Raw genomic sequence first — 72,089 nt, forward strand, 5'->3', positions numbered from 1 at the left:
AATCATGGATCTCAATCCACTAACATGTATACATCAATGAGGGGGAGATTGGACATGGATAAAGGAAAAGATAAGACATTGGATGATGTAATAGGTCTCTTGATATTGGGATATGATTCCACTGATAGTTTGGGCAGTGAGTTTGGAATACTTGCAATTGTTACACCCATTATTAAGCATAGGTATGTAGCACCTCATGAGAGAGCAGAATCACATTATGCACCACAGCTATGGAGATCAGTGAGAAAAAAAACCAATTGAAAATTTTACTTACAGTGGATAATCAACTAAGCGCTATGCATACATGACAAAAGTTATGAGTTACAGAGAGCCCATATCATTTGCAAAAGCACTCAAATATGAGAATTTGTATAAAACCATGGATTAAAAGTATGGTGCTATGATAGAAAATCAAACTTGGGATTTGGTTCAGCTACGTAAAGGCAAGATGTCTATTGGGTGCAAGTGGCTTTCTAAAGTCAAATGCAACTTAGATGGCTCACTTGAGAGATACAAAGCCAAGTTAGTTGTGAAGGGTTATGCTCAATAGTATGGGCTAGACTATGAAGAGACTTTTAGTCCTATTGCAAAGATGGCAACTGTACAGACTATCATTACATTAGCTGTATCATCCAAGGTTTGGAACTTATATTAGATGGACGTAAAGAATGCTTTTCCAAATGGTGATTTGATGGAAGAAGTCTACATGGATCAATCAGAAGCATGTGTACATTCTGAATATCCATCTTATGTTTGTAGACTGAAGAAAGCATTATATGGATTAAAACATGCACCACATGCATGGAATGCAAAAATCAACTCATACTTATAGAGTCTCGAGTTTCAAGTTGGCACATCATATCATAGCTTGTTTACCAATAAGACAGAGAAAGGCTATGTGATTTTAATATTGTATGTAGATGACTTGGTCATTACAGGTGATGATTCACATGGGATTAAAGAGATCAAGTCTATGTTGCAAAAGGAGTTTCAAATCAAAGATCTAGGAGAGCTGAAATGTTTCCTTGGAATTGAATTCATATGCACACCTCAAGGAATCTAGATGTTACAAAAGCAATATGCATGTAATATGATGGAGAAGTATGGTATGTTGGAGTGCAAGCCCATGGATACTCCATTGGAAAAGACTGTCAAGTTGAGAGTTGATGTAGGAAATGAGATTGAGAATGCAACCATGTACAGATACATGGTTGGGAAATTGATTTATCTTACCATCACTAGACCAGATCTCAGTTAATCAGTTGGGTTGATTAGTCAATTCATGCAACAACCAAGGAAACCTCATTTAGACATAGTGAGAAGGATTATGAGGTATGTGAAGACTACATTACGCTATGGGCTATGCTATGAGTATGGTAAGACTCTTAAGCTGACAAGTTACAATGATGTAGATTGGGCTCAATGCGCTTACAATAGAAGATTGACAAGTGAGTATGCATTTGGACTTCGCAAGAGCATGATTAGCTAGAGTAGTAAAAAGCAACCCACTGTGGCTCTCTCAAGTACTTAAGCAGAATATAGATGTGTAACCTTAGCTACATGCAAAGCTATTTGGCTTGTTAAGATGTTGGATGACTTGGGTGTATGTGTGGATAAACCACTCAAGCTATACTATGACCACATGAGCAGTGTGCTTCTTGCCAATAATCCTAATTATCATGCAAGATCGAAGCACATAGAAGTGCATTACCATTTCATTAGGAAAATGGTACTTGGAGGCAAGACAAATCTGATCCATGTGAATATAGAAGACTAGGTAGTGGACATCTTTACCAAACCACTTAGTAGAGATAAGTTTACTCATTTTAGGTTGCTACTAGGATACAAAAGGTGACTTGAGCTTGAGGGGGAGTGTTACAAGATCAAGCTCAGCTGACTCTTACAGCTATAGGTTAGCTATACTTCGTGTATGCTAATAAATGAGTCAAGATGACCTAGCTAGAGTTAGCTACTAGGTTAGATATTTACACTATGGTTAGTGTACTTTGGCTTTGGTGTGTTACTTGAGTATAATGAATAATGAAGAACATACAGAGTTTTCTACTTTGTGATATTGACTCACTCCTTGTCTATCTCTCCCTCTACATCTTGAATAGATGACACAAGGGAGGTGGAGCCGATATTGAAGTAGAACTTGGATCATAGAAGAGGCATAGTTGATTTAGGGTTATCCATATGGACTCTTCTGATATGTATATTTGCTTAAGGCATAATGTATATGAGCATCACATGTCTTCTAGTTTCTATCTTTGATTTCTTCATGGATCTTCTTACTTATGATCCTAGTTAGCTTTTCCACGTGATATCAAGAAGAGACATGTATAAACATAATCCCATAGATTTTAGGCCATAAGCTTGGGACATAGGGACTTCTATAGAACAATGTGAGCTAAGCTGACAAATTCATATATGCATTCTAACCAAAAGTCGTTCAAGTCTTGTTCCACAATGTCACTTGACATTACATGTTCCAGAATCCCTTTGGTAGCCTTGCCATGCGAATGGTGGGTTTATTGTATATAAACAAGTGGGGGAAGATTTGTGCTATGATTCTCAATTCCTCCTTTGGTATGGATGCAAACGATAGCTCATCTTGGTTTATATCTACCATGGCATCCCATATTTTTGTCACATGGGGTTTTCATAGCAGTTTTTCATATTTTCTTGAGCCCATTTGGATTCCCAATGTCTCTTTTATTGAGGCTATATCTTTCTAAGTCCCTACTTGTATTGTTGCTCATTTTTTGTCTTGTATACCAACATGATGAACCTAATGTTTGCTTCATAATTTCTAATGAGCTCCTAACATGTGATGAGGTGTAGTGGTGGACATACAACCTTGGCATATTTTTCTAGTCCTCATTTTGCCACTATTTCTCTGGTCATATGGTATCTATACTCAATATGTTTTGTAATTTTGAGAGCTGCAAAAATTTTAGGTGTCCCACTCCCACATTTTGACTTGAAATTTGAACTCGTACCACTCCTCAATGGTGAATATAATTTTGTCTTTGTTACATGGGTCCTTGATCTAGATAGGGATTAGAGTTGGAACAATTACAAAAATGCAAGGTCTAAGAGAGGACAATCTGCATGTATCACAAAAATAAATTATATGGAAAAATATAATTCATTCCTTTTTTTCCTTTACCTTTAGCTTTTACGAATAAAATTTAAGTGCCACTTTAGCGAGCCGCTAGTCATACAAGTTGAGATTATACTTGAAATCAACAAGTATCTAAGTCAATTGGTCAAGTGGCCAATCCACATAGGTAAGTAGTTAGAGTATTGAGTAAAAAAGGGTTTGCAAAAGTGGCTAGAAATATGTGACTCCTCCTCTATCATAATTTGTTGTATAGTGGATGGTATTGCCAGTTGATTGGTGCACCCAAGTTTCTAGCCAAAATTAAGGAGTGGAGAGAGACGATTGCATGATAGGTGGGATTCATTTGAAGAGAGCATTGATTGTGTAGTGTTTCTCAACAATCATCATGAGGCAACTAGTGACATAAGCAAACTTAAGGCATCATGAGGCAACTAGTCAATGACCATAGCATCTTCTTAATAATTCTCTTGGAAGTATTGCATCTCACTTTCAACTCCACAATTTTTGATTGGTCATCATTTCTTATAACAAAGATGTATGATGAAGTAAGTCAATGTGACTATGTTTGCCTCTAATTGTAGGTTTGTAAAAACTCATTTTGGATGAGGGTGCTTTTGTGAACAAGATGCTCATTCTCTTTCCAAGTGGGTTTCCATTTTGAAGCAAGCTAAATCATAGCATCATTGGCAAGCCCCATATCAATTATCACAAATGGCTTAGCAAAAGTGTTGAACATAGAGTTGAGTTAGAGTAGATTCAAGAAAATCACTCTTTTCTGCCAACTCAATAGCCATGCTACTAAGAGAGTAACAATGACTAAAAAATAGCAAGAGGAGGTGTAGGAGCAATGGAACTATTTTTCCAATAAGTGTAAATAGCATCTCTCAAATCACATTGAGGCTTATCCTACATGGCCCGTCCCAACTCACAATTCAATGAAGCAGTAGCAATGGATACTACTATTGGTGATGTTACTGTCTCTTGATGGGAATTGGAAGTAGTATGCTCAAGTGAAGATGGAAGATCAAATTTGGTGAGGTTAGTTGTCTCATGAATGAGTGATTTCTCAAGAGCTATGTTTTTTCTCTCGATTGCTCAAGAGATGCCTTAAGTGAAGGTTTAGGAGTAGAATGTGGCTTTGCACATGTGGAAATCCAAATATATTGATTTTCGTCATAGTATCCCTATGACTATAGAAGTTTTCATGGTACCCATCTAAATGGTATTCTAAATATAAGAGAGAACCTTCTACATCTAGTGGTTTCCTTTGCGATGATGAAGCCTTTGGAAGTTCATCTCTAGTACTATGTGGCATTATAGTTACCCATTGTGTTTGATCAAGTTTCTTGGGAGAAGTTTTTGTGGACTAACCAATGTGCTTTCATATGGGTTTAGGGGTGGAAAAATCACTTTCACTTTCCCTATAGCAATGTCTACAAATAAATGTGTTTTTTAATGTAGTTGGCAGCATTGCATTGAACTTGATACTTAAATTATCATCCCAAGAGTAGTCCATTTCCCACATAATCGTGATCTAGGAGACCAGAGAAGAGAATCAAGATGCTTTCAATATATATTGTAAGCAATAACTTACACTTTGTCATATGGATTCAACTTGGTATTGGTTGGGTTAGAGTTGGTTGGCCTAGTTGCACCTAGACATAGAAAGGAAGCATATTAAAGTTGGATCCTTTGTCTATCAAGGTATCAATGTTAACTTATTGTGTAGCAACTAGCATGACTCAAAGGTAGGCAAGAGGAACAATAGGATCATCCTTTGAGTCTAGAAAGGTAGGTGAAATAGCTCTTACCTTAAAAGAAGAGGAAATTTGAGCTATGCTTGATTGAGTCTATCAATTACACTCAATGTTCTAAACAAGTTGTGCATATCATGTTTACCTTATTATCACAACCATGCTGACAAGAATATGCATGGGAGACTTAAGGAGGTATTGACCTAAGGGTAGTCTTAACTGCCATTGAAATGTCCAATACTTTTCCCCTCCAAGATTTCCAATTCTACATTGCCAATCATGTTAATCGTGTAGACTCGATATGGTCCTAGGCCTTTAAGTTTCAGCTTCTACTTATTGCATTGTATTGAGTACAAAAGCACTAAGCCACCTTTATCAAACAACTATTGTTGTATAGGCTTGTCAATCCATGCCTTGCATTGGGCCTTTTTAGCAAGGAGGGCATGTGTTACCAAGAGGTGGGTTTTGATTAGATACTCCAATTCTATAGGGAAATTGGTCAAAAATTTTGTGCCTTCCCAAAGTTCTTGCATTGTAATGTGTAGACTAGGAATCAAGAATTCTTATTGGCAAACAACATTTGTGCCATAGGTGAGATGAAACAATGTTTGTACTTGTCTTGTAAGGTGTTCAATAGACCCCACAAAGTTGCCATAATTTTTTTATCCTAGTTTGATTGCAAAGTGGATGGTTTTGGCTAGGACATCCATCAAGATGCTATTTGTGAACTTTTCTTGGACATTGGCTTGAGGATAATAGAGACATGACTTACATGTAGTCCTGGGGAGTCCACCTTATAGAACATATAAGATACCACATGAGTTCAAAGGAAATTGTATTTTATTTAGTAGAATTTACAATATTATATTCACAAAAGAGTTTTGTTATTATAATTTGAAAAAAAAATCTTAAGTTTAGTTAAGTAAAAGGGGTCATTTTATGGCCTTATAACATGTAAAGAAATGGTATTTCTTAATATCCTTTGAATGCAAGTTATATAGATGATTTTTTATAGGTGCGCCCCCTTGGCAAGCAATGAATGATTAGGAATGTGGACAAGAAGTGTCAAATGAGAGTGTTAAAAGGAAATGTATCCCTTGATTGCTACCCAACTCAATCAAGTAGCTAAATCATGATATCACTTGCTCTCGCAAGAAGTTAGCCATGGTGCAAGCATCATTCATGCATATAGCTTGTGCATCGATTCATTTGATCATATCCTTAATTACCATGATAATGTAGTGTAATTGAGGGCACAATGCATCTAGGTTAATTGGTGTTATAAATTCAATACTCCACTTTTTCTAAGGGTTTTGTAGTAATAATAGGTGAGAGTTGCATCTTGTCCTTTCAAATTAGAAGTCTTGAGGGCTAGCACTCATCACAATATTTGACAAATTATGTCCTTCAACAAGGTAAACCACCACAATTACAATGTAAGACTTTTCTAACTATGGCAGTGGCATTGAAATGACCACTAGCTATCCCTCTCTATGCTTAGAGTAGATCCTTGAACTTGTGCTCACATATGCATCATCAAAGAAGATCATCCTACCCAAACCTAAAAAGTTGACTTGCTACTATCTAATAGATTTAGGGCGCAACAAAGAGACAAGTGAGTCATGAAAGAGAATACATTCATAGTAGAATCTCTCTTATCTCAAATACTAATATAAGAGACAATATCACTTTTGAAAGTGTGCCCTTGGTACAAGAATTGTAGTTGGATCTTGTGCAATATCTCATGATGGCATATCATCAAAGGTAAGGAACTCTTTAACACCTTTCTTTTAAGTTATCTCAAGTTGTATTTGTGTAAATTTCTTGTATTCCTTGCCATGTTGGTCTCATTGGACCTTCATATTACATTATATTGCAACAAGGAGATGCTTTCTTGCGAATTCAACAAAAGTATACCACAACAATGTAAAGTAATAAGTTCCTTAAGCCTATGATAGAGAGAGAGAGAGAGAGAGAGAGAGGCTAACATTGTTCTCCTTTACCAAAAAATATTTATTGAAAAACTTATCAAGGGCTTTGACGTTATTATGCAAGACCATGAAATATCAAAGAGCACTAGAATTATCAAGTGTGAAGTGCTAGAGCAAGGTGATGGCCACAGTTATGGTTGGAGAGTTTGCTATGATGCCAAACTTCTCCAATATCATCTATGCGGGCTATAGACAAGCAATGTAAGCTTCATTTTTCTAAAATTGACCTAGCATAATTGTTATAAAGACTTATTACTTAGTAATCTAACATAGTTTCATATCACATTCCTTATTTACTTTGCACAACCATTATACTTGAACACATATATATAGTAGGGATATTTACATTTTTATTTGGTAGGTCAACTCACATTTTAACATAAACAAATATTTACCCTTACACTAACCATTATTAAGAGATCATCCTCTTACCAAATGCATAACATCTTTATAGGATTATCAGTGTCATTCTGTAAGTCTTCTTCAATTGTCGCAACCCTTCCATCCATGTAATGCCATCTCATGTAATAAAAAATCAAATTGAAATTTTGTGATGCAATCATATAGTTACAGACAATGGATTTCTACTTTGGACTATTAGTTTAGATCACACATGTGTAGGAAGGAAAAAAGTATCACCAATAGTGAACAAGGATTGGAATACCTACATAATGTGGATGATAATGGTGGTGAAGAGGCAATATCTTTGAGTGCAATCAAGCATAGACATATCAAACATCTTAGATGTCAAATAGGTTAATTTTACATTGTGTGAGACATGCTCTTTTATAGTCACCTTTACTTTCAAATGCAAATAGTGACTAAGCATGTGGCAGGAGTCTTATTGTGCTTGATGAAATCAATGAACTCCTTGCTCTATCTCAATCATTCCCTTCTTTTCAACACTAAATGTAAATTTTCTCTATTCATTGGCCCCACAATCCACTCCCTCAATGGTCCCTTCTCTTCTACATTAAAAAAACCACTTCCTTCTTTTTTGCTTTAAAGTACTCCCCTAGTTTTCTATATTTTAGGAAACACAAAATCAAATCCCTCCCTAGTTTGCCTATATGCAAACAAAACAATCATTTTTTTTGCTATACTCTCCTTTCACCCCTATTCCTCTACTTCTTAGGATACCTGTTGAATGCCCAAAACAAAATTATTAGTATGTATCCTCATGTAAGTTTAAAGTTTCAATGAATGAGCATCTCTCTATTCTTGTGCTCATTAAGATACAAATATACTAAGGTTCCCAAAAAAAATTACTTTTTTTATTACTTAAAGTTTTCATGGCTTTGTCTCTAAACCAACCTATTCTAATACTTCAAATTTTCCATGTTTAAACCCAAATATTTTCTCCACTCAATAAACTTGTCATATCTTATTGCAAGCATTTCCGAGTTAGCATGTGATGTGATGACCTCCTATTCTGGTATATAGTAAGAGCATGAGGACCGCATAGTTGAATCATCCTTAGTCTTGATAATGAAATCAAAATGTTGGGATTCATATGCACAACATGGAGGACAAGGACAAACTCTTATTCTTTCAAAAACCTCAAACCATGTATGTTAGTTGGCTACCTCTCACATAACCATTCTCATGTTCTAACTCTATTTGCAAATAAGCAAATCTAGCATCCCATCCCCATCCCATTCTTACAATATAAGGATAAATGCACAGAAGATAAAGTGAAGAACAATAGGATATGCTTAAAAAAGAGAGACAGAATCTCTAAAAGAGGCACATTTGCATGCATGATGAGAACCATGAGGCCTTAGAAATGTTAGACCCATGTTTTGATGTGGTTCTACCTCTAAGAAGGCTACACCAACACCATCTGAGTGCTTTTAACATGTTCTTCATTAGAAGAAAATGGCTTGACACTAATCATGTATTTGATTTTGCAACGTAATTCTTTTAAATCTCCCATTTGATCAACAAGAGAATATGTTCATAGTAGACTCTCTCTTATCTCAGATGCTAATATAAGAGACAAAAACACTTTTGAGTGTGTGCCCTTGGTACAAGAATTGCAATTGGATCTTGTGCAATATCTCATGATGGCATATCATCAAAGGTAAGGAACTCTTTGACACATTTCTTTTAAGTTCTCAAGTTATCTTTGTGTAAATTTCTTATATTCGTTGCCATGTAGATCTCATTCGACCTTCACATTACATGATATTGCAAAAAGTAGATGCTTTCTTGCAAATTCAGTAAAAGGCTACCACAACAATGTAAAGTAGTAAGTTCATTAAGCCTATGAGAGAGAGAAAGAGAGAGAGAGACTAACATTGTTTTCCTTTACCAAAATAGGTCTATTGAAAAACTTATCAAGGCTTTCAGGTTATTATGCAAGGCCATGAAATATCAAAGAACTCTAGAATTATCAATTGTGAAGTGCCAATGCAAGGTGATGGCCAAAATTATGGTTGGAGAGATTGCTATAATGCCAAACTTCTATAAGAGCATCTATACGAGCTATAGACAAGCAATATAAGCTTCATTTTTCTAAAATTGACCTAGCATAAGTGTTATAAAGACTTAATACTTAGAGTCATTTTGTGTAATTTTATGCAGGGTGATCACTTGGAAACTTACACACATGATGATATTCTTATGTTTAGAGTTGAGATGATGAAAAATCTTATCAATCACACATCACATAGAAACACTTCAGTATCATCTGCTTACATTCCACCACTGCAATGCCCACCACTTAAAGATGTCAGAAGGCCTGCATCCACATCTTTCCATCCTAATGCTATAGATTTAGATGGCATGGATCAAACTAACAAAGTAGAGGATAGCACAAATGACTTTGAGAGTTTGGATGCACTGAGTTTGGATACATAGAGAAACATAACTAACATTAAATTATTAATTACAATAGCATATGCATCTTAGTTCATCTAACATAGCTCCAGATTACATTTCTTCTTTACCTTGCAACCATTGTACTTGAACAAATATATAGTAGGGATATTTATATTTTCATTTGCTAGGTCTATAAACAAACATTTACCCTTACCCTTACTCTAAGAATTATTAAGAGATCATCCTCTTACCAAATGCCTAACATCACATAGGATTATCAATGTCATCCTGTAAGTCTTGATCAATTGTCACAACCCTTTTGTCCATGTAATGCCATCTCATGTAATAAAAAATTAAATTGAAATTTTACGATGCAATCATAAAGTTATAGACAATGAACTTCTATTGCACTTTGGACATAATCCCACATACCTCTTTCATATCCCATGTTTGACCTAGAATATCCATGCATTTCTCTTATTTTTGTATGAACCTCAACAATGTTTTTCAAACTTCATCATCATAAAAGAAGCCCACAAAGATATGTAATGGTATAAACATTGACATCTTCATCTATCAAATTCATACATTGGGTTACAAATATCTTTGAATATTTGTGTGAATATTTAATCTAAAAGAGTCACATGTTTCTTATTTTGAAATTGTCCATTCTATGTTATCTAGATATGGGAGTGGAAGAGGCTTAAGAGATCCACATCATCTCATGGTTAATGGTGCATTATAAAATATGTTATAAAAGAAAATCCTTTCCTCAATCAAAAATCTATTTGATGTACACTCGCCAAGAGAACCTTAAATACATCAAGATTCCAACTATGCTTTCAATATAGGCTACAAATCCTTGAGGTTTGATGGATATATATGTACATACATACACATACTTTAACAAATTCATCAGCCATATGACCCATTCTAAAGCCCATTGATATATGAACTTACGATTTGGCCTATTGCATGCCATGTCGATGTGCCAATTTTATAAGCATAGATTTGAGTGCAAATATGCATGTTGTATAAGAACCTCCTTGATTTATTTTTTATTGGTCTTTTGAGCATGAAATATATGGTTTGCCCCTTCTAAGTCAAGATTCCAACTATGCTTTCAATATAGGCTACAAATCCTTGGGGTTTGATGGATATATATGTACATACATACACATACTTTAACAAATTCATTAGCCATATGACCCATTCTAAAGCCCATTGATATATCTTGAACTTACAATTTGGCCTATTGCATGCCATGTCGATGTGCCAATTTTATAAGCATAGATTTGAGTGCAAATATGCATGTTGTATAAGAACCTCCTTGATATTTTTTTTCTTGGTCTTTTGAGCATGAAATATATGGTTTTCCCCTTCTAAGTATTAATGAATTCATTTCCATGCCTTTTCCTTTTCTTTTATACAACATAATCAAAGTACCAATAGAGATGGTGATAGGAATCCACCTTTGGTTGTCAAGATCAAAAGTGTGGTATATTGTGAGTACTCTAACAGAAGAGGAAGGAAACCGAAGGCATGAATCCTCCACTGAAATAAAAGATGAAGTAAAAAGCATATTAAATGAAAATAGAGAAATAGTAAATCACATGCAAAAAGGAGGGAGGAAAAACCCTTTGTTGAACTGTTTGAGATTTTCAAGAAAAAGATAGGGATACTACAATAAGGGGAAGCATTTGGGTGTATTATTCAAGAACTTTGGAGACTACAAAGTTATGAGAGACTAAGAAGAAATGTCTCCATCCAATATCTTAAATTGCACCAATACCTCTTGCTTTTTGTGCCTCCATGAATTTGTGCCCCCAAAATATCTAAAAATATTTTACTTTAAAAATATTAAAGTTTGACAAAAAAAGACTTCAAAATTTAACAACCATATTTTTGCAGTAATGATAGCTCTCTCTCTTTCTAATGGTTGAGAGACTTTCTCTCTCTAAAATAAAAGGCCCAAACCTGAGTCAAAATCTCCCCTAATGTATATGCTTGGTGTGCCTAATGTGCATGTGCATGAGGATTTAAATGAGTGCACATGCATGATCCTATTCCTTGTGGTTTATGTGGTGAAGTGCACAAGTGAAATAGTCAATTTGATATACACAAGTCAACTTATGAATGTGAATCGATTTCTAACTCACATCCATGAGTTGATGGGTAAGCATGTGCATGAGTCCACACCAATTGACATGCACGAGTGTGAGATGTGTGTTAACAGAAGAAAAGGGCACCAATGCTTGGAAAATCATGTGCATGAGTTAAGTTCGATGGTGGAAATGTACATGAGCCCAATTTCAAGTATATGAGTGCTAGAGAATCAAGTGCATGAATGCTTAAAATAAGGCATGTGCACGAATATGAGGGAGCTTGTGTGTATGAGCAATAGGCTCAAGCTCTTTGTACCTGTGTAGAATCATTGAATAGTAGGTATGTTCACAAGTGATACTACATGCACAAGTGGTTAAACAATCAACTACTATAGTGCACTAGTGCTTATGTGCATAAAGGATATAGTAGTTCGACATGTACAACTGCTAAACGGCCATATACAAGAGTACAGATTGCATCCTCTACTCAAGTTGATAAAGGATGTGAAGTAGCTTCATGCACGATTTTACTGATCTAAGCTAAGTTCACGAGTCAAACTACAGGTCATAAGAACAAGTCACTTAACTACACAACTGATATAAGGCTAAATGTCACCAAGTGCTTCATATAGCAATTATGTGTTATTTAGGGTGTGCTTATTATTAATGATGGAGTGTGGTTAATTTGGTCTTGTGTCAATGGCAAGAAGCATGTGCATTCATGGTTATGCTTAATCAATTATTCTTCAACTCACTAACACACAACGATGTTGAGTGAAGGTGCTCAAACCCTATTAGTTTAGATCACACATGTGTAGGAAGGAAAAAAGTATCAGTAACAAGTGAACAAAAGTATTGGGGTACCTACATAATGTGGATGATGGTAGTGAAGGCAATATCTCAAAGTGCAACCAAGCATAGACCTATCAGACATCTTAGATGTCAAATAGGTTGAGTTTACATTGTGTGACATGCTCTTTTATAGTCACCTTTACTTTCAAATGCAAATAGTGACTAAGCATGTGGCAGGAGTCTTATTGTGCTTGATGAAATCAATGAACTCCTTGCTCTATCTCAATAATTCCCTTCTTTTCAACACTAAATGTAAATTTTCTCTATTCATTGGCCCCACAATCTACTCACTCAATGGTCCCTTCTCTTCTACATTTAAAAAAAGCACTTCCTTCTTTTTTGCTTTAAAGTATTCCTCTAGTTTTCTATATTTTAGCAAACACAAAATCAAATCCCTCCCTAGTTTGCCTATATGCAAACAGAACAATCAATTTTTTTGCTATACTCTCCTTTCACCCCTATTCCTCTACTTCTTAGGATACCTATTGAATGCCCAAAACAAAATTATTAGTATGCATCCTCATGTAAGTTTAAAGTTTCAATGAATGAGCATCTCTCTATTCTTGTACTCAAAATTGATCCTACACTCACTCCTCCTATCCAATAAAGCAATAAATACAAATCAAGATCAAGATGTACTAAGCAACAAATTGCCTCTTTCTTGTAGTTTAAGCTCCAAGGCTTGTCGTACACCACAATCCACATGTAGCGTCATGAGTTGTCACATGTACTAGCCACCAACTTCATATGTGCTGTAGAGAGGAGACGATTGAGAAGGAGAAGGGAAGAAGGGCAAGAAGAGCTTCGCATGCATTGCTCACTCTCCATCACTCAACCTCACACACACTCTCTACTTCACCGCTCACCATGAAGGGATAGATAAGAAGAGAGGAGAATGGAAAAAGCTTCACGTCTCAAGTCTCTTACCCTCACACACTCACTCTCTTCCTCTCCTCCACTCTTGATAGTATAATGTGAGGTGGCTCCAAAATTAATTTCCAATACTTTTGTACTTCATCTTCCTTTATTTTTCCTTTTCACTAATTTTCCATTCATAAAAATACTTTTGATAACAATCATTTTTATGAGTAACACTTACAAACTTGAGGTGTTGCAAATATTTTAGCCTCTACATCTATATTTTGCCAACTTAGCTTCTTAAAGATTCCCCTTGATCAATGCACAAAACCAAGAGCATCTAGTTTAAGCTAGAGATATTTTTTCACCATGAAGAGACTCATTTTTGGCCCTAAACTCCCAACACGAGATATTGCAAGACTAACATCTCAAGCCAATATATGCATTATCTTAGACACCTTTTTTAAGGACATGGATAATGCAAATAACATTACAAGCATCCAGAGGACCTAGTATTAGGGCTAAAACACACCAAAAATGGTACTTTTTTTAATTATTGGATTAACAAAAGGGATAACAAGAGTTTGCCACATGTGCAAGAATATGGTATTCTTGTCTCCTCTACTTTGGAGATAGTAGAGTCCATTGCGTAGATTTCTCCTCCTTTTTAGCCGAAATCTCTAAAATCTGACATCTTTTTAGTCTTAGAGCTCGTAAGGCTAATAAAAGCTAACAAACTATATAATAAAAATAAGATGCAGTTGATACTATCGGTTTTGTAACTTTCAAGATGCATATGAATATTCTTCTTGGCACCCACTATATTATCACTAGCCATATTGACATTCCTTTTGAGTCCATCAACCTTTCCTCTCTGAGTTTCTTTCTTTGCACATTAGTTGCACTCCCTTTTTTACATATCTTCTATAAGGCATCCTTCTCATTTGATAAAATCTTGTGTCATCTTTAACAAAAGTGCATATGGAAAATGGAAGCCCAAAATGTTCAATATAAATGATTGGATTAGCATGTTTCCATCTTTCCAAGGCTCTCACCAGGTGAAGAAAATGAGATGAGAGGATATCAAATATCATTGGAAGGGACACATCGTTGGTTTCAAAATCATGGCCCAAGGGTGGTTTGATCGGGTGCAACATGTTTACATGCTGAAGGAGATGCACCTACCTCTAAATGAACATTTTTCTCAATGAAGCCACTATAAGTTTGGTTTTGAGTAAAATACTATATGTGAATATATATTTTTATTAATGGGCTAAGTGATAGTGGATTATTGGTATTAAATATCTTTCCATATCGACAAGTTGTGTTTTTCACGCCCTGTATGGGAAGTCCCCACATCGGTAAGGCTAAAACAGCTCGATGGGGAGTAGTTTGAGCAATACAAGGAGGGTAGGTCACACTGTATACGAAGTCCTGGTCAACAAGGCCAAAATGGTGTGATGGGTAGAGTTCCAACAACAATACAAGGAGAGTAGTCACGTTGTATGGGAAAGTAAGAGTATGAATGAGATGCCTTGCAAAAAAAATGCCCTAAACACACTAAGTGCCACATGTCAAGCCCCTATTGGTCGGAGGAGCTAGGATTTTCAATGGCTAGTTCCAAGGAACATATCAAACGGTCGACTTTTTACCATGTGTCCAACATTCGAATCCAATGATTAGATTTTTACTACCTATCAAGAATGCCTATAAAGAGACCTAGTTGATTTTTTGGCAAGCTTTTCTCCTCTCTTTGTACTTAACCTCCTCAATTTGTGTTTCCTATCTTGCTTGCTCTTCCCTTCCAATATGACATGATTGCATAACCTCTTGTGTCCATGGACATCTCCTCTCACACCGTATTGGTGTACGCTCTCACATTCCCTTTTGTTCAATTTTTAATGGGATCTAGATCAAGTAGTAAATTATTCCAAAGATTTTTGTGAGGACTATGTAGAGTTTGAAAGTTTAGCAGGTCCAATTGTGCAAGTGGAGTCAAAGGATTTTATTCACATGCCCATTCTCAAGTCACCTAGAGAGAAGACATCATTCACAAAGAAGTGTGAAAGGCATTCCTTAGAAAAATATTATTTGTCACATGTTGTGTACTCTCTCCACCCAAGGAAATGTAGGCTTATGTTGAAGTCTATTGTATTTATTGTGTGCACTCTAGTGAAGTATCCAATTAGATCTAATGAGCAATGAATCTAAATGTTGTTCATTTTAAAGCCAAGACTATTATTGAAGAAAGCATTTTTGAGGTCCCTAAAGTATCTAGGTCATCTTTGAGCTTTATTGTATCCTCTTTGTCAACCTTTCCAATCAAAGACAAGGAGTACTTGCTGTTTTAATATCCAAAGGCTCTTCAATTTGAGACATGACTATTGTTTGGCCATTATTGCTAAAGCTTCTACAGACATTGATGGTATCATTGATGTTGAATATGAGTCTAAAGATGAATTCCTTTTACTAGATATACAAATGTTTGATAACAAGTTCATCGATGCACCTGAGGCCTTATCTATGTGTTTGACCAAAAGCAAAAGATGTTGAGAAGAAACTACAAACTACTATGATAAGGAGTTTCGGAAGCTTCAAGAAAGACATGGAATTTCCCATTTTGGGCATGAAGATTCAAAGTATGCAAAGGATCTCAAAGTAAATGTCATCAATCAACTTATGGAATCCAAGTAAACTGGAGAATGATGAAAATCAAATAGTACTACTTTACATCATTTTCATGAATATTTATTGAGATTTTACATTTTCTTTTCACCATATTCTTTCTCACATTCCTTTTGATCTTATATCAATTTTCTCCGATTGGAGATTGCATATGAGGATAATTTCTTAGGAAGAGGCAAAGGATCAAGAAATGGTGGTAGCTCCATAAAGGATGATGCACTTGGATATTACCTTACTAGAATTGATCCTCATATTCTTTTGATTTTACATAGCACTTTCTTAGCCTCATAGCCCATTCTTTGTATAAAAGTGCTTATAAGGCTTCTTGCATGCTCAAGTTTGCAATATAATGCCCACAAAGTAATGTTTCTGGAAAAGATAATAGCCATTTGAATTTTTGGTTATGCTCCTGGCTAATCTGTCTCCAGAGCTAGATACTTCTTAGTGTTCTCCTCTTATGCTTTGGTAACACAATAAACAAATATCAAATCCATATCTAGCTATAAGAGGATAAAGTTTTTGTGTTACAAAGGAAATATACTCAAGGAGAAAGAGGATGTAAAGGGTATTGGAAGCTAGCTAGTTCTTTGTACCATTGGTTGTAAACATTTGTTCTATTCTTCTAGCTTTGAAGCTATCTTTGGAAAAACCAATTGAATAACTCCTCAAGAGCATTGCTTTTTGTTACTCCTCCACCCATCTTGTGCTATCAAAGTAACATGTACGTGTTTGATAGTGAGATTTTACCATTCCTTGGCTACTGTAAGTTGCTAAATACCCATGCTCTTTCTCAAAATAAGGCCCATGAATTAAAAGAATGTGTTGCATCATATAAGAAGAAAGAGTTAGTTTATATCATTTGATCTTTGATTTCAAAAATGCAAGGATTGAATTCTTTCTTTGTCTTGCCAATTTGAATGTAACATCATTTTCTCCCTATGCTTCCTTTATTGCTTGAATAAGATTTGTACTCTCCTAGGCACCTAAATGACATCTATTGTCGCCTGATAACTTTCAAAAAGATATCAAGGTATCTCTAAACCTCAATTTGAATAAATGCAACTCAAGGTGTGTTGGTCAAATTTATCGTGATCTCACACAACTCTCTCCAACATTCTCATACCACATTTACTTGTTTTCCATCATGATTTCTTGGAAATATTCTGGCCTTTTGCACCTCCCATAGAGACATATGCTAAGATATCTCTTGTTTTTCCTGAAGGTGTTTGATCATTTCTCAAGTAAACTTGTCCCCCCCTCCCCCATCAAACCCCATTCTCGAGAGTAATGCCTCACATTTATTAATGCACTCATCCAATAAGGATATTGGCTTTATTGAATATGCATGGTCAAGATGCAATTTAAGAAGCTTATCAATTATTCTAATCTCTACATGCAAAGTACAAATATGAACATTTTTAAAAGAGATTGAAAGAACAGGATCCCATATATCCTCCTTATTTTTGAATTTTCTTAAATCTACATATTCTCTAGTTGGGACTCTTCTGACTAATCGAATTATTCTAATCTTTAGATCCCATGCTTTCCATGCAATAAATATACCGATATTTTGCATTGGTCCCATTGCATATTCCAAGCACACATTTGATACTCTTTAAGTCACCGATATGTCATTCTACATTGAAACTACCAATCCCATCAACTATTAATGTTTATCCTTCACTTTAAGAGTTAATAATAGCAAGAATGCATTCATGAGAGAACAACCATTTCAAGATTTGATGACTTTCAACTAGTACTTCAATTCCATCACATCTTCGTTCACAAACTAAATCTTAGGATGTTGTTTGTATCCCTTGCCATTACTATATTTTAGTGTCTTGTTCATGATACAAATGCTCACTCTTTCCATCTTTTGTCTTTTATGAATCTACGCTTTGTCCACCTTTAGCACAAGAAGCTTTAAAATATCACCACATTCTTGCACAATAAATTTATACATATGGACCATTGTAATTTTCAGTCTTTTAATATTTTCTCAAATATTATTAAATGTGTTGTATCTAGAGACATATTTTATTTTATTTTTTCATTGGGCATATATCCTTATATATGAATATACAGTCTCCCCAAAAATTTTTGAAATCCAGTAATTCATGGTTGTCCTAGCAACTAAAACTACAAGAGATTGAGGCAAACCAAATCCACTTATCCTATGACATCTAAGGCATTTGAACCATAGTTTAGACAGAGCACGATAAACTCTACGAGTTATACCTATATTGACAGATGTCTCGACTACTTCATTTGGTATTACAATCCCTTTCAGGTCTTTCACTAACTCTTTCAAAGTTCAATCTCTCAAGTTTGCATTTTCTAGTGATCGAAGATCCTTAAAATATCATTTTTATTCATAAATTTTTTTAAAAGCCCGATTATCTAATTATTCTCTCTTATATAAATACTTAGTATACGAGAGACAAATCTCTTTGCAAGATTCAGTCTCCTTTTATAAACCCGTTTACACAAGTCGATTATATTTTTTAAGGAAATTTTTCTCTCTAAATCCTATCGAAGTTTCCTTTAAGTGTAATAATTTTTCCTGCAAGGACTTGTTCGTATTTTCTAGAACGTCAACCTTGTTCATTAGCCCAAAAATAGTTTTTGTGTAGTTGTTAATGCTTCCCTCATTTCAAGCATCTGTCTTGTGTATACAAAAGATGCAAAATGTAACCATATGCAATACCCAAGTGTTCCATCACAACCATCTCCAACATATCTTACCAACTCGTGAACGTTAAAAAAGGAGGCGGCTTACTTGTTGAAGAGTCTTCTAGATAAATATTTCCACCCACCCACAAATCTATATACTTCTTTCCTTCAAGTTCATAACCTATTAGCCTCATCCTTGTCCAACAATGCTCGATGATATATACTTCTCCAAGATGAATAATCTGGATCTATGTGAATAGTAAGTTTATATTTGCATGCACTTGCGCTTGTGTTACTTAACGAGGTATCGTTAGACATTTTAGCAAAATAGAATCAACTACATGATAATATTATAGAGAAAAAAAGGAAGTACAAAAAAGAGAATGGCACAATGAATAAATCTAGAAAAACGAACGAATGTGTTTTGGTGTAAAAAACTCAATCATCTAAAATTTCACAAGTTCCAAGAGAAAAATGACTAAAAAGATAACCCCTAACATGGATTAAAGAATGGAGGCATTTGGTGACCAAACTCTTCAATGAATTATATATTCTCTTGTTAATCACATCTGAACAACCAAATTTTGAGGGTTTATTACTCTAAAACCTCTTGTAATTAGCAACTTAATCAAATTTCTTACAAGTGTCATTTTTGAAACATTTTTTGCCCTAATGGATACATTGACTAAAGCCATCAAGTTTACACTTGGATTAAGAGAAGGAACCCACTCTTGCCTTGAGATTACCAACTCGAGATTATGTAGCATGAATACTTGAAATTAATTGAGTCTTTAACTTTTATACTAGCATGGGGGCTCTAGTCTTTTTGAAATACACTTGGAAACATCAAGACTTTTGACAAAGGTCCACACCCATCTTGCATCACATAGCAACTATTTTGTCTATCAAGAGGCAACTACCTAATTGACTTGACTCAACAAGTAGTCTTTCTTAAAGCTTCCAACAACTTAGGGTATTGGAAGGAGAGTACCTTGAGCAACTTCAACTTGTCCTAAAATCCAACTTAGAAAGACTCAATTTGAAGAACTTGAGTGCCTACTACAACTATATGTGACTTATAGCATTCATTAATTCATACACATCAGTTTTCGCACCATCACCAACACTAGTGTGTGCCTGTTTGCTTGATCAACTTCTCTATCTATTCACACTAATATTTCTATCACTTTTAGTAGTTTTTGGTACTTGGTGTAGCAAAATATTACTTTTGTTTCATTACTCACATTTGATTAGAGTCCTTTCAGTAATAATCATTTTTATAATGATTTTTATGGAAGAAATAGTATTTGCCTCATCTCTCCTCTCCATTAAACTACGTAATAGATAATACTTCTATTTTTTTCACCTCATTCCATCTCTCCATCATATTTTTATGGAAGAAATACTATTTGCCTAAGAGGAACCTCAATCCACTTAAGTTTTAAAATGACTTCTTTCCAAACATTGACAAGTTGTTAAGCCACAAAAGACTCCTTGATATTAATCTTTTGAGTGCTACTAAAGAGGATATCCTCCCAAAGATTTCTAAGCCAAAAGCATGTGAAAACTTTACCCTTACTAATCTAGTCATAGAGAAGAGGAGCCCAAGGTTGACTTTTTCATGCAAAAACTTTGCTCCTACTAAACTAGTCATAGAGAAGAGGAGCCCAAGGTTGACTTTTTCAAGCCTCTTTAATGAAGTGCACCACTTTCTAATTGACAATTGGGCCAACCTTAATGGTACTCTTAAGAAATTAGGCATGCACCACCTTTTGATTTTCAAGTGGTTAGTATCTATTGTTGTATTTCACTAAACCCTTTCATACTAAGCAACAATAGATACTAGCAAGTTTCTCATTCAATTTTTATAACAAAAATGCTTCCATTTCAAGATAAACCTCTTAATAAATTTGCATCCACCAACCCAATGAGATTTAATATAACAACCAATGTTCTTGAGCATGCTGATAACCATAACTCTTAAAATGTAGCAACATTTCTCTTGAACACATATCATCATATTTCACTATACATGAGCAAGAAAATAAGAAAACTATAAGCAAATATGATGGAAGCTTTTGCCCTTACCTTGGACACTTATGGAAGACAAAGAGAAGAGTTTGAGGTTGAAGATAAATTGAGCTTGCTTGTGTTTAGGTTTGACTAGATCCTAATACACCCATATTGTTCCTCCTCCCTCCATTGAGAATGGTTTGTTCACCTATAATTTTGATATTTTTGATTGACATACTAAGAGAGGATGAAATTGCTCCCAAAATAACATCAAAATGTCTAAGAGATGTTAACCAAGGTCCCTCTCCAATAAGCAATCCCTAAGTGCCAAGGTATAGGAACTACTTAGGAACATGCCTCCACTACTCTCAAACAAGGCTTCCTCAAGGGGACCAACAATTTGCAAATCTATGAAGTGGCCTTTCTTACAAAATGTCAATCATTCTCTTTCTAAGCAAAGATAAGTACATGCACCTACGCATGAGTACACTTGAATAGAACAAACTCATTTTGAACTCTCCTATTTTAATTTGGTTCCTTGGAATTACTTGCTAGTGTAAGTGATTGGAGAATTCAAATCAAACTGATATAATATTGTGTATGACTTGTACGAGGAAAGCTATAATATTCCTCTTGACCATTCAATCATGTTGCAATTCAAATTGTCAAAAGTTCATTATATGTTTAAGTTATACAAGGAAAAGTATGAATATACTCAATTCATCAAAGTTCCCCATACATTCTATCTTTCAAATATAATTCTCTAAGTAACTAAATGTCATGCAAACATGTCCACATTTGGGAACAGCACCTAAATGCTTTCAAATTCAAGCACAAACTAGCCATATGCATACACATCTTGTAAGTCCCATTCATATTTGAGCTTCAAACAAGGAATACTTGGTCTCAAATTCAGCCACAAACTAGACATATGCATGCACAGTTCATAATACTTGATCTTGCACATGCTTTATGTTCATGACTGGGAATGGCCAAAATGTACTATTACAAGAATCCGCAAGTAGATATTTTGGCATGCACATATTCATGTTAAATGTAAAGCAAGAGGAATAAAGTTACAGCATTACTTTTATCGAACAGTCACTCCATTTATTGCACGGTTTTAGGTCTACTTTAATTTAAAGCTTCAACAAACATAAACTTAACACCATTACACACTACATACACATTTATATGGGACATTAACTGCATAGTCTGTGCGTGCATGTGTATGGATGCTTTTTCCATACATATTGACACCACCACTTTACCATAGCAAGGTGCAACACTTTTCACCACATGAACTAACAGTAGGAACAATGGTACATGATGACAAAGTTAGAGCTACTTGAAACCATGTCAAATAAAAAGACGTTTTCAGGTTCTTCCCAATGAGGTGCATAATTTTTAGCCTGAAAAGTAACATTCCATTTTGTATAAAGAAGCACCCCACAGAGCCAGATGAGTACAGAATTATTGTTCCTTGCTTTGATGTTACTCTTCAAGCCCTTGGGAAGGAGGGAAGAAGGAAAGAAAGAACGTCCAATATATTCCTTCAAAATGACAAAGGCCCATCTTTGGCATTATTTGAATGCACACCATAGGGATTGCCAAAACAGAGGACATGGAAGCATGCATATCCGTGTTCTCATTCCCATTCATTCAGGGTAAAGGGAGATGACCAATTCATTCTACTGCATAAATTGTGAACTCCTCCCTTCTTTCACACCTATGTTGCATCCGATTTAGACCAATCCTCGTGGCTGAAGCCTGAACATCACAGAAATGTTCACAATCCATGGAGTGCTCAGGCCCACCATGTACCGAATCATCATCAAAACAAACGGACTGCTAAGGCCCACCATGTACCGAATCATCATCAAAACAAACGGACTGTTAAGACCTGTAGAAATACCACATCGAATATTCAAAGATATCACTACAGGAGGCATATACCATACATTCAAGTGCCAGATATACCTTTTGCACAAAAGAACCCCATTTCATGACAAAGTGGCTGCATGAATACTACACCCTGCAAGTTGGTTTACAATATCAACATAATGCAACACACAAGTTCCACCTTGTTTCCAGTGTCTGTCATTAAATTACAACGAGTTTGTCACCGAAGCCACCTGGGCAGCACCATGGCTCACAGGTTTTGCAACACCTTGCACTAAAGGCATCCCATCACCTTGATCATTTCCTGCCCTCCAAGACCTATCCTTACGCCTGGGTATCTTCTTGTGCATCTTGTGTGACAGAGCATCTTGGGAAGATTTCTTACCCTTGTTAGCAGTAGAAGCAAAGTTCAAACCTTCTGCAGAGTCAAATGAATCCAGATGAGCCATAACCCCATGATATTCCAAGTTGTCTGTGTTACCTCTACCATGCTCCAAGGAGAGGGAATCATCATCTGCTTCCAGAACACTGTCAACTGGAGGTAGATGATAATGAAGCAACTTTCCATTCACGTAATCTTTTAGAATCTGCCTTGCTGCTCGGGTCTCATCAGCTAGCCCTGCTGAAGCAACAAAACCCCGAGACTGACAGAAGGTATGAAGCAGCTCATATGCTGCAGGTGGTCTATCTTGAGGTTCGTAGGGCTTTGGCTTTGGTAGTACAATCCCATATAGCCTTTCTAGAGTAGCTCTTGGAACTAAATTTGCAACAACTTGAACAGGCCCTCTATGATCAGTCAGTCTATCAATTGGCAGAACTCCTGATGCAACCATCTCTGAACGTGAACTCCTGAAGGAAGGAAAAACTAAACCAGGACAATCACATAGCATCAGCTTTTCTGAAATTATCAGTGTCTGAAAATGTTTCGTCTTTCCAGGAGTAGAGGTCACTCCTGTCCTCTTTTCACCAACTAATGCATTTATGCTGGAGCTCTTACCAACATTAGGATACCCAACAAAACCCACCACAGATTGCCTAGAAGGCACACCAGCACTGGTGACACTCTCAGCATCTGTAGCTTTCTCTAGTTGTTGTGTGCTATATTGCTGTACATGACTCGTCAGAGAATTTCTTAAAGCTTCCTGCCGTAATTTGGAAATATGCTCTGCTTCAGCAGTTAGCCTATGCAGCAACTCATCTCTACTTAATATCCGGGTGACATCCATGTTCTCATTGGGTAAGTCATCCTGCTCACTCTGCTGTTCAAGCCCTTCACTTGAATTTTTGGCAGACCAGAAAAGGAAAGATAATCCTTGAGAGTTGAAATAGTCTGCCCACTTCAAGCTGCAATGGAGCAGAACAATCAAATACAGGTTATGAACATTAACGTCTGTTGAGAACATGCCAGACTGAAAACCAGATCATATTGATCATGATTAGTACCGCGCTGCAGCTGGAAGAAGATCTGCTTTGTTGACTAGAAGCATTGTTTCTTTTAAAGGGTCAACCTCCTTAACATATGCCTGTCGCAAGGGAACACCTTAAACAACAATGCACACCAATGTATCTAGTGACGACAGTAAAACTCACTGTCACCTACCTCCAAATCTGGGCATCGATAAAATAATGGATTCCGTGCATCTACCACAGTCACCACCTTGATTGCAGACAATGTGAGAACCGCATGAACTAAGTATTTCCACAAAAACCAATAGGTCAAATGCTTCTAAAAGACAACAAATAGAAAGGACTTACCAGATCACTGCGTTCTATCACTCTCCATAATTGTCGCCAGATGTCAAGGTTCTTCTCAAATGGAGTTATCACAAGCTTGTCATTTTCCTCCAGCCTAGCAAAGAACTTCAAGATTATTTGTTATTATTATGCCTTGCCGTCATCATATCTGTGCACTGTGTGAACACCAATAAGTGCACAAACACGGAGAATGAGAAGAGAATACCAACTTAAAAGCATTTTCCTTGCACAATGGACTTAGCCAAATCTTGAAAAAGATTTTGAAATCTTGAAAAAAAAGTCATCGTCTTTACTTATCACTGCATTACCTTGTACTGCACCTCCCCCTTGTGTGTGATTTTTTGTGTAGTTTCTAGATTATTTGTGTAATTAAATTGGAGTAATTATTTATGTCAAACAAGAGTAGTCCTAGGCTATAGGCATCCACCAATTATAGAAATTCAGATTATAGTGGAGGTCATCTTCGGAATCTAAGTCGCTTGGTCAACGCACTAAGATGGTCATGTAGGTGGTGGTCTTTGAAAGCAGATGGGACATTCCAAAACAACTCACAATATGAAGCTCTTCTTCTAGCAAGACTTTGTCCAGTTGAGAATGGTGTTATAACTCTGGCAGAGAATCAAGGTTTCTGGCAAGGATAATTGCTCAGAGATGTGGGAGTACATAATTGCTCTGAGAGATGTCCAAGTATATTTATAGGGTCATATCGATGTGTGTTCACTGCTTGATGCTGCTCAGAATTAGTCATAAGATGGCTGCCCGTAGTGGTGATGCATGAGGAACTTGATAACTTCATGAATCAGACTAATATGATTTGAAAGAACTCAATAACTTCATGAATCAGGCTAATATGATTTGCAACTTGTCTAGTCTAGATTTAATAATTTGACTCTCTTTTCTTCAACAATCTGAATCCTTCCCTCCTGATATCCCCATTGTTTGGGCAAAACGGACCAGCTTTGGGACGTGTCGGACCAGCTAAACCTGCTGCTGCTCAAACTGCCATTGTACTCATTTTACCAGCTGCCCTTGTTACCACTACCAAGTCCTGACACTGCTACAGTATGTTTCATTGCCATACAGCCCCTTGAGCTCCATCCCATGACAATTGTACTTTCACCCAAATATTATTGCTGGTATAGGCCTTGCAGAGGCAAATCCAAGAGAAACATTAATGGCAACAGCCAACCCTCCTGCAATGGCAATGCCTCAAGTCTAGGAAACAATACAGCTGGGGAATAGCAAACATGTACACTTCTCACTAAACAAAATGTGGACAAGGACTTTGAGAAGCACATTGGCCTACCTTAATTAGAGAAGTGAGAAAAACTGCCAATCAAAAGTAGATAATGAGATCTTAGGGTGTTATTTGGGTGAAACTGTGAGAGTGCAACAGAAAGAGAAAGTTGAACATGGAGAGGAGACAAAGAGAGAATCCAGGAGAAAGAAGGAACAATGTGACTGCAATGGCTGAAGGTACAAGGCTGCAACAGTCAACCCCAACACGTAGGTCTACGCGTCAGTGTGGGCATCAAATAGTAGCAAGGGGATGAGAGGATGAGGAGAGCTGGCGGACCACGAAGGATCAATGATGGATAATGAGTGGGAGGGTTGGCTGCCTCTATATAGGCAAATTGGGGCAAAAAGTGGCCATGCCCAAAATAGGGCGCCTAGGACAACCAAAAGTGCCCAAAAAAAAAGCACAAATGTGCCCTCCATCTAAAGTGTCTAAAACACATAAAATGACAAGCAAAGACAATGTCAAAGCTCCTAGTGTCCTCATCTTACTTAGACTCAAGCTCACAAGCAAGAGATGACCACACAAGACACACAGCTGCTAACACCCCCCCCCCTCAGGTCCTAGACGTGGTAGAAGGCCAAAGGAGATGCGGATCCGAGGGTGGCCAGAAGGGTGCCAATGCTATCTTACTTAGACTCAGGCTCACAAGCAAGAGATGACCACACAAGACACACAGCTGCTAACACCCCCCCCTCAGGTCCTAGATGTGGTAGAAGGCCAAAGGAGATGCGGATCCGAGGGTGGCCAGAAGGGTGCCAATGCTAATGAAGTCTATCAATGAAGAAAGCCAACCAAGGAGTAAGATCCCCTCTCCACATAAAAATCCGCTCAAACAAAAGGCCACCATAGGGCAAGGGAAACTGAGAGGCCTCGGACGGATCACTCTTGAAAACTCCAATTAGGGATGGGTGAGCCAAGCCTCTAACCCAACTATGAGACAATAGCAAAAAACTATCGAAAGCACCATAAGTTGCATAGAAAGAACAGGAACCAAGGACCAAGCAACAAGGGATGGTGGCTTGATGACAAAGAAAATAGTTCGCCGCTGAAAGGAACGGCCCAAAGTAGAGTGGAAACCCTGAAGAAACTCCTCACGATCCTAGGAAGCCCCCTCTAAAACACAAAGGGCAAGAAATCCACAACCGCATCACCAATATCGTCCTCCACTAAAAGGGATGGGAGATACAAGGGAACCACCAAAGGAGATGGTGGGGGATGGGATGGAGCCTGTGGGATAAATGTTGCACAATCAAGAATACGTGCGGCAAAAGAAAGCTACCTCGAAGGGCCCTGCACAATGGAAGGGGAATGAAGCATAGATAGCCCCCTCTCCTTCCAACCTATCACAAAAGTGGCTCCTATAGAAGAATCCTCAACAAAGAGGACTGGCTCAGTGAAGCCAAAGCGAGTCCCAAGTCTAGGAAGGCCATAAATTGAGAGGAGAGGAAAGCCACATATAGGGCCTTAGAAACAGAGCTCGATGGACAATCAAACAATAGAGGCAAGGTGCCAAAACCACTAATAGGCATGGAAACGATGTCACCGGCAATGACAAGACCCTGTAATAGATGGAGATCCTACAATAAATCACCTCGATGAGTCATATGACTCAATGCACTATTGTCGATGAGCCAAGGCTGCCCAAAAGACGAGATAGTCGAAGAAGGCTCCTCCACTGTTGGGAACAAAGGGTCACTGCGCCTTTTACCACGTTCGGGTGTGCAAGCACCCTTACACCTATACTTTATATATATTATCAAAAACCTAAAGTGGTACACTTCGCCATTGTACCCACATCGAGTATCAAGCTCTCACTCTCTACTCTACACTCACTCCCCCTCTCACTGTGCATACCTTAACCGCAAGCACTCTGTCTCGATCCTCACACACTCGCTAACAAACTCGTATCAAAGCACGCAAGGAGTGCACGCTTCTCGAGACAGCTCAAGAGTGCACACTTCTCAAGGCGATTGGTAAGCGGATAACTTGCCTTAGCAAGTGACTGTCAAGCGGGCAAGCCTGGCGAGCACGCGACAGATTAGACGATCAGGCGGCATGTCAAACGGACCAAGCAACAGGCTAGGAGCAGTCTATGAGGGTACAATCAACAAGCCACAGGGCACGTCAATGCCTTCAGCAATCACACAAGTTTACGCCAGCACAGGTGATTGTTGGGAATAAAGGCCCTCGTGCCTTTTAATGTGCTCGGGTGTAAGCACACCCTTAGCACTTGTACTTTCATATATATATATCTATCTAAAAACCTAAAGTGATACACTTGTCATTGTACCCAAAAAGATCGTGCTCACTCTCACTCACTCTCTCACACTCTCTCTCTCTCTCTCTCTCTCTCTCTCTCTCTCTCTCTCTCTCTCTCTCTCTCTGTGTGCTGCTAACAATCCCTGTGTGTCTCAATCCTCGCGCTCGCCTGTCACTACAAACTGGTATCAGAGCTGCGGCTAAGGTGTTCACACTTCTCGAAGCCCGTGCAAGTCAACAGGTTACGTTTCTGTCAGGTGACAATTCCACGTTGCAGGCGCAGATCAAAATGTCAACTCTTGGTTGCAAGTGCAGGTCAAAACGTCACCTCCTGGTCAGACGGGTCAAAACGTCACTTCCTGGTCAGACGCAATTACGTGGTTGCAGGCGCAGGTCCAAAAAACGTCATTTCTGATCTAACGCAGGTCACGCGAGCAGGCGACCATCATTTCTAGTCTAACGTAGGTCACACGAGCAGGCGATGGGCTGGTGGCTGTAAATGGGGAAGATTCGTCATTTTTCCTTTGTAAAAATTTTTAATTTTTTCAAAGTTCCCTGCAAGCAAGCCCTTTGCTCACTGACCAGTGTTCGTGCGTATAAGCACAGTTCAGGATTTCGAGCAGATTTGTGCCAGAAATTTGGGGATTTGTCCAAATTTGGTGCGAGCAAGACACAACAATGATATCTGTCTTAGAAATTGCAAGAATTTGTGACATTTTGCCTCCGACATTTGGGGCTTTTCATGTATATGCAAAAATTGGGCTGAAACTTACCCAATTTCTCAACATTGATGCACATTGGACCCCATGCAATTTGGGGCTTTCGCAATTTGGGAAAATTTTGTGTGCCATTTGGTCATTTTATGTACATACGGGTTTAATTCCATGCAATTTGGACACCTAGAACTTGAAAACTTTGGGAAACTTGGGATTTGAAGCATTTGCCTAAAGGGCAAAAGTGCTACCATGCAAATGGTTTTACAAAATGAAAGTCACTTATGGTCCTTTGCCAAGGTACAAGGCACAACTAGCCACTAAAGGGTACAAGCAAGAAGATGGAATTGATTTTGATGAAATTTTTTCTTCTGCAGTCAAAATGACTACTTTGCAAACCATTTTGGGCTTGGTTGCATTTGAAGATATAGAACTCATACAGATGGATGTAAAAACACTTTTCTTACATAGTGATCTGCATGAGGAGATCTATATGAAGCAGCCTAAGGGTTTTGTTGCAAAGGGGAAGGAGCGCATGGTATGTAAACTCAACAAGAGTTTGTATGGGCTGAAACAGGCACCATGAGAATAGTATCATAAATTTGATACATTTATGCCATCTCATGGATTCCATAGATCTCAAGTTGATCACTGCTTATACACCAAGAAGGCAACACATGGCAGTCTTATTCTCTTGGTTTTGTATGTGGATGACATGTTGATTGCAAGCAGGGATGTTTATGCTTTGGACTCCTTGAAACAAAGCCTGCACAGTAGCTTTGATATGAAGGATCTTGGTGAGGCCAATCATATTCTTGGTATGCATATACTCAAGGACAAATCGCAAGGTCTTCTCTATCTGTCATAGTAGGAGTATATTACTAAGGTTTTGCAACATTTCAATTGGGGGAAGGGGGAGGAGGGGGGGAACCATTGGTGTACCATTGCCTCCATATGAGAAACTTAGTGCACATGACACCCCTACATCTAAGATTAAAAGGCTGAGATGGCCAAGATTCCTTATGCTTCAGCTGTTGGTAGCTTGACGTATGCTATGGTTGCTACACATCCTGGCATTGCATTCGCAGTGGAAGTGGTTAGCAAATACATGGCATATCGTGGCAAAAAGCATTGGGAAGCAATAAAGGGTATCATGAGATACCTCAAGGGCACAAAGGACTTGTGCATCTACTTTGGGAAGTAGAAGTCATCTGTTGTTGGCTTCACAAATGCAAGCTATGGTGGTTATCCTAATGCAGGAAGTCTACTTCAAGATATATGTTCACGTTCACAAGGGGAGCAATCTCTTGGATATCTAGGTTGCACACATCTGTTGCATTGTCTACAGCAGAGGTAGAGTGTGTGTCTGCCACACTAAGGCATGCAAGGAGGCTTTATGGCTTTCACGTTTGGTGAGAGAGCTTGGCATTACAGAGGTTCCTATCCTCCACTGTGATAGTCAGAGTGCTATCATGCTAGCACGGAATCCTGTCTTTCATGCAAAGACAAAGAAAATACAGGTATCATTTTTTCTACTTAACAGCAAGAGCATTGAGCTTGTCAATGTACATACATATAATAATCTTGTAGACCTTCTCACGAAGAGTCTTCCAGTAGAGTAGTTTGCTCATTGCCACCAAATGATGGGGGTTGGATACTATATGTGTATTTCAACTTTGTACATACACAGACTTAGTTGATTCTTTCCTCTACCTTCAGGCATGTTGCCTTTAGGTGGAAGGTTGTTGAGAATAAAGGGTCCCCGTGCCTTTTGCAGTGTTTGGGTGTGCACGCACCCTTACACAAGTACTTAATATATATTATCAAAAACCTAAAGTGGTACACTTCGTCATTGTACCCACATCGAGTGTCGAGCTCTCTCTCTCTTCCTCACTCTTTACTCTACACTCACTCCCTCTCTCACTGTGCATACCTTAGCCGCGAGCACTCTATCTTGATTCTTATGCCCTTGCTAATACTCCACCTAATAAATGTGTAGAAATATCAGCTGAGTGGTAATGGCAGGTGACAAAGAAAAGGTAGACAAAGGCTCTGATATAGATATAGATCCACACTTTGCTCCAAGACGAAGGTGAGGATATTTCCTCCAACACTTCTCCTCAAGGTATGAGGACTTCCCACAATGAGGACATGTGGGATATCCTCTACACTTCCCCACAAAATTTGTATCAGAGTCGAAAGATGACTCCCACTTCTTCCTCTTCCCTTTCTTCTACTTGGCTTGTCCTATACCTGAAGATAAGGCCGCATAAGCACGGCCATATGCACAAGTTCTCCAAGAATCTGTCTCAATGTGACGTGCATTCTGCTCAAGCACCAATGGGACAAGCTCCTCCCAAGTAAGTCTCTCCCGATCACAAGAAGTGAGAAGACTCACATAGAACACATCATAAGGTGGTGACGGAAGATATGAGAGAAGTATCATAGCTAGGTCCTCCGAAGAAATGACCGCAATCAATGCTCAAATGTCTAGATCATAAGGAGGGATGTCAATCTTCTCCAAACCTCTGAGGTGGTGTAGATACTCTAACATGCTTGAGCACAAAATCTATACAACTCAAAAAGAGAAAAGAGCGATCTCTTGCATTTGACTACTCCCATAAAGCTACTGAATCCGCGATCACACCATCATGAGGATCCACGATAGATTAGGTTATAAGGAAAGTAACAAAATCCCAACAGTCACCATCATCGAGGAGGCACTTCATGGAACATGACTATAGAGGACAATTTGTCCCATCCAACTTGTCGGGTGTGGGAAGAGAGGGTAGGACTGGCACCTACTCAGGAGACGCCATCAATGCCAATCAAGGATTGGAAACCCTAGAAAAATATAGCAAGAAAGAGAGAGAGAACTGTGGTCAGTCTGAATCATCACAAACCACACGATCCCCTACACATACACATCGTCCATAGATGTCCTTTGATAAAGTACCTCCAAGAAAAGAAAAAAGATGTTGCCGCTAGGATATTCTCCACCTGTATGGGGTCCATATATCTACGGGTCAACCAAAGATATATCAGCAGCAATGTAGACAAGGAGTATTTGAGGTGTGAGAGACCACTCGATACTGGGCAGAGAGGGAAGCAATAAATGCATATGAGTACAAGTCGTCAACCTGTAAATGCAGCCAATCCAAGGGCTGATAAGAGACCAAGAGTGCCTAGAAGTGGAGTACCTGCAAAACATGCAGATCTGCCCTGCTTAAGGCCTAGCACAGGTTACCTAGCACCAAGAACAAATCACTCAGGTCACAAAAGACCAGCCAATATGAAACATAGCAAAAGAATGAGTCTGTCCACCTGAAAACAGGCCGCCCAGTCTGCAAAACTGCTGCCCAACCTGAATAACTGCTGCCCAGCTGAAAGGAGGCTGCTAAGATTCAAAACGCAGATGCACGGGGGGGATGCCTGCATGAAAACACAGGCAATGTAGGGCCTAGTCCTGCACAAATTGGTGCTGCCCAGCCTATATAATAGCCACCCACATCAAAATGCAGATCTGTCCCTGGTAAACACAGTCTATAGGGCTGGAAATAGGCTGCCCTGCCCTGTCGGATGACAAACGCAGAGGCAGCAACACGTGTGGATGGCGCCTAGCTGGTTTTGTCGGGACAACACACTCCTCTTCAAGATCTCCAACTCCCATGCATGGCTCTAATACCATGTGAGTGCACACAATGGAAAGAGGAAAGTGAACACGAAGAGGAGACGAAGAGAGAACACAAAAGAGAGAAGGAACAATGTGACTCCAATGGCTGAAGGTACAAGGCTACAACAATCAACCCCAACACGCAACTCTATGCGTCAATGTGGGCACCAGACAGTAGCAAGGGGATGAGAGGATGAGGAGGGCTGCTGATCACAAAGGATCAATAATGGATAACAAGAGTACGAGGACAAGCCACCAATATATAGGCAAACTCAAGCCAAAAGTGGCTAGGCCCAAAATAGGATACCCGAGACAGCCAAAAGTGCCCAAAAGAAATGCAATATTGTGGCCTCCATCTAAAGCGCCTGAAGCACATATAATGATAAGCAAATTCAATGTCAAAGCTCTTAATGTCCTCGTCTAACTCTGACTATGTCAGAGTGCAGCGATGTGGAAGCGTAGGACAAAGACTGAGAGAGAGTGAACACAGAGAAAAGAGAGAGAGAGAAAGAGAGAGAGAAAGAGACAGTGTAAACACAGAAAATCTGCAGTGTAGTATGCTGTATAAGAGTGCAAAAATACACAAGGGGGTAGAGGAAATATATGCGTATGTCTCCGACTTGATGACCTCAATCTCCGTCAGCCCGAGCACAGTCTGTCTCAGCCAACAGATCTTCAAGATCAGAATCTGAAATCACTGAAGAGTGAATAATTAAGTGTGCCACAGGAACCGGCTATAAATAGCCAAGAAATAATTTAAAAACTGTATCAGGTTGGCTGCATTAAATGCAGCTGACAGCAGAAAACTGGCCGACTATGCAGTCCGACTGCACTGCTGACGTGGCACTGATGAGTGGCACCTCCTCTGCCATACTGTGCTAACATGGCACTAACTGTCCAAGAAATGACTGGCTAACACCCCCTCTCTGATCCTGGACGGGTGAAAAGACTGAGGGATCTAGAATGCTGCTGAAGAAGAGCCTGAGGAAGAGCCTTCGTAAACAAATCTGCAAGATTATCCTCTGTCTTGCAATACTCCACATCAATGGTCCCATCCAAAAGTTTGTTCCGAATGAAGTGATACTAGATCTCAATGTGCTTCGTCCGGGCATGGAATACTGGATTCCATACCAAGGCAATGCAACTCTCATTGTCGCACCACAGAAGAGTAGGACGAGTTTGGGGCCAGCCAAGCTCCTTCAACAATCTCCGAAGCCACACTACCTCACATGTGGTGGAAGACACAGCCCAATACTCCGCCTCAGTAAAAGAAAGGACTCTTGTGGGCTGCTTCTTGCTACTCCAAGAGATAACACATGTACCCAAGATAAAACAATAGCCTATAGTAGACCGTCAATGGTCCACATCGCCAGCCCAATCCGAGTCACTCCAACTTGCACGAACCAGATCTGAAGCATCTGAACTTGCGGGATAAGAAATCCCTAAGTCAGAGGTTCCCCTCAAATACCGAAGAATCCTCAAGGCAACTTGCCAATGCACCTGTTTGGGTTCCATTATGAACCCTGCCAAAAGACCCACAACAAAACAAAGATCAACACGAGTGTTGAGAAGCCAAATCAAGGATCCAATCAATTGACGGTAGCGTGAAGCATCCATCACAGAGAATCTGAGTGTGAAGTGGCCTTCCGATTCGGATCCATAGAATAGTAATGGGCCGATCTCAAATGTCACCAAGAGCTCCTGAATGTATCCCAACTTCGACTGAAGAGACGAGTCAATCTTCTCATTCCATGTACACTGAGCCTGTTTGAGGCCATACAAGGCCTTCTTCAATATGTAAACTTTCCCATCCGAGGATCCAAAGCCAGGAGGCTCCTTAACATAGATCTCCTCTTGCAAGTCACCATTTGGAAAGGCCCACTTCACATCCAACTGATAAACAGGCCATCTCCTATGGCCAGCCAAGGCAAGAACAGCTCCAATAGTTACCATACGAGTAGTGGGGGCAAAAGTATCATGGAAATCAATGCATGGGCGCTGAGCAAAACCTTTAGCAACAAGGCAAGCCTTGTGCTTGTCCAAAGAACCATCGCTAAGGTACTTGGTCTTGAAGACCCACTTGACACCAATCACCTTCTTGTGAGAGGGATGAGGCACAAGAGACCAAGTGCCATTCCTCTCAATAGCCTCCAACTCAGCTTCCATGGCCTTCCGCCAATGATCAGACTACAAAGCCTCCTTCATTGAAGCATTCTCTCGATCCTGCATAGCACGGGTCAGCAAACAATAGTTGGAGCAAACAAGCTCTGAAGAATGTGCCTCGTTTCTCCATCCCCTCAATCCCTGAATCTCGCAGGGTGTCAAGGGCCCAACGAGGAGAAGGACGAACCTCTCCCCGTCGCTCTCCATCTACTGAAGACTCAAGAACATCCACCGACGAAAGCTCCTCGAGGGTAGCCGATGCAAGAGAAGACTCTGAATCCGAAGAAGAATCTGCATCAAGAGGCTCTAGCTCCAAAGAAACTGTCTCAAGAGCCCAACTCTCCCCTGGATCTCCAAGGACGGGGTGCTCCTCACCCCCCTCTGTGGCCAATACTTCCACGAACTGCATATCTTGGCTCGTGTAGACATCCCGCTTAACGCGATCAAACAAACGATAACCTTGGGATTGGGAGCTATAGCCAACAAAAACCTGTCGTCGGGAAGCCGTCTCGAACTTACCACGCTGCATCTTCGGAATGTGCATATAAGCGTCACACCCAAAGATCCTGAAATAAGAGGCATCAGGCTTAGTCTCGAAGTAAGCCTCAAAAGGTGTCGTCCTGTCAACGGCCGAAGTAGGATATCGATTAAGGATGTGAACTGCGGTAGCCACTGCCTTGGCCCACAGAAACTAAGATGTATGTCGGTGCTCCATCATGGTACGTGCCATCTCAATCACACTTCAGTTCTTCCGCTCCAAAATGCCATTCTCTTGGGGAGTGTTGGTGTTAGCAAACTCATGTGAATGCCCCTATCTGCACAAAAACGAGCAAACTCATTAGACATAAATTCACCTCCCTTGTCTGAACGCAAGGTCTTCAATCGCCGACCAAAACGGTTCTCCTCAAAAAGAAGTCAATCCTTGAATTGAGAAAAAGCCTCTGACTTCAAAGTCAAGAAATAGGCCCAAGTCATCCTGCTGTAGTCATCTACAATCAACATGAAGTACAAGCTCCCCTTCAAGAACTCGGTCCTCATCGGGCCACAAAGATCCGTAGATACAAGCTCCATGGGTGAAGTAGACCGCCTAGAAGCTTTGTTGGAAATCGCATCCCAATGCAGTTTCCCACGAATACAGGAGACACATGGCTGATGGCTCACCACTATGTCCGGCAAGCCTTGGACAAACGACCCTCGCGATGCCTTCCGAAGGTACTTGTAGTTCACGTGGCCAAATCGAGCATGCCATAGCTCGGACTGTGTCTGAGAAGTAAGAAGAAGAGAAGTAAGAGCTGAAGAAGACTTCAATTTGTAGACTCAATTCTCCTCATACCCTACAGAGAGAACCTTTCTCGATCCACGATCAAGGACTCGAACAGTATCACTATCAAACTCCACCAAGAGGCCAAGAGCACAAATCTTATGAACTGAAAGTAAATGATACCCCAATCCTGGCACATGCAATACCTTAGAGGTGTGGGTACCACCACGTCCATCTGGAATAAGCTGCATCTCACCTCACGCAGCAATAGACACAGAAGAGCTATCTCCAATGAGAATCTGCCCACGCGAAGGTCACAAATGGGTAACACCAACGGAAGGAGTCATGTGCTGTGAGGCACCACAATCCACAATCCACTCTTGAGCCTATGGAGCTGTCATCGCAACATCAGAAGTCGTTGGTGTAGAGTTCTCAATGACTGCTAAGTGTCGAAAAGCAACTGATGAGAGTATAGCCACCGCTCCAAAGTCCTTCGTGTCCTTCTTTTTTGTATCTTTTTGTCTTTGTCGAGGTAATCCTTCTTCCAGTGACCGGTCTTACCACAGATATGGCAAGTTGATTCCTTTTCCTTGTCCTTCTTGGATTTGTTGTCCTTCTTCTTCTTTTGGTCCTTCCCCTTTTTCTGAGAGGCTTGACCAACCAATGCCTCCGATTTGGAAGCATTCTCTCCCTTCAATTGTTCCTCCTGGTCCAAGACCATAGGAACCAACTCTTTCCACCAAAGAGTCAACTCCCGCCCTGAAGCAATAAGAGCGGAATAAAAAGTACCGAAACATGGCGGCAACTGGGATAGTAAAGTGATCGCCATGTCTTCGGAGGAAGTAGGCTTCCCCGCATTTTGAACCTGCATTTGAAGCTGCCGAAGCTTGTTGATGTGTTCCCGAAGCGAAAAAGACTTATTCACGGACAAAGTCCACATCTGCACCTCCAAAGAAACCCTCTTCATCAGGATCATCCGGTTGTACATCTCGTCGAGCTCCAGCTATATCTCACGAGCCACCGTCAAGTGCTCGATGTGAGCTATCACGATTGTGGTGCAAGACAGAAACAGAAAATATCAAATCCTGGCATTCAATTTGTCCCAATGAGACTGGGCCTTGGTCAACTCCGCACGAGCATTGAAAGAGAGTTTGGACTCATCCCTCGCCGAGGGCCTGTTAATCTCCTCCATCACCAATTTTGCCAAATCATAAGACTCTAAAATGGCCAACATCATCACCCGCAAGATGCGGTAATTGTCATCATTAAGCTTTTGATCCATTGGAAGAGCCTGATACCATGTCAAGGTGCAGCGATGCGGAAGCGCAGACAAAGACTGAGAGAGAGTGAACAAAGAGAGGAGAGAGAGAGAGAGAGAGAGAGAGAGACAAAGAGAGTGTAAACGCAGAAAATCTGCGGTGTAGTATGTTGTATAAGAGTGCAGAAATACACAAGGGGACAGAGGAAATATATGCGTATGTCTCCGACTTGATGATCTCGATCTCCGTCAGCCCGAGCACAGTCTGTCTCAGCCAACAGATCTTCAAGATCAGAATCTGAAATCACTGAAGAGTGAATAATAAAGTGTGCCATAGGAACCGGCTATAAATAGCCAAGTAATAATAAAAAAACAGCATCAAGTCGGCTGCATTAAATGAAATCGATAGCAGAAAATTAGCCGACTGTGCAGTCTAATTGCACTGCTGACGTGGCATTGATGACGTGGCACCTCCTCTGCCGTACTGTACTGACGTGGCACTGACTGTCCAGGAAATGATTGGCTAACAGACTAAGGCACACGGACAGGAGATGACCACACAAGACACACGACTACTAACATTGGACATCTAAGACACAAACACAACCATATATAATACACTTGGACAATGCCCATGTTCGAATGATCTTGAGTATGCCAAGATGATGTGGTAGGAGAGCCACATGGTTGGCGATGCTAGGCCTCGGCAGCAAGATCATGTGTGTAGCCAACAAATCATGACAACAAGTTTGCATGTTGGATCACAAACTTTCCTATAGGTTAAGCTAAGCTAGACTGCCTAGATCTTTAAGTTACTTCAGCCAAGCCCATATAGGGTACATATGCTAACTACACTTGTCTCTTTAGACTACAATAGGTTTGATATGAAGCACTAGTATGCAGTTTCTAGTTTCTCTTCTAGTAATTACATGTTGAGTTTTGTATTTCAATTAAGAACTAAGTTGCAAGAATCCATTGATCATGACTGGGTTGAAGGCATGGATTTTTGACCCTTGTCTTGGTGATTACGCCTCAACATCCTTGATCAACATTGAGATGGAGATTGTGTTTTCCCCGCCAAGACCAGGTGCTTTCTCCTCCTACTTCAATTACACTTCATTAGGATGTTCTCCTTCCTATCGTAGTGGATTGCCACATGTTGCTTATGCCTTTACATTCTTGCCCAGCATTCAGGCCCTCTCCCAAGATCGCACCTACAACATTTGGCCAAAACAAGAGCATACAAAGTGAGTGATGTCTATATACATCCCTTTCATTAGTAGTGCTCTTTGATTTTCTCGTATGTAGCCCATACTCCTCTATAACCTACCCAGAAACTCTCATGGAATTCTTTCATCACCCACGACTGTATAGTCCTGTCACAAACTACTCTCAATGGTTGCTCTCCTCTTATCCTTGAGTGTTTCCATAGCAATCTCTCTCTCAAGAAGTATCCATAGGATTTTCTTTTGATCCTTTTAAACTTAGCATCACTCCAATCAACCTCTAGTCAAAGTGCTAAAATATTGACTGATTTTCAGTCATTCTCCTATATACATAGCCTCATCAAAGCTTTCAATAGCCAAAACATGACAAAAGTAATCTACATGTGTGGCTGAAATCTCAGCCTCATCATCAGCAAGAAGAGACTTCTCATCATCAAATCTAGCTCTATATATCTACAATTAGATTGTCCTTACTTGCAATGTGCTTAAACTTGAGGCTCATGGACTTGATGTACGATCCACCTAAGCATAGCAATTGTGTGTGTGTATGTGTATGTATGTATATATAAACATACACCCGTACATGCACGTGTATAGAGAAAAATCCCTTTGTTTAGAGTTTACAAACATGAAGAACTAGTAATAGATTATAACTGAATGGCATAGATAGCTTGGTGTAATCATACATAAAAAAGTTCAATGGGCGACACTCCAGACAGTGTGCCTATAAATATGGCAATGACTCCACATATGTATCATCCCACACATTCATTCCTTTTGACACTTTGTCACTCCTTCCATATTCTTCTCTCCTTTCTCCATCCTCACTACCGTTCACACCCGCAAGGAGAACATTACGATTTGTGGCTTCGGCATCCATCTCCACCCATGTGGTTGTCAACCCTCTATTGAGAAATCACATCATTCAGATCAATTCCCTTCTTCATTCCCATTTTTGGTTTCCATTTCCAGCCCCAAAAAGTTTTTCGAGACGCCTCCAGAGAGAGTCAAAGCCCCACTAATGCGACTTCAATGGGTGAGACTCCAGACTGTTTGTGCCTATATATACAACACTACCCATTCATTCACCACTCCCCAACATACTTTTTTCATTTATTCGTGAGACATTCGTCTCTCCTCTCTCCTTCCACCATCTCCATCTGCTACTACCATGCGTCAATCATCTCCTTCCCAAATCTGCATTTATGGTAGCAATGGCTTCTCATTAGTTGGCGTCCTCCATCAGTTGGCATCAATCGGCGTCATCATCATGGGTAGATGGAGTTTGCATTTGGCTTTCTAGCTGCTCTTCTTCCACATGGCGTCACATCTTGAGTAGGCATCATTATCTCCATGTTAGTAGTCGTGAGTCTTGTGTGGTAATCTCCTACTTATAAGCCTCAATATGAGTCAAACGAGGACATTAGGAGCTCTGACATTGTATTTGTCTATCATTTTGTGTGTTTTAACCACTTTAGATGGAGGGCACATTGGTGCATTTATTTTTTGTACACTTTTGGCTATTTTTTAGGGGTTTGACCACATTTAGGGTTTTCCCTCTTTTATGCCTATATATAGGCAACCTACCCTCCCACTTTCATCGTCCATTATCCATCATTGATCTTTCGTGAACAGCCAACCCTTCTCATGCTCTCATCCCCTTGCTACCGTCTGGCGCCCACACTGACACGTAGAGCTACATGTTAGGGCTGACTATTGCAGCCTTGTACCTTCAACCATTGCAGTCACATCATTCCTTCTCTCTCCCGCGTTCTCTTTGTCTCCTCCTCCTATCCATGTTCACTTTCCTCTTTTCGTTGTGCACTCTCATGTGGTATCAGAGCCGTGCGTGGAAGCCGAAGATCTCGAAGAGGAGTGTGTTATCTGCAACAAAACTTGCCAGGCATCATCCCCACATGCTGCAAACCTTGCAATTGGAGTCAAACAGGGCAAGGTGGCTTGTTTCCAGCCCTTCAATTAAGGCTGCATTTACCAGGGCAGATTTGTGTTTTGCTCCTAGGCGGCCTCTACCAGGTTGGGCGGCATCATTACTACACCCAATCAACGTCAAACAGGCTGGGTGGCCATTCTATTGGCTAGGGGACACCAAAACAGAACTAAATTTTCTGCAGGCAGTCCCCCGGTACACGTGCTACAGAACTAGGGCCAACATTACCTGCGTTTTGGGTGCAGGCAGCCCCTATATCTGTGTTTTGTGCAAGCAGGTCACAGTCCTCCTAGGCAGCAGCTCTTCTCAGCTGGGCAGCACTGTTCTCTGTTGGGCGTCCTGTTTACATGTGGACAGCATCCTTTCTATGCTGCATTTCAAATTAGCTGGTCTTTGCAGACCAGGGTGACTTCTTTTTTGTGCTGGGCGGCCTCTTTTTTCAGGCCAGCAACAAGGCAGATTTGCATTTATTGCAGGTACACCATTTCCGAGCATTCCTAGTACATGCATGTACAGCTTGAAGACCTGTTTTCCTCTGCATTTACTGCTCCCTTTCTCTGCCGGGCATTGTGGGTTCCCTTTGGCAACGGATACTCCCCATCCACCTTGCCCCAATCAGCCTTCTTCTGTATCATGGCCCGACAGACCCCCATTATACCGAGGACACCTCTTATTGGTCACCTTTATTCCAGTGGCAACATCTTCTTTGTTTTCTTGCAGGAATTTTATTGAAGGACATCTATGGCCAACATATATGCTATGTGAGATCATGTTGTTCAAGATCATTCAGACTAACCACCATTTGTCCTACTGCAGTAAGAACAATTATACCACCGAATACTGTCAACTTCAACCTTTGCTCCCCACACCACCAAAGCACACACATCTACCACTGGGCACTCCTTGTGCCACACCTCCCTTCTAGCCACAATGATTGTTCTACATCGGCTATCAAAGTATTACGCTCAAAGCAATTAAGATGCATCCGATGCGCACTAAGTCCTTACGAGCAAAAGGAGGATCACCAGGCGCCAAGACCTCCTGCAATTGCCACAATGCGCTACGAAGGTTTTTGCCACCTATTTTCAAGTCCAATGGCTTCCACGGCCACAACCTATGGTCCTACAATCCGCTCCACTAAGAGAGTGATTGTTGGATACCATCTTCTCGTCAGTCCACTCCTTTAAGAGACTATGGTTGTCCAACTCCTTCCTCTTTTTTAACTCCACCATCTGCTCCACTTAGACACAGTGACAATTGTCCACCCGTGGCTTCTCAGGAGCTATCTATTTCCTCACCTCCCTTGTCTTACCCCATGGATAGCAACTTCGATGCGGGAATTGAGGAGATTCAATGTGATACCCCTCCCTCCACTCCCTCTTCTACTCAGGTTTGAGGGGCTATCTCTAGGAGCTATCTAGTGTCTATTCAATTGGAGCCCCAAATACCTTCTTCGACACTGCCAACAGCACTTCCTTCATCATCACACTCTTTGGAGGCCATGATCCATGAGTTTCTTGATTCCCTCTCTCTCTCATCCATTCAAAGGAGGATTCAAAGGGGGCACATCTTTCTTCTTCTTCAAAGAGAGATCCCATTCCTTCGGCTTTCGAGGGGGTCCTTTTTCATCCTACAATTCTTCACGCCCCTTTTCGACAACCCTTTACCTTGTTGAGGTGGTTGACATCTCTATGCCACATCACCCATTTCATCCCCTATTTCCTCATCTATTTATTTATCCTCTTTTTACTATTGGCATCCAGGATCTACAAGTTCTTAGTTTGGAGCTTTGGATGATTTAGCCATGGCTTAGTGGCTAGGCCTTCATATACCTTCTAGCATGGAGTAATGGAGCTTGTGGCTTCTCTCCCCAGGTTGAGTTTCCGGTTCTATCAACTCGTCCTGTCTACTATTCTTCACTACATGTTACCTTCTTCTTCTCTCTCACACTCCTCTCTCTCTCCTTTTTGGGCCTAAGAGGGGGTCTTGAGAAACCAAGTCATTCAATATATTTTCCTTCGTCCATTCCTCTTTTTGGTTTCCATTTACAGCCCCAAAAAGGCTTTGGGCACCTCCCATAAGAGTCAAGACATCACCCGAGAGACTTCAGTGCGCAACACTCCAGATAGTCTGTGCCTATAAATACAGCACTGACTCCACCAGTTTATCATCCCGCACATTCATTCCTTCTAACACTGTGTCACTCTCTTCCATATTTTCCTCTCCTTTCTCCATCCTCTCCACCACCACTCCAACCAACTACCCCCACGACTTGGCATCCCCCTCCAAGAACCCCACTCCATCCAACTCTCCCACAACATGGCACACCCCTCGCCCCAACCGCCCCCCCAAGAAAAACCCCGCTCCCTCCCTCCCCCTCCAAAAAACCCCACTCCATCCAACTCTTCTTCAACATGGCATACCAAGGGGCCCCCTTTAAAAACCCAAGGGACATTACAGTTCATCACTTCTACATCCATCTCCACCTAGCATTTTGCAACCTACATCATTCAACGCCATCCCTCCTCACCTAGCATCATATAGTTACACCCTCTTTATCAAGCCTACATCAAATACCTACGTTTTTATGTTTACTTCACTCTTGAAGGGTTGCCCAACAATTGCCTTTTTGCAGCCACTTACACAAAGCGATCTCTATCAAATATTCTAATGCTTCTTTGTCTACATTTACTTCCTGCAACATTTGCATTTGCAGCCTCTTGGGCTCCTAAAGACTCAGTAACAAGGTTTCAGCTGCTGTCCATCTTATCTTGGCTAATTCCCTCCTGTTTTTTGCTGATTTTGTGATCCATTACCCTCCCCACTATGTGTGAACTCCGTTTAGTGCAGTTTGTGTTGTGCTTTGGCTGTACTCTCTCTCTCCTCCTACTCGTTTTATCTTCCTGTCCTCTCCAAATGGCTCCCCCCTACTACCCTATTGATGACAAACTTCACACCCCTGATTACTTAACATGGAGTGCTATCATGAAAGTATGGTTTGCGAAGAAGCGGTTATAGTATGTTGTTTATGGAGCTATTGATATGGTTTGCGCACGAGGGGTTATGGTATGTTGTTTATGAAGCTATTGATTGTCCTGAGTAGCCCACTCCCCTTCAAGCAGATTTTGACGAGGACAACCATGAGGAAGTTGTGCTCACATGGGATTCCAATGATGCCCATGCATTTTCTGCTCTTCTTCACTGTATCTCTAAAGAGGTTCTTTCGATGGTTACCTCCTGCAAGACAGCTTTAAAAATATAGGCAAAGCTTCAGATGTTGTACGAGACACCCTCAACCATGTGTGCAGCTACACTATATGAACAACTCCAGCAAATGAAGTTTGTGTTAAACTAAAACACACTTTACAACTGATTAGCATTTTTAAACAGCCCCAAAACACGCTGAATTCATGAAAAACGCAAATTTGATGCGATTTGAGAGAGTTTCAGTGACCCCCCAAGACCCTAATTTTTTGGGGCACCTTTCAACATCTATAAATAGACGGGCTGCCCACCATTCAGCCTCATCCTTTTGTGCAGGTTTCTCACTCTACCATGCAGATTTCAGCCATCAGCCACCTACCATCTGCTGTCCAACCACCACCGTCTGCAGCCCATCACTATCCAGCCCTAGGCAGCCTGTCTTCAGCCATCTGTTGTATCATCATAGCACCTAATCAGCCTGTGTTTTCAGCATCTAGAACTAGGTGATAGGCTGCTGCCATCTCCCCCACTAGGCGACCGCTACAATACTTTGCATTTTTGCTATCTAGTAGGCCGTCTACATCAACAAACGCCTCTCCTATTATTGCCACAATACCCTGACACTCTGAAGATCAACATTTAGTGTTTCCCGCACTCCGACACTTCAATTGATGGTCATAGCACTTGGGATCTGTCTCCGGTGGACATCACTCTCCGACACTACATTACTCTGCCCTTTGGGTGTTCTATACACTCTTACATTTATTTACAACATTTATTCACTTCAAAGTTTCTTCTCTTTGTGTTTGTGTTTGTATTTGTGTTTGAGTTTTGAGTTTTTGCATTTTGCATTTAGGGTTTGAGTTTTGCTTGTCTCTCTCCGAGTCTTTGTGTTTCACTCTTAGTCATACATGCTGTGTTTCCTCAGTGCAAACCCTAGCATATCTTCACATGGTATCAAAGCCGCTACTCTTCTAAAGAGTATCCTACCATGATTGTGGAGGCTAGTCTTTGAGCGAGACTCACACGCGACTCAATTTTGACTCGATGTCTCAGGCACCTTTTTCTTCGGATCCTATGACGCCCTGTCAAGCTTCTCCATCGTTCGAGGCTCTGAGAAGGCATTATGGTCTCCAGGAGGAGGTAGACACACCACCTTTACCATCTTCTTCTTCTCGTTTTGGTCATCTTACAAATGAAGAGTTTGAGGAGTACTTACACATCACGTATAGTTCGGTTTACACTCCTCCAACGAGTGCTACTACTCCATCTAGACCAATTGGTGCAACTGGCCATCTCTCTAATCTTGGAGGAACTACAGCATTCGGCACGTCTGGTGATCCATCTCCATTATCTCAACCAAGCCTTATGTCAAGTTCATATAACCCATTTGAGTCATATGAGCTAAAACCCTCTCTTGTTTCTCCTTTTGCCATGCAGAAGCTGGATGGTTTTCAGTTTGTTAACTTTAATAGAGGAGGCTCTCGAAGCAAATATCCTTCATCAAGTATGTCTCTACCATCTGTTTCATTTGAGCAAGTAAACCACACTTCTCAACTCCCTCCCATCCCACCACTATGTTCTTCACATTCTAATCTACTCACATTTTCATTCCAACATCTTGGATTACATTCCACTTCCGCTCAAAGCACACCAGGGATCGGATCTTCCATCTCAGCTCCTAGCACCTCGGATGACCACATCACCACCACTAGAAAGCAGCTGAGGAAGGGGCCACTAAGCCCTTCCCACGATCCGAAGAAGAGGATTCCTTCCGCAGCTTAAACTTCACCTTAGCCGAAGGATCGGAATCAGAATCTGAGACAGATGATGACTCGTCGGAGAAGTCCGCATTCCACTTTGTCTTTTGCTCCTTATTCTTCCTCGATGCAGCTAACTCTTTGCAGTCCTTCTTGAAATGACCCTTCTTGCCACAATGGTAACATTGGGCCTTCAACTTCTTCATCTTCGAACCCCTCTGAAGCTGCAAGAGCCTCACCTGAACCTCCATAATGTGACGGAAGCTTCCCCTGTAGTCGCAAAGTAGCCTCATGCTCAAGTAGCATCGAGGACATATTAAGAAAACTAACAGGAGTCGTAGATGTCTGTGCCCATAAAGCATTCGCCACTCCATCAAACTCCCGAGGAAGCTTGTAGAGTACCGTACCAACAAGATGTGCCTCTAATAGGACAAACTGCACAGTGCGAAGCTGATCCTAGAGTTGAGTAACTCGAAGTAGGAATGATTGAATTGTATCTTTGGGTTCAAACTTCAGCTGCTGCTGGAGCTGGCCATAGAGAGTAACGGCCCGCATGGTGAAGGAGCCTCGTACATCAACTGCAACTTCGACCATATGTTGGAGGATGTCTGGCAAGAGGTGACCGCCGGTAGGACTTCTTTGGAAATACACCAAAGAAAGGCTAAATAACGAATCCCATGTAAGCATTGCCTCCTCATGGTTGTCTTCATCAAAATCAGATGGAACAGGAGAAGGTTGTTGAGGACGTGCCATAGCTCCGCCAATCACGTACCATAATCGCTTCTGGATAAACCAAGCCTTCATCGCCACACTCCACATGTAATAATCAAGTCCATGGAGCTTGTCATCAGTGAATGTGCATGGAGGAGCCATCTGGAGAGGATTTAGAAAAGAAGTAGAGAAAAGAAGGGATGGGGATAGGGAACACAGCCAAAACCACGAGCACAGACTGCAAAAAGCAAGAATTAGCATACAGTATAACCCAAAATCTGATCAAAATAAGATAAAAGCTGCTGTAAGAAGTCAAAAAATCTGTCAAAAACAGCCCGATAATGGAAGCGCCCAACCAAGAGGAGAGGCATAGACACCAAAACGCATGCTGAAATGGATGCGGAGGCTGTACGGATGCTCATGTCAGCAAAAAACGCAGGCAAAACTAGACGCCTGATTGAAGCAGTAGCTGCCTGATCAGCAAGAGGTAAAACAGTCTTGAAATCAGCCGGAAAACACAGTAGAAACACAAATCTTGAAATCCGATACCATGTCACAAGTGGTGCAGCAATGGAAGCATAAACATGTGCTGAAATAAACGGCTGTGGAAGCACTGGCACCTGCTCCCTCTCCCCAGAAACTGTCAAGTGATGAATAAATGGTGGAGGAGGAAGCCTAGCAATAAATAGAGCAAATAAATGCCAAAAATATGACTGGTCAGACAGCATTAAATGCTAGCTGACTGGCTGCAAATAATGCCAAAACCTCAATAAACAATGGCAAATAAAATGCCTAAATAATCTCTGATGCCAGCCAGCTGAACCACAAGTCCAGACTCAACCATGAGCTGACTAATCTACTAACAAGATCATCTCTACAAGTTGCAGAAGGCCCTCTATGGCCTGAAGCAAACTCCTAGGTCTTGGTGTTGAGAAACCCTTTACCCGCAGTTTGCATTTTTGCATTTCTGCGTTTTGCATTTAGGGTTTGCAGCCCCAAAAGGGGCACCATCCTAGACTAACTGTGCCTATTTATAGGCCACTCTCTCATTCATTCCTCAAGGTTGATTCATTCATTCCATCACCTCTTCTCTCCAGCCTCGCCACTACCCTCACCCCTCTGTAGGAGGACATTGCAGTTCTTGTTTCGTGGCTATCTTCATCATCTTCCTTGTGCCACGGCACCCTTGTTCCCTTGTATCACATTCACTCCATGATTCAGGTCTTCATCATTCCATTCATCAGAGTTTCTTCTCTCTTCTATTCTTTTCTCCCTGTTTGCCGAGTTCACACCGTGTTCCTCCCCGCAAACCCTATTGTCTTGCTAGTACGTCATCTTTTGACATGGTATCGGACCTAGATCTGCTCACCTAGCAGCAAAGATCCTCCACTCCAATGAAGGCAAAGACCAGTGGTGGTTCAGCATCCATTTCTCTTCTTCCGCTGCATCAACACGTTTTTTGGCGGCTGTTCTAAGCTGCGTTTGCAGCCTGCAGCTCAGCCAAACCAGCCCAAGGCTCAGCCCAGCTTGTGTTTGCAGCTGGCCGACCTCCGCTTGCTCTGCTCAACTCCTGGCGGTTGTTTTCTATCGCTGGCCTGCTCCGCCCTACATCATGGCGGCTGTTTCCTGTCAGCAAGCGGCTTAGCTCGTGCTGCCGCTGGCTACACCCAATCTGCTTGCATTTTTCAAGCAACTGCTGCTGGCAACACTGGCTGCAGACTAGCAGTTCTGCCCAGCCAGCTGGCGGTTCTTCCTTCTGTTGATCTGTGTTTACAACAAGCGGTTCCTCCCTATCCCCTTGCATTTGCACAAGCTGTTGTTGGTGGCTCAGCCAATCAGCTGGCGGCACAACCAGCACTATTGTTTCTTAGCTGGCAGCCTTTTCCACAACCGACAGCTACACCTTAACTGCTGGTGGTTCTTCCTGACCACTAGTGGTTCAGCCCATTTCTAGCCCTTCCCCTGCCCTCCCACCCCTTGAGGCGGACATTGTGGCTTGTGGTTTGTGACTACCCCTCCCTTCTCCAGTTTGCCACACTGGTACCATGGCATCTCCACCGACAGATTGCCCTCCTACTGGGTGTTCCTACTACGGCACGAATGGTCATCCCACTGAAGACTATCGACTTCGACCTTTGCTCCCCGCTCCTCCGGAGTATATGTGTCTTACACCAAGCACTTCTTGTGCCACCTCTCCTTTCTAGGCCACAGAGATTGTTCTACATCAGCTATCGGAGTATTATGCTCAAGGCAATAAGCTACACCCAACATGCACTAAGTCCTTTCAAGCACACTGAGGCTCTAAGACCTTACGAGGCGATAAGCCCTCCTGGAGACCACCCCACAGTGCGGAGGTTTCCCCCACCCACTTCCGGGTATAGTGGCTTCCACGGCCCACATCTCCTCCACAGTCCACTCTCTTGAGAGCCCGTGACTATTCTCCACCCTTGGCTCATCTTGAGCCTCCTTCTCCGCCCTCTTCCACTCAGATTCGAGAGGCCACTTCTAGGTGCTTTCCGGCTGCTTTTTCCGCGCCCCAAATACCTTCTTCGGCACAACCGACGGCACTTTCTACGTCATCAAATGCTTCGCAATCTGTGAGCCATGAGCGGTTTGATTCCCTTTCTCTCTCAGACTCGAATTCAAAGGGGAATTTTCTTACTTCGCCCTCAGAGGAGGCTTCCAGTTCTTCTTCGGCTTCAAAGGAGGCTCCAACTTCTACTTCCTTCGATTCAGAGAGGAACCCTATGTGCCATGAAGTTCTTCACCCACCACCACCTTTTACTTTTTCGAGTGGCTCTCCTTTAAGTAATCGTTTCTTCTCCTCATACCCAGGATCTAGAGGATCCACCTAGATTGGGGCCCTTGGGTCTTCAACAGCGACTTGGTGACTAGGCCTTTGTATTCCTTCTTCATCCAATCTCTTGACTATCTTCAAAGGTCTCCTTTCAGGTGGTATTCTTAGATTACAAGGTGGATCTACTTCGTCCCTTGGTCAACATGGAGCCATCTCCCAAGATCGAGTATAGGCATATCCTTATGATTCTCGACACCACACAAAGTCTAACATTCCTCCTATGCATTGCATGTTTTCATTATCTTTGTACTAGGGTGCTTGGGCAAGTGAACAATTTTCCCACGAGGGACATTGTCCAAGTGCCACCTACTGCATGAGCATTCTTCAGCATGTAGCCTTGAATCTACGTCTCACTCTTCTCTTGTTCCCCTTTTTTGGGCCTAAGAGGGGGTGTTGAGAACCCCTTCACCTGCAATTTGTGTTTTTTGCGTTTAGGGTTTACGTTTAGGATTTGCAGCCTCAAAAAGGGGCACCATCCTAGACTGACTATGCCTATTTATAGACCACTCTCTCATTCATTCCTCACGGCTGATTCATTCAGTCCATCACCTCTTCTCTCCAGCCGCTCCACTACCCTCACACCCCTTCAAGAGAACATTGCGGTTCTTGTTTCGTGGTTGTCTTCATCATCTTCCTTGTGCTACAACACCCTTGTTCCCTTGTATCACATTCACTCCATGATTCAAGACTTCATCATTCCATTCATCAGAGTTTCTTCTCTCTTCTCTTCTCTTCTCTTCTCCATGTTTGCCGAGTTCACACCGTGTTTCTCCCCGCAAACCCTATTGTCTCACTCATACGTCATCTTTTGACACTTGGTATCAACAAATTGATCAATTCTTTCTACAAAGTACTTCCATCGATCACATCATGACCCCAACCTTTATTATAAGGTTGAGGAAAATAGATGTGCATTGGTCATATTGTATGTGGATGGCGTGATTATCACAAGGAGTGACTCACATCAGGCGGATTGGACTCCACAAGTTTTGCAAGAAGTGTTCAACGTAACAAACATTCGTATCCTTCACTTCTTCATTGGTCTTGAGATTTGTTAGTTGACACAATGCATATTTATTTCCTGGCACAAGTATATCTCTAAACTTCTTTCGGAGTTTGATATGGCTAAGTGTAAGCCCATCTCATGCCCCATAAACCCTAAGTCCAAGTTGGTGACTACTGAAGATCCCCTACCAAATGCTACTCGGTATAAGTGCCTTAGTGCCTCCTTGATCTACCTTATTCACACTAGGCCAAACATTTCTTCCATGGTGGCATTGCTATCTTCTTTCATAAAGACCCTTAGTCAAGCTCACCAACAAGTTGCTTTGCACATGTTATGCTATTTACATAGGCCTTGATCCTATGGGATCATATATGGAGAGGGGACCACTCTTGCTGGATAAAGTGACTCAGATTGGGCAGGCAACATGGAGTCTCAACACTCTACTGTAGGTCAACTTGATCACCCACATGACCAAGTGTACTACAACATCATAGACTAAAGGGAAATCATTGCTTGAATACCTGCTCGTTTGTAGCTAGGACTCAACACAAACTGTCATGTCATCAAACTGTTGCTACATGTAATGATAATCGTTTTCATGCTGCACCTCTACTCAAATTAAAACTTCCAACTCAATAAAAAGGGTGAAAACAAATGCAAGTAAAGAATCAACACAAATAATCAGTACATTGACATGAGAAATAAGAGATACGAGGCTGTTGTTGGAAAATACTGGTAGTTTTGAGTTGTAGTAGTTCTACAAAAAGATGCATATACAAAGAGTAAGTTCATCCATAGTTATGGTGTTAAAAACCTCCAATAGTTAATTCACATTGGAACCGTTCTAAATTTGTCAACTTCATAAACTTGGAGCATGATTCAGCAGAAGAAGTCAATTCAAAAGACCAATGAGACAAAATTCATGTACAATACTACCTTGCTAATTCTCGTCGCCAGTTCAAGAATGACTGCCTTTCTTGAGCATCCAGCTCTTCAGATGTCATGTTGCCATGCCATTGAGGTCTGCAAGATAAATTTTACAAACAAAAGTCTGAATATATCCCAAATAAAAAGCAGGCACATAAGCACAAATCCACACTCACTATGGTGCACATTTGTGTATTTCAAAATATGAAATATGAATTGCATTCACCATGCTCAATCAGGCAGCCTCCCGACTAGAAAATTGACACCTGACAAACTGTATGCAGTGCAGAAGCTGGGATTATTTCCACCTTGACTTATCAAGACACACCTGCGAGGAATTTTTAGACTTGATTGGTGCAGAGCTTCCTCTGCCTTCTGCTGCTTCTGCTTCTCCTCAGGGTTCAAACCATCTTCATCAGAGCCCTCTCTGTACAGACCCAGGCATGTGATCTGAATTGGCAAACATTGAACCACAAACAAACTAAAAGCTGGGCCTCTCAAGACTTACGCAGCAACAAGAACTTCAGGAAGCGGGTTAACAGATGAGAAGACCCGGCCCGCAAGCTCTGCCTCCTCAACAACGGTGTCCAAGTCCCGGACATCGATCACAGATTCAAGCACAGGTTTATTTTCTGCTATTGCCCGCTGCCGCTGGGTTTTATCAGAACGCTGCTGTCTGATGAGAGCCTGGCCAAGGCCATCTTTCGACTTATGCCCCATGGTGTGTGGCAACGGAAATCTTCACTGTTATATGAAGACGTGATGAAAACCTGTATAAACAAAACGAAATCAGAGCCCCATTCTGTGTGGCAATAGAAATCAAACTGTTATAGGAAGATGTGAATGAATTCTGTATAAACAAGAAGAAATCGGAGGGAAAAACCATCTATTTAACCTGGCCCCTTGCCCCTTTGTTTTTGTGAACTATGCAAATACAAAAGAAGCTTTTCTAACGAAAACCTCATATGCAACATCCACGAGATGTGATTTCGACTGTAATTGAACACAGAAAAATATGCAACTGCAGAAGTGAACTATAGTTAAGCTCCATGCCCACAGCATCACATATGAAACTGTAATGTTGCGAGAGATTGAACTCCTCGTTCCAGACGATTTGAGCACTCGTGCAAAAAGAATGGAGACCTGTGAAAAATGATCAGGAAGACCAACCTGGAAAAACGGGTCGACCAGTTGCGTCAGTCTGTCAGTGATGATGAACCGTGTGTGCACAAGGAATCGCACCTTCGAAGGCGAAGGGACACTCTGGGTGTACCTGGTTTCTTCAGAAAACACAAAGGAGCCTTAGGGGTCTCTTACGGTTGATAATGGAATTTGTTCGCCGTCTGTGTCACAGCGAATCGCTAAAAGTGAGAGGAAAACATGTAAATATCTACTCTAGTGTCACTTCTTACTACTAATATCACTAGCTTCTCTGCCGAGGAACGCTAGGTCACTTCGAGGCAACTAAATAATTCATTTCTCTTTTTTTTCTCCTTTTTTGCTCTGTTTTTAATTTTTTTAATTTACTTTTTCTCTCTCAAATTTTCTATGTTTAATTTTCTCTCTTTTTGCTTTTTATTTTAGTTTCTTTTCCTCTTTTGGTTTTCTCTCTTCCTCTCCTTTTTTCTCTCCTTGCTTTTCTTTTCTCTCCTCTCTTTTCCTTCTCTCTCCCTCTTCTCTTTTTTTCTTTTTTTCTTCTTCTTCTTCTCTCTCTCTCTCTCTCTATTCTCTTTTTAAATTTTTTCTTTTCTCTCTATTTTTTATTCTTTTTTTTTAATTTTATATTTCCTCTCTCTATAAATTTTATTTTTTCTCTATATATAATTCTCTTTTTATTCTCTCTCTCTCTCTCCGCCCTTTTTTCTCCTCCCCTTTTTTTTAATTTTCCTTCTTTTTTTCTCTTCCTCTATCTCTTTTAAATTTTATATTTCCTCCCTCTCTCTCTCTTTTTCTCTCTCTCCTCTCTCAAAAAATATTTAAATTTAAAAAAAACTCTTCTCTTTTCTCTTTTTCCCCATCTCTCTTCCTCTTTCTTCTTCTTATTCTTCCCTCTCTCTCTCTCCTCTTTTTTTATTCTTCTCTCTTTAATTTTTTTATTTTCACTTTCTTTTAAATTTTATATTTTCTCTCTCTATAATTCTCTCTTTGTATTCAAATTCTCTCTTCGTATTTTCTCTCTCTCATTTTTTCCTCTCCGTCTCTCTCCTCCTCTCCTCTCTTTTCCTTTTTTCTCTTTCTCTCTCTTTTAAATTTTATATTTCCTTTCTCTATAATTCTTTCTCTCTGTTTTCCCTCTCTCTCTTCTTTCTTTTTTGCTCTCTCTCTCTCTCTCTCATAATTTAATTAAAAAGAAAATTTAATATAACTGAGAGAGAGAGAAACTAGACCCTACACATGAGAAAGAGAGAGGGGAGGGGGAGAAGAAAAATATTTAGAAAAATTTAAATTAAAAAGTTTAATCTAACTGAGAGAGAGATGGAAAGAGAGAAATCCTAGGCCCTACACATGAGAGAGAGAGGGGAGGAGAGAGGAATTTAATTGAAAAGGGAAGGGAAAAAAGAAAGAGAGAGATTATAAGTGAGAGAGAGGGGAGGGGGTTTTAATTTTAAAAATGAAAGTGGGGGGGGGGAGGGGAAAGAGGCTTTAATAAAAAAAGAGAGGGGAAAGAGAAAATGAGAGATTACACATGAAAAAGAGGGGAGGGGAGGGAGTTTTAATTGAAAATAGGAGGTTTGGAATAAAAAATGGAGATTGGTTTAATAAAAAAAGGGAGGAGAAAGAGAAAATGAGAGATTACAGGTGAGAAAGAGGGGAGGGGAAGGGGTTTTGATTGAAAAAGTGAGGTTTGGAAAAGAGGTAGATTAGGGAAGCCCTTTGGAGGTTTAGGGCTTTGCAAAAGTGTGACAGTGCATACCTGGTTCCACAAGTCCATGCATGAAACCCGCACAAGCAACATGGTCCGTGGGTACACAGCACCGCGTCACGTCCTGAACACGCAGCAAAAGCCAACTCGCAAGATGTGTCAAGGCGACACGCTATTATGTCACAACATGACCCCGTCGCATTATGTCACAGGCCATTACGCCCTTGATGTCCCTTCCACGTCGCGGCTCATTCACAGCATGCATACCGCGTTTGTCTCGCACAAGGGTAACATGGCTCTTGGAGTCTCTAGATCGCACCATGGAAGAGTTTGGGCTCACAAGGATTCACAATCAACCATCTTGGAACACGACGCCACGGGGGTGACATGGTTCATAACCCACCTCTCCTCATAAAGAAGTCATGGCGACTTGAACTCGGAGCAGGGGGCCCGTGGCTGCCTCGCTCAAAATAAGAACCCTGCACACCGAGAGGCAAAAATGATGGTTGCTCCATGAAGCATGGCCTACATGGAGGAGGTGGGGAGACATGGGTTGCCCAAGCCTCATACTCCCTTCTCTCTTCACACCATCCAACCCGGCTTGTTTACTCACCCCCTAAACCTCCTAAGGGCTTCCCCAACCTACCCCCTTTTCCAAACCTCCCTTTTTCAATCAAAACCCCTTTCCCTCCTCTCTTTCTCATATGTAATCTCTCATTTTCTCTTCCTTCTCCATTTTTTCATTAAAGCCTCCCTCCCCTCCCCCTCCCCCTCCCCTTATTACCTCCACTTTTTATTCCAAACCTCCCTTTTTCAATCAAAACCCCCTCCCCTCCCCTCTTTCTCACATGTAAACTCTCATTTTCTCTTCCCCCTCCCTTTTTTCATTAAAGCTTCCCTCCCCTCCCCCCCTCCCCCCGCCTATAAGGGCTTTGTAGCTATACCATGGCGTTATCACCAAAAACACCTATATAGGGAGTAGTAGTAACTCAAAGCTCTACCTTGTTTCTATTCTACGTGTGATTCCCTATACCCAGTGGTGAACCCTCTTATGTGCGGCGTCAAGAGGGTGTAGTCCTAGGATGTGCCTATGTTGTACTGCTTCTTTGATTGAATAATACAAGTGTATACCTTGATCTCACATGTCATGTTACCTTTCTGTGCCATGTTGAGTGCGTAATGAGTGCAGGTGCATCACACTTGGTATCAGAGCAACTCTTGCTCTGAGTGAAGGAGTGCTCACGAAAGCAGAAGAGAAGATCCAGTGCCCTGAAGAGAACGAAGTTGTAATAACCCACATCATGATGTCCCGTGTCACGATGCCCCACGTCGCGTTGACCCCCATCGCGATGCCGTTGTTGCATCGGCCCCAGTGTGACGTCCCAACCCCAACACCACCCACCATCTAAAGATGTGACGCAGTTTCCCCAAGGCACGAACACCACCACCAAAGGCGAGATGTGGCTTCCCTGCACTGACAACACCACCGACCACAATGTGGCCTCCCCACGCCGATAACACTACCAACCACATGGAGGACGAGAGGGAGAATGTCACCCTCCCAACAATGGAGGAGAGGAAGAAAAATAGAAGGCAAGAATGGAGAGTAGCCCAAGAAGAGAAGGTAGCCGGATTAGAAAGACACTTGGAGGGCATGTCATGCATGCTGGAGTCAATTTGGAGGAACACGCAGATAAAGGAAAAAGAAGAGGAAATAAAGAGGAAGCTAGAGGTAGAGCAGGGCTATAGAGATCGGGTGTTACAGCAACAAGAAGAGGAGAAAATACACAAAATGCAAGAGGAGATAGATAGAATGGATAGAGAGGAGACGTCTAGGAGGGCGCAAGATACAAGGAAAGAAAAGGAGAAGGTAGTAGAAGCAAGAAACAAGAAGAAGGACAAGAAGAAGGATAAGAAGCACAACCGAAGGGAAGAGAAAGACAGTGATAGTTCAGAAGAGGACTATGGAAAATTCAAGATGCCCCAACCCGCCAAGTATAAAGGAGAGAGAGACGGGCTAGTCCTGAAGAAGTGTATTGCAGAGGTGGGCAGATACTTGAAGTATGCCCGAATAACCAAATATATGAAGACGAAAGTGGTAGCCATTTACTTGGAGGAGGACGCTGCTAGTTGGTACCTGCTAGAGCAAGAGCAGGGCCACACCATCTTTTCATGGGAAGAACTCCAAGAATAACTCAAAGACTACTTCATTCCAAAGATGGAGAAATTCAATGTGAGAGATGAATGGAGGAACCTTAAACAAACACAAGGGAAGATGAAGGAATATGCCAACAAATATAGGCAGATTATGCTACAACTACCAAACATGGACACTAACACCAAATTACATGGATTTTTGTTTGGGATGCAAGAATGGGCTAGAAGGGATGTGGAGAGACATGAGCCAACAAGCTTAGCAGAAGCCATGAGAATGGCCGAAAGACTAGTGGACTTGGAAGGCAAGAGAACGGCCCAGGGGAACCAAAACAGATTCAACACCAACCTCAACAATAATTCATGGACCCCAAGGCCCAATGCCCCTAGAGGGTCATTCACGGACACGCGGAGCCAAACCCCCAATACCACATCAGCCACGTCTCAATCCGCATTGGTACCAAGACGAGTAGCCTGGAGATGGGGAAACAACCATTATAGACCAACTCCTAGTGCATCATATGGACCCACTAGATCAAGTACAATATGGTGGAGACCCCCAGGCCCATCCATCGGGATCAGATGCTTCAGACGCAGGGGTCCATACTACTAAAACAAATGCCATGTGGAAGATACAGCCTCATCAAGCGGATCGAGGGTGAATGCCACTAGCATATATGGAGGAGAAGAACCACAACCATTGCATATCCAAGAAATCCCAAGCGAAAGTGATGAAAGCATGGACCACCCAAGGGTGGGGATAGTCAGCGCTCAACCCCAATGCATGGTGGCCCGAGTAGCAGCAGTCCACCACCTATACATCAAAGGCAAAGTGAGCGAAGGGAATCAAGCCATCATGGTGGATACAAGGGCCATGAACAACTTTATTACCCCAAAGTACGCAGCCAAACATGGATTGAAACTATCTAAGGCCCCAGAAGGATTAACAATAAAATTCACAAAAGGAGAGACCAAAGAAGTGAAACAAGTCTTTGCAGTGCAAGTAGAAGTTGAAAAATGGAAAGCAAAACTCGACTTCTTAGTAATCCCCATGGATGATTTTGAAGTGATCCTAGGCTTGGAATTCTATGACAAATATGTCATTGCAATGTTTGGGAAAGGAGTGAATGAGATGATGCTAGATATGCAAGGAGAAGGCGTTAGAGTACCTTGCAAAAGAATGCAATTACCTGGCAAGACCCCAATCAAAGTGCAAATGAAGGAGAATAAGCTAGGAGTCTCATGCCAAACAGTGAAGCCAAGTGCAAATCAACCAAGAGGTCCAGGCCAAGCAACACCGATCCAAGGGACCATTATCAGGCCACGCATCATGACGTGCAGTGCCAAGCAAGTAGAGAAATCAATCGAGCAAGGAGATATGGTCTACTTGTGTATGATCCAACCCATTGGGCAAGAAGACAGCAAGAAATCCAATCATCAAAGCAACAACATAGAAGTGGCTGAGATACTTGAAGAATTCAAAGATGTAATGCCAGTGGAGCTACCCAAGGGCCTACCACCCAGACGGGATGTGGATCATAAGATTGAATTGATTCCAGGATCCGCCCCATCGGCCCGAGTACCCTACCACATGAACCGCACCGAGCTCATGGAAGTGAAGAAGCAACTGCATGAATTAGAGAAACAACGTTTCATCTACCCCAGTAAATCCCCCTTTGGTTCCCCAGTGTTATTTGTTAAGAAGAAGGATGGGGGACTTAGACTCTTTGTAGATTATAGGGCCCTTAACAAAATCACCATAAAAAACAAATACCCAATGCCCCTAGTGGAGGACCTCTTAGATAGATAACACGGAGCCAAGTACTTTAGCCACATAGACCTTAGATCAGGTTACCATCAGATCCGCATAGCAGAAGAAGATATCCCTAAAACAGCCTTTCGCACCCGATATGGTAGTTTTGAGTGGTTTGTCTTAGGATTCGGCCTAAGTAATGGACTAGGCACATTTTGCAACCTCATGGATGGAGTCTTTAGACCCGAGATAGATGTCTCTATCATTATCTATATTGATGATCTAGTAGTCTATAGCAAAACCTTAGAAGAACATAAGCAACACTTACGCTTGGTCTTTGAGAAATTGCGGCAATATCAGTTATATGCCAAACCTGAAAAATGTGAGTTTGCAGTAAAAGAGTTGGAATTTTTAGGTTTCATTGTAGGAGCAGCTGGTATCAAAGTGGATCCTAAGAAAGTGGAAGCTGTCCAAAGATGGCCTGTACTGAAAACTGTAAGAGAAGTGCAAGAGTTCCTCTACTTCACAGTATTTTGCCGAACGTTCATCAAGGATTACAATCTCATCACTGCCTCCCTCTCCCACCTCACCAAAGAAGATAACTCTTTTACATGGGGGAGTGTGCAACAGGAAGCTTTTGAGCAGATGAAGAAATGCATGAGTCAAACTCCTATCTTGAAGGTACCTATTTTCACCAAACCCTTCGAGATCTCCACAGATGCATCTGATTATGGCATCGGAGGTGTACTGGTGCAAGAAGGCCACCCCATAGCTTATGAGTCCAAGAAATTTACAGATGCTAAAACAAGGTGGAGTACACATGAGAAAGAGATGCTTTCAGTCATCCACTGCCTCAGAAAATGGAAGCACTATGTTCAAGACAAGCACACATTGGTCTTCATAGACAATATCTCCCTCAAATACTTCCAATCACAACCCAAGCTATCGGCAAAGCAAGCTCGCTACTAGAATTCCTAGCATAACTTGGAGATTAAACACAAACCCGGCTCTACCAACAAGATAGCAGATCCCTTGAGCTGTAAAGCTGACTTGAAAGCTGTCAGTGTGGTCAATAGCAACTTTATGGAGTTAGTTAAGGAGGCCTTGGAATAGGACCACGAGATGCACAAAATTGTCCAAGATGTGGAAGCTGACAGAACCCCTCATGGAATGTACACCCTCGAGGAGGGTATCCTATTTGTAGGCAAGAGATTGTATATCCCCAACAATTTGGAGTTGAAGAAACTCATCCTCCATGAAATACACGATGGCAAACTTGGAGGACACAAAGGACAAAGCAAAACCTTGGAGGCCCTTAGGAAGCAATTCTTTTGGCCCAACATGAAAGAGGAAGTCATCGACTACATCAAAACCTGCCCCACTTGCCAACTTGTAAAAGCACCACGCTCAAAGCCAATAAGATTACTTCAGCCATTGCCCATACGAAGCCGCCCATGGGATGTCATCAATATGGATTTCATCGTGGAACTTCCCGAATCCCATGGACACACAATCATCTTTGTAGTGGTGGACTATTTCTCGAAGCAAGCCCACTTCATCCCGACCAAACCACCACTGAACGCTAAGGAGGTAGCCTACCTCTTCTTCACACATGTATTCAAACTCCATGGCTTACCCTTGGCTATAGTATCAGATAGAGATGGACGATTCATGAGCGACATGTGGAAGGAACTCTTCAAGTCCCTGGAAACACAGTTGAGATTCTCCTCATCCTTCCACTCTGAAATAAATGGACAAACAAAATGAGTCAACAAAGGCATTTAAGATTACCTCAGAAGCTATGCCCAAGTGGATCAAAAAGATTGGGCCTTGTACCTTGATGTCTTGGAATTCCACTACAACAGTTCCATCCACTCGGCCAAGGTTACATGCCCTTTGAATTGGCCATAGGAAAAGAAGTCATTACCCCACTGGCCTTAACATCAGGAGCGGCCAAAGCGGAAGATCAAGATGCCGAGGAGTTCCTGAAGAAATGGAGAGATCGGAATGTGGCAGCTAAGCAGAGCCTAGAACAAAGCAAAATCACCATGATTGAGCAAGCCAACAAAAAGAGAAAGGTTGTACTATTCACCAAAGGAGACATGGTCCTAGTTAGCTCTAAGAATATGTCACTTCCCAAGAACATGACTCCCAAGTTCAACCACCGCTACTATGGACCCTACCAAATCACTCAAGTGCTCAATGAAGTCACCTACAAACTCGACCTGCCAAACAGTGTATGCGTCCATAATGCTTTTCATGCTCGTCTTCTACATAGGCTTTATCCTGACAACCAATGGGGACGGTGTATACCAATGCTCCATTCCAACGGTCCCTTTGAAGTAGAAGCATTCCTCCGACGCTGAGAATAAAGAGGATACCCCGAGTACCTCACCAAGTGGTGCGGGCATCCCCTCAAGGAAGCCACTTGGATTTCAAAAGCAGAGGCTCATGAGCGTGGCAAAGACGCCTTCACCCTTTGGCTCAAGGAGAACCCCACTACTCCTTCCAATGCCCCTTGAGCTTCTCCAACAAACAAGCGATTCTCAATCAGAGGCCCAAAACGCCTCCACTCCTCAAATGTAATTGAGTCGAGGGTGGATTCACATGGTAATCCCAACACTAATAAATCCAAACAGAGCCCTAAATAAGTCTAGATGGGCAAATATTGACAAATTTGCTAGAAATGGCTGTGTTAAGACCCCCAAGTCCTAGTGCAGCAGACACTGACCAGTCTGATAGTATAGACTGTATTAAGACCCCGCGGTCATGTAGACCAATAGACACTTGCCAGCTTGATAGAAAAAGCAGTGTTAAGTCCTCGGATGAGTTAAATAAGCGCTACCCTTAGATTGATGAGGACAGCAATCTAGTAAGCGGGGGTCAGTGTAAGGGCTTTGTAGCTATACCATGGCGTTATCACCGGAAACACCTATATAGGGAGTAGTAGTAACTCAAAGCCCTGCCTTGTTTCCACTCTACGTGTGATTCCCTATACCCAGTGGTGAACCCTCTTATGTGCGGCGCCACGAGGGTGTAGTCCTCGGATGTGCCTATGTTGTACTGCTTCTTTGATTGAATAATACTAGAGTATACCTTGATCTCACATATCGTGTTACCTTTCTATGCCGTGTTGAGTGCGTAACGAGTGCAGGTATATCACACCGCCCTCACTTCCATTTTTAAAATTAAAACCCCCTCCCCTCTCTCTCACTTATAATCTCTCTCTTTCTTTTTTCCCCTCCCCTTTTTAATTAAATTCCTCCCTCCTTCCCCCCTCTCTCTCTCTTAGTTAGATTAAACTTTTTAATTTAAAATGTTCTTTTAATTAAATATTTTTAAAAACTTTTTTAATTTAAAGTTTTTCAAACATAATTTTTCACACACTGAGAGGGACATAAAGAGAGAGAGAGAGAGAGAGAGAATAATAATAAGAATGATAAAAAGAAGAAGACGGGGAGAGAAGGAGAAGAAAGAGGAAAGAGAATAGTCTTTTTTAAATTAAACATTTTTATTCTCCCCTCTCTTCCCTCTCTCTCATGTGTAGGGCCTAGGTTTTCTCTCTCTCTCTATCTGTTAGATTAAGTTTTTTAATTTAAACTTTTTTAAATTAAAATAAGGAGAGAGAGAGAGAGAGAGAGAAAGAGAGAGAGAGAGAGATAAAGAGCAAAAAAGAAAGAAGAGAGGGAGAGAGAGAGGGGGGAACTGAGAGAAAGAATTATAGAGAGAGAAAATATAAAATTTAAAAGAGAGAGAGGAAAAGAAAAAAGAAAAAGAGAGGAGAGAGGGGGAGAGACAGAGAAAAGAAAAGGAGAGAGAGAATTTGAACACATAGAGAGATTTATAGAGAGAGGAAAGATAAAATTTAAAAGAAAGAAAAAATAAAAAATTTAAAGAGAGAATTAAAAAAGAAAAAAAGAGGAGAGAGAAGAAAAATAGAGGGGGGAGAGAGAGAGAGAGAAAGAGAGAGAAGATGAATAAGAAGAAAGAGGAAAAGAGGAAGAGAGATGGGGAAACACTACAAGATATAGGCCTTATACCGACGTTAAAAGCGACGAAAATGTAAATAACAAAATTTGCCCTCGTCGTTGAAAAAAGCATCATTATTGGCGACGCCATAGACAGTCAGTAGTAGCATCGATATTCAGCGTCGTTATTGGCGTCGGTATCAGCGTCTGATACCAATGTCAATAAATTGCGACGCTGATACTGACGCCAATAACGATGCTATAACGATGCCAATAATGATGTGTGCAGTAAATTTGCGACGCTAATAGCGACGGTAATAGGGAAAAAAAATTGTGCAGCAAGCTGCTTTGCCACATATAGCACTGTGTGCTTTATTTGGGCCATACAAAATAGTTTCTCACTGTGTACAATGCTTGTGTAAACAAAAACAAAGTATACTGAAATCATAACACTGATACATGAAATAAATACATGATCGCATAATGAAAGCGATTGGTATAATCATGACAAGATATCGCTACTACATGGAAAATGTCTACACAGATCATGCGACCAAAAAAGAAAGGTGTGTGAGCTCCAGGGATCCAAGAGCGAGCTACATATCCTCGCCATCTGAAAGCTCGTCCCGCCACAAAGGAGCATCGAATGGACTCTGCAAAAAAAGAAACAACAACACATCAGTCCACCATACAATAATGCATTCTAATTAAACATGGTAACTATGGACAAGAAATATGAGTGACTTACAGGGCCACCGCATCTATACAATCGGTTGATCAATGCAGTGAGACCGTGCCTCTCTGCTCGAGTCTCAAGGCCGGTCGAATCGCAATTTGTAATGGAGTGCTGCAAAGAAAACAAAATACTAACTGTTAGAAACATGATTGTCAGTACAAAGGATATTGCAAAAAAATAAACAAACAAAACAAAAGAAAAACTTACAAAGTCCTCCAGTTATGTCATGTGGCTGCCACTTCCAAGATGATGGACCACTCCAGCCTCTAGTCGTGCCCTCGTTGCCTCGCGCTGCTGACTCCAACGTCCTAGAGAATCTGTAGCCTCCTCCCTCAGTCGGCGCCAGTCGTCCGCGTCTAGCCACTCGGGCTTTGCAGCCCCACTCTTGAGTGCCTTGCGTGCGTTTGATCGTCTGTGTGACATATATGCACGCATGCAATCCATCATCCAGCCCATAGAAAATCTATCTGCTGAGGCTGGAACTGGAAACTCCTCATGCAATCTTGGCAGTCTTTCAGCGTTGGCTTGCTCTTGTTGAGAACCAGACTGGGTATAGGCTGAAATGCCTTAGGACTGACAATGGGGGAGAATATGTCTCACGTGCTTTTGAGCAGTTTTGTGATGACAGGGGTATTAAGCGTCAGTTGACCGCCCCTTACACCCCCACCCAGAATGGTTTGGCTGAGCGCATGAACAGGACTATTTAGGAGCGTGTCCGCTCTATGCTTAGCCATGCAGGCCTACCACAGAGCTTTTGGGCTGAGGCAGTTAGTACGGCAATGCATGTCATAAACTGATCGCTTCTAGTGGATTGGATTTCCAGGTTGCAGAGGAAGTTTGGGCTGGTAAGCCACCCTCTTATGCGCATCTCCGTGTCTTTGGATGTGAGGCATTCTGCCATGTGCCCAAGGACAAGAGGAGTAAGTTGGATCCAAAGAGCATTAAATGCATCTTTCTTGGTTATGGTGATTCAGGAGAGATGGGCTATCGCCTATGGGATCCGCAGGCGCGGAAAATAGTACGCAGCCATGATGTAGTCTTTCATGAAGACAAGATGCACAGGCAGCCTGAGAAAGTGGTTGAGATCCGCAGAGTGATCTTTTAGGAGGAGCCTAGAGCTCCTGCACAGCCAGTTGGACAGCCTACAGCTGCAGCAGATGCTCATGGTCATGGTGTTGGACAGGCAGCTGGGCAGGCAGTAGAGCCTGCAGTGAGACGGTCTGCTAGAGATAGACGTCCACCTGATAGATTTCAGCCCTCTATGCATTATATTTTGGTTACAGATGCATGAGAGCCTTTCACTTATGATGAGGCTATGTGCAGGGGTGACAGTCACTCTTGGGAGAGGGCTATGCAGTCTGAGATCGACTCCTTGCATAAGAATGAGACTTGGGATTTGGTTGCCTTGCCTAAGGGAAACAAGGCTTTGCCATGCAAGTGGGTGTACAAGTTGAAAAGTACCCCTGGACACCCCAAGCCGGCATACAAGGCTAGATTAGTGGCAAAGGGTTTTAAGCAGGAGCATGGTGTAGATTTTGATGAGGTCTTTTCTCATGTGGTTAAGATGACCACCCTGCACTTGGTCTTGGCTTTGGTTGCTCAGCTTGACTTAGATCTATATCAGATGGATGTTAAGACGGCTTTCTTACATGGGGACTTGCATGATGAGATCTATATGGAGTAGCCTAAGGGCTTTGCAGAACCTGGCAGGGAGCACCTAGTGTGCAAGTTGAAGAAAAGTCTTTATGGCTTGAAGCAAGCACCTAGGGAATGGTATCATAAGTTTGATGCCTTTATGCAGTCATAGGGCTATAGCAGGAGTGCTATGGATCCGTGTCTTTACACGAAGAAAGCCCGTGATGGTTCATTGCTTATTTTGGTACTCTATGTGGATGATATGCTGATAGTAGGAAAAGCTCATGATGAGCTAGATGCTCTTAAATCTCAGCTGAAGAAGAGCTTTGAGATGAAGGATTTGGGACATGCCTCTCACATACTTGGTATGCGCATTAGACGCGACAGGCATCAGGGACTCCTCTACTTGTCACAGAGGGAGTATATTCATAAAGTCCTTGAGTGCTTCCGCATGCAGGATGTAAAGCCTATTGGCTGTCCATTGCCTTCTTATGCGAAGGTATCACAGGCCGATTGTCCGCAGACAGATGAGCAGAGGGCCGAGATGGCCCATATCCCTTATGCTTCAGCCGTGGGCAGTTTGATGTATGCCATGATAGCCACTCGTCCAGATATTGCCTTTGCAGTTGGTGTTGTGGCATGCTATATGGCTACACCTGGTAGGAAACATTGGGATGCCGTGAAGGGTATCATGAGGTACCTGAAGGGCACAATAGATATGTGCATTTGCTATGGCAGCCAGGATACAGGGGTCATGGGGTACACTGACTCCGATTATGCAGGATATGCAGATAGTAGGAAGTCCACTTCTGGCTATGTATTCACCTATGCTGGAGGTGTTGTCTCTTGGATGTCCAGGGTTCAGAAGTGTACGGCTTTGTCTACCATTGAGGCCGAGTATGTTGCAGCCATTGAGGCTTGCAAGGAGGCCATATTGCTAGGCCGTCTAGTTGCTGACCTTGGGATTGATGCTATACCTACACTGCATTCGGATTCTATGAGTGCCATTTAGTTGGCTAAGAATCCGGTCTTCCATGCGAAGACGAAACACATTGAGGTGAGGTATCACTTCATACGTGGTGTCGTGGAGGACAAGTCTGTTGACCTTGTCAAGATCTCCACTAACGAGAATCCTGCAGATTTGCTCACAAAAAGCCTCACTACTGAGCGCTTTGCCTTCCTCAGGAGATTGATGGGCATTGGATGAGATGTTGCCTTTCCTCATCCCTTGTACCTATGTACAGTTGTACTGCCTTTTTCTTTTCTTTTCTCTCTCATTGGGGCATATTCGCCTTTAAGTGGGAGGTTGTTGGGGTAAAGGCGCCTCCGTCGTGCCACCCCGTGTATTACTACACTAATAGTACCCGCCACTGCACATTGTAGGTGGCGGGCGCCCGTCATGTCACTTTATTCTTTACATTAATTTTTAGTGACTAGTAAATAAAGGAAGGCCCGGTCACACATTGTGACTGTTGGAGTTCCCATTTCTTGTCTCTCTCTTTCTTGCTCTTGCTCTCCCGCCATATCTCGTGTGCAAGCTTCGATCCTTCTCACCTTTCATTTGCGACGCTAATAGCGATACCGCTATTTGTCGTCGCTAATCGGCATCGCTATGGCCTGATATCCTTGTAGTGAAAAAGAGAAAAGAGGAAATTATTTTTTAAATTTAAATATTTTTTGAGAGAGAGAAGAGAGGGAGAAAGAGAGAAAAATAAAATAAAATTTAAAAGAGAGAGAGGGAGAGAAGAAAAAACAAAAATTAAGAGAAAGGGGAGGAAAGAGAGAGAGAGAGAGAGAGAGAGAGAGAGAGAGAGAGAGAGAGAGAGGGAATAAAAGGAGAGAGAAAAAGAGAGAGGAGAAGAAGAAAGAGAATTATATATAGGAAAAATATAAAATTTACATACTTTAAGAGAGACTTGGGAGGGAGAGAAAGTGAAAGAAGAAGAGAGAGAGAGAGAGAGAGAGAGAGAGAGAGAGAGAGAGAGAGAGAGAGAGAGAGAGAGAGAACATGTAGAGAGAATTATAGACAGAGAAAATATAAAATTTAAAAAGAGAGAGAATAAAAATAGAGGAGAAAGAGACAAGGAAAAGAGAGGAGAGAGGGGGGAGAATAAAAGGAGAGAGAAAAAAAGCAAGAGAAAAAAGGAGAGAGAGAAAGAAAACCAAGAGAGGAGAAAAAATAAACTAAAATAGAAGGCAAAGAAAGAGAGAGAGAGAGAGAATTAGATAGGGAATTTGGGGGGAGGGGGGAGATAGAGAGAGAGAATTAGACATGGAATTTGAGGGGAGGGGGGAGACAAAGAGAGAGAGAGAGAGAGAGAGAGAGAGAAAATTAAAAAATTAAAAATAGAGAGGAAAAAGAGGAGAGAGAAAGATGAGAAATAGATTGTGAAAGAGAAGTGGAACCTAAGAGGAAGAAGCTTGGCCGTGAGAGCTATGGTGAATGGAGAGCAAGAGCAAGAGTGAGAGTGAAACTCAAAATGGAAACTCCAAAAACCACAATGTGTGATTGAGCTTTTCTTTATTCAAATTGTCACTAAAAGAATAAAGAATAAGTGATTGTGACGGGCGCTCGCCACCTGCAGTGTGCAGTGGTGGGTACTATCAGTGTAGTAATACATGGGTGGCTAGGCGAAGGCGCCTTTACCCCCAACAACCTCCCACTTAAAGGTGAATCTGCCCGAGTGAGAGAGAAAAAAGAAAAGACAGCACAACATGTACACATGTACAATAGGATGAGGAAAAAGACGTCATATCATCCAATGCCCATCAATCTCCTGAGGAAGGCAAAGCGCTCGGTAGTAAGGCTCTTCGTGAGCAAGTCTGTAGGATTCTGCTAAGTTGAAATCTTGACAAGGTCAACAAACTTGTCCTCAATGACCTCGTGAATGAAGTGATACCTCACCTCAATATGTTTCATCTTCGCATGGAAGATCGGATTCTTGGCCAACTGAATGGCACTCATAGAATCCGAATGCACTGTAGGTATAGCATCTGTCATACCAAGGTCTGCAATCAAACGTCCTAACCAGATAGCCTCCTTGCAAGCCTCTATGGCTGCAATATACTCGGTCTCTGTAGTAGAAAGAGCCATATACTTCTACACCTTGGACATCTAAGAGATAGCCCCTCCAGCATAAGTGAACACATAGCTAGAAAGTGGACTTCCTACTATCTGCATGTCCTACATAATCAGAGTTAGTGTACCCCATGACTCCTGTATCCTGGCTGCCATAGCAAAGACACATATTTGATGTATCCTTCAGGTACCTCATGATACCCTTCATGACATCCCAATGTTTCTTGCCAGGTGTAGCCATATAACGTGCCACAACCCAACTACAAAAGCAATATCTGGACGGGTGGCTATCATGGCATACATAAGACTCTGCCCACGACTGATGCATAGGGAATCTTGGTCATCTTGGCCCTTTGCTCATTTGTCTGCAGACAATCGGTCTGTGAAACCTTCACATGAGAAGGTAATGGACAGCCAATAGGCTTAACATCCTGCATGCGGAAGCGCTCAAGGACTTTATGAATGTACTCCCTCTGTGGTAGATAGAGTAGTCCATGAGATCTATCGCACGCAATGCGTATACTAAGTATATGAGAGGCCTATCCTAGATCTTTCATCTCAAAGCTCTTCTCGAGCTGAGCCTTAAGAGCATCTAGCTCCTCATGAGTTGTCCTTGCTAAAAGCATGTCATCCACATAGAGTACCAAAATCAGTAAAGAACCATCATGGGCTTTCTTCGTGTACAAGCACGGATCCATAGCACTATGGCTGTAGCCCTGTGACTACATGAATGCATCAAACTTATGGTACCATTCCCTAGGTGCCTGCTTCAAGTCAATTAGACTCTTCTTTAGGTCTTTCCTGCCAGGGTCTGCAAAGCCCTTAGATTGCTCCATGTGAATCTCATCATGTAAGTCCCCATGTAAAAAAGCCGTCTTGACATCTATCTGGTACAAGTCTATGTCAAGCTATGCAACCAAGGCCAAGACTAAGCGCAGCGTGGTCATCTTGACCACATGAGAAAAGACTTCATCAAAGTCAACACCATGCTCCTGCTTAAAACCCTTAGCAACCAATCGAGCCTTGTATGCTGGCTTGGGGTGTCCAAGGGTACTTTTCAGCTTGTACACCCATTTGCATGGCAAAGCCTTCTTACCCTGAGGCAAGAAAACCAAATCCCAAGTTTGATTCTTATGCAATGAGTCAAGCTCAGATTGCATAGCCCTCTCCCAAGGGTGACAATCACCCTTGTGCATATCCTCATCATAAGTGAGAGGCTCTCCTGCATCTGTAACTAGTACATAATCTATAGAGGGTGCAAAATGGTCAGGAGGACGTCTATTTCTAGTAGAACACCTCAACCTAGGCTCTGTTGCATGACTAACATCCTATCTAACATCAGCATGTCTAAAATCAGGGCCATGAGCATCAGGTGATGCTACACGCTGTCAGCCTGGCCATGGAGCGGGTTGAACGGGAGCATGTGGCTCCTCCTAAAAGATAACTTTGCATACCCCAACCACTTTCTCAAGCTGCATATGCATTTTGTCCTCATGAAAGATGACATCATGGCTGCGGATCACTTTTTGCGCATGCGGATCCCATAGATGGTAACCCATCTCTCTTGCATCTCCATAGCCAATGAAAATGCATTTGACACTTTTAGGATCCAGCTTATTGCGTTTGTCCTTGGGCACATGGTAGAATGCCTCACATCCAAAGACACGCAAATGATCATAAGAGTGGGGCTTGCCTGCCCATACCTCCTCTACAATGTGAAAGCCAATGCCATTGCTAGGCGACCTGTTAATGAGATGCACTGCAGTAGTAACTACCTCAGCCCAAAAGTGCTGCGGTAAGCTAGCTTGGCTAAGCATGCTACGGACCCTTATCTGAATGATCATATTCATCCGTTCAGCCATACCATTCTGGGGAGGGATGTAAGGGGTGGTTAACTGACGCTTAATACCCCGCTCATCACAAAACTGCTCAAAAGCATGTGATACATACTCACCCCGATTATCCAACCTTAGGCATTTTAGCCTTTTTCCAGACTGGTTTTTTGCCAATGCAAGCCAATGCTGAAATATGTCTAAGACATCGGATTTTCTCTTTATGGGATAAGCCCAAACCTTATGTGAGTAATCATCTATGAAAGTAACAAAGTACTTTGTCCCACCAAGTGACGGACAGGCCATGGATCCACATACATCTAAGTGCACAAGAGCCAAAGGGCTCACCCATGTGTTTCTTACCAGACTTTTTATACATATTTCTAGTCAGCATTTCATACAAACAATGATCACAATAATCAAAATGCGAAGAGTCAAAAGACGGAAGATATTGCAAAGCACGGAGCATTTTCATTCCTTTAAGGGGCATATGCCCCAAACGAGCATGCCAAAGGGATACATGGGGAATAGACCCATATACAAAACATGATCTAAGGTAGCTCCAGATACAAGTAAGGGATAGAGGTTGCCTGACTTGGCACCTCTTGCAAGCACAAGCTTGCCATGAGTAATCTTTCATGCAGAGTCAAAAGACACAAAATACCCTGCATCATCAAGCTGTGCAGTTGACATAAGGCTGCGAGTCAACGCAGGTACATGGCGTACATCATGCAAAACAAAAGAACTGCCAAAAGGAAACTACAGCCTAACATCTCCAATGCCCACAATGTCAAGAGACCTGTCATCACCAAGACGCACAAAACCAGAGATCGTGTGATAGGTATGAAACCAATCTCTATAGGGTGTCACATGAAATGACACACCCGAATCTAAGAGCTAGCACTATGCATACATAGAATGTATCTCAGAATCATGTAAGGCATTGCATGAAGAAGCTGCAAGTATGTAATCGTCATCTGAATCAATTGGCTTGCATGACATTAACCTCTTTTATCTTCCCACTGGACTTTGTAGGTACAATATTGCGCTCATAAGACTTTTCTTGCACTTTCTCTTTTCCCTTTTCCTTGTGCTTATCATCACGCGTCTTATGGCACTGCAGCCTAATATGTCTTGCTTTCCAACAATAATGATAGGTAAGATCAAACTTCCATCCATAGGACTTACTGCGACCACGTGACTTGGACCTGGACTTCTGAGAGTCCCTGCCCTTATGATCATTATCATAGATGCCATGTCTCCCACCTCTAACGGTCAATGCATGTGAAGAGCGGGAAGCATCATTGTTTCTCTTGTTGATTTTCTCAATCAATAAAGCACTCTCAACATCTTTGATTTTCAGCCCATCAAGCTTGTTCGTGCATATAGCAGTACGGAAGACATCCCATGATTCAGGAAGGTAGGCATGATCCACTGCAACTCCGAGAAGGCGTGGGGATAGTGAAAGGTCCTGGATGTTGCAAGTTGTCTTTGAACTCAATACCTTGTGACAATAGACTCTTCATGATAGCATGAAATTGATTGAAATGAGCTGATAGGGAGGTCCCCTCCTTCATGCGAAGGTCCATTAATTGCTTCAGCCAATACATTTGTGATGCAGGACTCTGCTGTGCATAGAGCTCTTGAATATTCTCCCATAAATCCCATGCACTTTGATTCTCATCTTCAACAACATTAAGCTATTCCTCTTCTGAGAGTGACAAGATAATGGTAGGCATGCATAGCTCATCAACTTCCATCCAAACATTATCATCCATATCCTCGGGTTTAACACCCTTGAAACGCAAGGGTTTAATTTGCAATTTCTACACCAAAACCTACCATATCTTGGACTTCCAATACCCATAGTTGGTACCATCCAACTTGGCAATGTTAAAGAGAGCTGTGTCTTTCAGATGACTAGTCATACTGTCCCAAATCAAAGCAAAAAAGTAAAATTGCAAGTTGTTGTAATTAGCAGAAAATGCACTAAAACAACTGCTAAAACTTGCTGAAAGAGTGGATATCACCAAGAGAAGCACCTGTCCACCAAATATGACCAAGATAACATCAAATAGTAAGCATTACCCTCATAGAAGTGCTCAAAATCTGCATATTTCAGCTTGTTGTAAATGACAGCAGTATGTAAAACTGTCCCAAAATGAAGCAATCACTGATACATATGTCACTGCAACTGCCAGGTAGCAAGATACTGTAATATTCCGACTTTCCTAGAAATATGCATGAATCGCCTCTAAAAGGCGAGGCCAAAAGGATAAGTGGTGAGGATAATAAATTGAATTATGGCAATTTTTTTTATTATACCTCTCTCCTCAAGCCGACTGTCGTGCTGGAGGAGAAGGGAATAGCATGCATGAGCAAGCTCCTTGCTGGAGCTTGTTGAGGGTAGAGGGCATGTGACATGCCACATAGGGGAGGGAGGCTCCCCCTCCCCTCACCTATTTAAGTCAATTATGGTGGGAGGATTACGGGCGGCCGCTGCCATAGAGCTTGAGAAGGGAGTGAAGAGCCAAGACTCAGCTGTGGATAAGTGAAGGAGGAGACAAGGCGCTGGGTTGCCATGTAGTAGAAGAGGTCGCCGCCAGACTGTTGAGAAGGAGAGGAGGAGTGGAGGGAGGAGTCGTCATCTGCTGTCACAGTCCATCCCGGTGGGGCTGCTGTGAGAGGAAGAGGAGTCGCTGTAGTCTCTGCTTGCCACCATCCATTCGCCAACTGCCACCACGAAACGCCGTGGGAATTTGACTCCCTTGCCCTCCACATGGAAGTGGACAGAAGCTTCTCAGAAGCGTTTGAGAAGCTTCCAAAAGTCCCTTAGGAAGCCCCCTTTCTTATGGGCTTCCTTGAAGGGCCTTTATGTGGCATCCCTAAGCCCTTTTTCCACCCCCATACAAAAATTTCCTCCTAAGGGATCTTTAAGGCCTTTCCCCTTCTCACACAAACTAACCCTCTTCAAAGGTCTCATACACCCTTCCTTCCCCTTTGTTTCCCCCCTTTTTCCTTTCCACCAAGACCTATTTTCCTTTTCCTCCCCCCCCCCCCTCGGGATTCAAGAAAAGCCTCCTTTCCGTGGCTTTAGAGAAGCCTTACCATCAAAAGACTTAAAACCCTCCCTCCCCCGAATTCTTCTTTCGAGCTTCCTCCTAGCCCTGGTCATGTGGGCTTACTAAAACACCCCTTGCCCCGGGAATCCAAAACCCCTTCGTGTGCCCCTTTCATACCCTTTGTTTTTCCCTCCTCCTTGGGA

At 41.7% G+C, this 72,089-nt stretch overlaps 1 protein-coding gene across 1 annotated transcript; it reads right to left on the reverse strand.

The window, feature by feature from the left end:
• Positions 1–22,345: 22,345 nt before the first annotated feature.
• On the reverse strand, positions 22,346–52,185 carry LOC148021320 (GTPase LSG1-1-like). The gene is made up of 8 exons (XM_087699193.1): positions 51,975–52,185; positions 51,313–51,574; positions 51,133–51,231; positions 50,814–50,900; positions 24,539–24,632; positions 24,384–24,440; positions 24,227–24,306; positions 22,346–24,127 (listed from the first exon to the last, which is right to left on the reverse strand). Exons 2-8 carry the CDS (start codon positions 51,522–51,524, stop codon positions 22,990–22,992), a joined length of 1,767 nt encoding a protein of 588 aa, XP_087555319.1. The 5' UTR covers positions 51,525–51,574; positions 51,975–52,185; the 3' UTR covers positions 22,346–22,989.
• Between the last annotated feature and the right edge of the window lie 19,904 nt (positions 52,186–72,089).

This window comes from Lygodium microphyllum, chromosome 18 (assembly GCF_053477565.2).
Source record: "Lygodium microphyllum isolate KBCC chromosome 18, Lygodium_microphyllum_v1.1.10, whole genome shotgun sequence".
NCBI lineage: Eukaryota > Viridiplantae > Streptophyta > Polypodiopsida > Schizaeales > Lygodiaceae > Lygodium > Lygodium microphyllum.

What these genes read in the sequence shown, in the direction of transcription:
- LOC148021320 (XM_087699193.1), bottom strand. Translation starts at nt 51,524, where the DNA reads ATGGGGCATAAGTCGAAAGATGGCCTTGGCCAGGCTCTCATCAGACAG. An exon ending in TGATAGAACGCAGTGATCTG is followed by an intron (nt 24,441 to 24,538) that starts GTAAGTCCTTTC and finishes TCTGCAATCAAG; the next exon opens with GTGGTGACTGTGGTAGATGC. An exon ending in CTTCTTCCAGCTGCAGCGCG is followed by an intron (nt 24,128 to 24,226) that starts GTACTAATCATG and finishes GCTCCATTGCAG; the next exon opens with CTTGAAGTGGGCAGACTATT.